The 51,385-nt window shown below is 35.7% G+C and overlaps 1 protein-coding gene across 1 annotated transcript; it reads right to left on the bottom strand.

Annotated features, from left to right (window-relative positions):
* Positions 1-11,767: 11,767 nt before the first annotated feature.
* On the bottom strand, positions 11,768-41,433 carry LOC129756937 (uncharacterized). The gene is made up of 5 exons (XM_055754005.1): positions 41,063-41,433; positions 21,001-21,550; positions 12,684-12,866; positions 12,406-12,525; positions 11,768-12,030 (listed from the first exon to the last, which is right to left on the bottom strand). The coding sequence occupies exons 1-5, from the start codon at positions 41,274-41,276 to the stop codon at positions 11,895-11,897; spliced, it is 1,203 nt and encodes a 400-aa protein (XP_055609980.1). The 5' UTR covers positions 41,277-41,433; the 3' UTR covers positions 11,768-11,894.
* Between the last annotated feature and the right edge of the window lie 9,952 nt (positions 41,434-51,385).

The following is a 51,385-nucleotide window of genomic DNA, read 5'->3' as shown; positions in this document are numbered from 1 at the left end:
GAAGCCAAACAACTCAATTTAGGTTCGCGGTTACTCACCAGTGTTGCCAGATATTCTGAGTGGTTCGCTCAGAATATCACACGAAAATGAGAAAACTATAAATATAATAGATTCCATAACAAATAGTTGATTGACATTACGCAATCAACTGTGAATATAATGGAATCAACTGTAATAGTATAATTGATTCAACTGTAAATGGAATAGATTCAACTACTATTGTATGATTGAATCTAGTTAAATATCTATATATAAATTAACGGATAGGGCTTCGTTTCGGCTTTTTAAAAAAGGTACAACTTGTTTGCTTAAACTGAAGAACAGAACTGATCGTTTAATTATGCCTAACTTTAGAGAACACCTTGATTGATTCTAACCTACACTAACACTTTTACATACTAGTCTGCCAACACGTCCGCTGGTTGGGTGGAATGCTTCGCTTGCTGTTTCTGGGTGCCTTCGGGCCTCGGGCTCGTTGAGTTGGGTTCTCAGGTGCGAGAATGATTATCATGCAATTAACCTGGTCTGGATCGATGAAGTGGTAGCCAAGTGCGTGAATTGATGATGTTGCACTTGGCCGGATGTTTGTTCGTCGTAGACCTGTGCGATCGGGTTGACACGCGTGTGTCCCTTCAAGGTGGATTATGTGCTGATGCAATGTCTCTTCGCTGGTGGGAACGTAAACCTTTCGATAACTCGTGGTTCTGTGGATTGATGGGCCGCGTGGCGTGACTTCTCGGGTCGAGGGGATAGATGATTTGTTAACTTATATATAAAAAGCAATTTCTGTATGTTTGTTTGTTTGTCCTCTATAGAATCAGCCGTCTTAAAAGCTAGAGGTCTGAAATTTAGCATGGATGCTCATTAGGACCAGGAATGATGAAAAATGTTTTTGGATTTTCGGATGATCCCTTCTGAAGGGGGTCGTTCATAAAAGACAAATATTTTTTTCGCGGTATTGACGTTATTTTTGGTCGGATTGTGATGAAAATTTGCACGTGGGGGTTTTGAGAGATGACCAATTGATTTAAGATATTGCATTTTGAGTCAGGGGTCGGCAAAAGGGGTCGTCCATATGAACTTTTCACTGTTTTTGCAATATTGATATTATTATACATCGGATTCAGATGAAAATTGGTACACGAGAGTTTTTAATGACGTGCAATCGATCTTAGATATAAAATTCAATGTAAGGAATCGTCAAAAGGGGCCGTCCGTATTAACTTTTCAATATTTTTGTGATATTGACGTTATTATACATCGAATTGAGAATAAAATTTGTGCTCGGATATTTTTAGAGACGGGCAATCGATTGCCGGTAATAAATTTTGTGTGAGCGGCCAGTTAAAGGGGTCGTCCGTATTAACTGTTTGCTATTTTTGCTGTATTGACGTCATTATTCATCGGATTCAGATGCAAATTTGTAAACGAAAGTTTTAAATGACGTGCAATGGATTTCAGGTATCAAATTTGGAGAGAGGGGCTGACAAAAAGGGTCATCCATGTTACCTTTTCTAATATTTTTGTGATATTGAGGTTATTATACATCGGATTGAGGTGAAAATTTGCACATAGGAATTATTAAGGACGAACCATTGATTCCAATTATCTAATTTTGGGTCAGGGGTCCGCCAAAAGGGTTGTTCATACAAACTTTACACTGTTTTTTGTGACGTTGACGTTATTATGCAATGGATTGATTTGAAAATTTGTACACGGGAATTTTGAGGGGAGAACAATCGATTTTGAAGTTTGTTAAAGAGGCCACCGAAAGGAGTTTAATATTTTTAGCAATAATCCCGTTTTTAAGCAACGATCGAGTCGAAATTTATATACGGCGGTTGGAACGGTCAATTGATTTCTGATTTCAATATGTGAATCAAATGACAATAAAGGGGTCTTCCGTATTAACTGATAAATTTATTTTTGCAATTATTTTGTATCGCATCGAGACGTAAGTTCTTATTGAAACTTTGAAGTTCCATTACAGATTTGAACGGCCTTCTATTCAGCCCACAAGTTAACGTTTAATCAGCAAAAAAAAATCTTCTCTCTTCTTAGCAGCCCATGTGGTGCTGCTGATTTCTCGGCATCCATCTTTATTACCCCATCACCTCCCTCAATGGATTTTACTTAATTGGTTTATTTTTAACTTTGTTAGATACATGCCAGCACGCACGCCATTTCTGCTACACAATTATTTGATTCGCTTACTCAAGCAATCAAACAACCTAATGGAAAAAATTAGTCCTGGTACCAGATTTGAACCCGATCCTCCGAGATGATAACCAAACACGCTGCCACGACGCCACGCCTAGATGTTGCCTTACCGGCAGCTAAAATTCGAAGTGATTATAAGTTTCCTAGAATACCCGCAAGGGCAGCCAGCGGCCAGCAGCAAAAACGCATGTTGATTATAACTAAGAAACATTACGAAACGGAGTATAAATCAATCATCCGCTAAAATAATATCGGTTTAAAAAAAATGGAATTACATGTTTACAACTGTTAAGCATAAAATTAATCAAATCCTTGAGTTTATCTTGAAATTTAATTAATGAATTGCTTCAGCTGACTTTCAATGTGTGTTAAATTCGTGGTGAGTAAATACAGTTGGACGAAATTTTATAAAGTCAAAATATTTACTCTTTTCAAAAACAATCATTTGCGAGTTTGCTTTAAGTTGTTTTGAGTTGAAGTTTCAATAGAAGTTTCAATTTCAACAATTTCCAAGCTTCAAAAAGTGTTTTTTTATTATATGCCCTTTTGTGATGTTCACATTTCATATTCATGAAATGGCGGACATGTCTCAAAACAGGCTATTTGAGGAACTTTTTGGAACTTCGAGTCCATAGAAGGCTATTTGAGACCTAATTTGTAACTTTTATACTGTGTGGGTGCGATTTACATGTCACAAAAAAGGCTATTTGAGGAACTTCTTGAAACTTGAAGTTCACAGGAGGCTATTTGAGGAACTTCTTGGAACTTGAAGTTCACAGAAGGCTATTTGAGATCTAATTTGTAACTTTTATACCGTGTGGATGCAAATGACGTGTCACAAAAAAGGCTATTTGAGGAACTTTTCGGAACTTCAAGTCCATAGAAGGCTATTTGAGGAACTTTTTGTAACTTTCATGCTCACATTCGAGGAAATCCGGTACCAATTCCCTTTGGAACTTTTGTTCAGCGAAATTCGAACTTTGGAGGCACGAGTTTAAGTAGATATGAAACTTTTGGTTGCTTGGGTTATTACTTGTGTAGCGAGTAGTGTTCTTTAGCAGTAGCACAAATGAAAAAAAGTTAGTCTTCACGTAAGGTAAATTTATCGAATGTGGACGTAATTAATTAATAAGTGAACTATTTTCCTTTCTAGGGCAAAGTGGTAACCGACTGCTCCCTCCGGAGAGCAATTTGCTCTATATAACACCTCCCGGGGACGTCATCAACGGCGGCACCAGTTTTTCAGCCGAGGCCGGAATTTGTGATCAAATCAAGGAGAATTTTCTTTACCGGGAAACCTTGTTAGTTCAAGCGGATGAATGAAGATGAATGGAAACCAAGTCGCCTGCAAAGAAGTTTCTTCGGAGGCAGTAGATGAGGTTGGGATTCTTTCAATCAATAACTCTGTAAATTTTGACCTTATTTTCCATTTTTCCAAGTGAGTTCTGATAACTATACCATGCTCTTAGGGTGTACACATCGGACTCCCCGATGACAGTGATGGCCGAATGCTGACCAAAGTTGGAGCTTTATTTGGTGTTAGTGGTATTCATAATAAAAGATAAAGTAGTATGAATTTTAGAATATCATGCGATAATTTCTAGCAACAAGCTTGAAATCAATAAGCAATGAAAATGATGATGAAAATTAACACACACATAACATCTACAATAAATACGGTTGAACAGATGAAATCAATCATAGAAATTTATTTTAATCCACATATTCATATTTGAATCAACTATACCATTATAGTTGAATCTACCATACTTAATGTTGTATGAATAAAATCAATCATGCGATTATAGTTGAATATGTTTTTTTTTTATCTGTTATATCTATAGTTCAATGCATAAAATAAATCATACAACTATAGTTGCATCTATTATATGTATTGTTGAACACAAAATATCAATCAGAAAATCTATTATATATTCATGTGCAATCTTAAGATTTATAGTTGGTCAAGAATCAATCAGAAATATACTTCGACTGATGACATAGTGAGTGCGATGCGAATCGGCTGAAAATTTACGGACGCAGCCTATGCGAATTCGAGCGGCAGAACAAATTGACATCTCCTTCGCCGCGTTGAGTATGTTAGGTTTAAGCGATTCACATAAATTTTCATCAAATGTAGTTCATCGCATTGAATCGCATTCGCCGCATCGCATCGCATTATATTCACTATGTCATCGGCCTTAAATGAATATAGGCAAAATATTGATGGATAAACTAAACTTTTTTCCTCCGTGTATCCGTGTGTAAACACTGAAAATAATTTTCATTTAAAAGGTAAGTGACATCCGGAGTGAATTTAGGCCATACGTAAATTCATGTGAATTTTAAGTGACCGTCAAGTGAGAACCACGTAAGTGACCGATCAAGTGAATTTCAAGTGATTGGCAAAGTGAATTTCAAATGTTTGCTCAGGTTGTTAATATCTGTTAATATCTTTCAGTTATAGTGGTTTTAAAGTGAAATTTCGGAATATCAGTCATGAATCAACTTTTTTTATTCAGAACAATTATTTATTGAATAATAAAACGTAAAAAACTGTCATTGATTTTCCTTTCTTTGGGTTCAAGTACAAGTTTTGGCTAGAAAAAATCTTCACTTCCTCACTTCCACGAGACATTCTGGTTGCTATTTTCTGAATAATAATAATAAAAAAATTAAATTTGACGAGTATTTATTGGTTGGCATGATACTTACATACTTTTATTTCACTGCTGTTGAATATTTCCAAAATAAATAATTTTCGGAAACCGTATCTGAAGCCTGTTTGCTTTGAAAAAGGTACCTACGAGGTGTATTCTCCGATTCACACAATGTTTCTGACGAAATATGGAATAATAGAATTCTTTAAAACATATAAATTATTCTAATTCTGCACCTACCAACTCCAACAAACCTATGTTGTTTCTCTTCCAGACAACAATAAAAAGCTCAATCCCGACCTAGATAACACACGCTATGCAAAAATTCACTTGAATTTTAAATGACGGGCAAGTGAATAATGGCTTAAGTGACCGGTCAAGTAAATTTCAAGGGGCATCGAAGATATTCAGTGCCGGTCACTTTAAACTCAAGTGATGAGTAAGTGAATATTGACTCGGTCACTTAAAACTTAAAACTTAACTCATCCAAAGAGTCATCAAACTGAGCAGCAATATGGAAAAATCAAAACAACAACACATCGTATACGATCTCCTAAAGCGAAACAACTATCCACCAACCCAGATAACCAGAAATCGTAAAGCAGTGTTCATTGCAGATTGTATAGGCATCCAGTTTAAATTGGAATTGTATAAACATCATGTTGTAGCTAAACCAAGTTATATTTTATCGTTTATGATTTGTATAGTTCATTATATACGATAACATTTTGTTAATCGTATAGAAAGATCACTAAAGTTGATTTAAATCCCAGTAGAATTGTAGAATATTTAATCCCACTGTAAAATTAAGCAATCTTTCATGCTTGCGATCTATGATGACATATTATTTCCATGAAAGGTCGTATCGTAATTGTGAGAAAATCGTATAATGGAATTTAAACAATCTATTCATACATGTCATTCAAAGTCGCTTATTGAGATTTAATTAATCAGTAAATAATTGTTAATAATGCAATTTCTATGCTTAGCAATATCGTAATCATCTTATGTCAACAATTGCAAAAATTGGAAATCCTTGACGAATTTTGATGCAAAAATGAAGGCAGTTTTAATTAAGAAAAAAAAAAAATATAAAAATGAAAAAAGTGGCACATACAGTCGGCGTTTGCAAAAACACAGGCGACGCTTAAAAAAATCCGGTTCTGTGATAAACGAATCCAGAAACCCAGAAATTGTAAAATAGTGTTTATTGTAGATTGTAAAAGCATCCAGTTAAGATTGGAATTGTATAAACATCATGTTGTAGCTAAACCAAATTATATTTTATCGTTTATGGTTTGTACAGTTCATTATATACGATAATATTTTGTTAATCGTATAGAAAGATCACTAAAGTTGTTTTGAATTGCAGTAGAATTGTGTAAAACTCAATATTATATCCCACTGTAAAATTAAGCAATCTTTCATGCTTGCGATCTATAATGACATATTATTTCCATGAAATGTCGTACAGTAATTGTAAGAACATCGTATTATGGAATTTAAACAATCTGCAGATCGTCGAATTGTTTAACAGTACAGTAAATAGCTAGCTAAGATCGCACAGCGCTGAATACAATTATTGATTGTAATAGAATCGTCTATGAGATAGGTTAAAGTTGCATAACAAGAAACGGCATCTATAAATAGATTTGGAGTCCGAAATGATGCAGTCAGTGGTATTTTATACGATCAACTGATTTTTAAACGGCACTCTCAACTGTACATGAACAAATTTGCTGTTTGCATCAACATGAAATGGCGCCGAGGAAGTATCGAAGGAGAGAGATCGGAACGTTGTGAGTTCGAGACTGAGCGAAAAGAGACACATAAAGTTGTGTATGGTTAAATTTTTTTTCGCAGTAAACATTAAATTCTATTGTATTAATGTTCACAGCGATTCATAGTAAAATCGTAATAAGGGAAAAATATAATTGCTTTGGGATACAGTAACAATAAATTGTATTAAATGGCGAAGAAAGTTGTACAAACCTCAGGCTACCTGCTAAAGGAAATTGTAATCAAATTGTAAGACAGGCAATGTAAAGTTGAAAGTTGTACAATCCTAAGATTTTATGCAAAGTAAAGTTGCTATCAAATTGTTGAAAACGCAATACAAAGTTTTATATTTTCAAGGTGAGCAAAATTTGGTCCGTATATTGCCTCCACTTTGGTACGTACAGGCTCATAGAGAATATTCTATACAACTTTTTCAGATTGTACAAAAGTGTGTATATCTCAGAAACAACTGAAATATACAGACCAAAATGTTCACTGGGAACACTCATAAGCCCCCTGTTTCATCGTATAATACAAAACGAAAACCCAAGACAAAACAAACAACAGGAACCCAAAATAGATGCACCAATAATAACGACACAACCATCACCGCCACCACCATCACCAGCACCCGCCCCGCCACCAGCACCTCCGCCAATACCACAGCCTCCAATCATCGACAAACCCATCACATACTTTTCTCTACCACACATACCTGGTCTAAGTCATCAAATCAACAAAGATCTACGCAAACAATATCCAGCGATCAGAATTGCCGACAGAAATACACACACCGTTAAAACATTTTTCAGCAAAGTAAAAGATCCGATAGAGAAGTCCCAAATTTACAAATGCGTCTACTCCATTCCATGCGATACGTGCCCAGGGAGATACGTGGGAAAACCCACCAATAGCATGAAACAACGCATATATGGGCACAAATCAAATGTGAACAGTCTTGAGAAGCTCCTACAGACTGGCCGAGAGTACACCGATCCAGAAGTCGTACAGCTAGGAGAGAAAACCGCTCTTCTCAAACACTGCATCACATATAAACATCGCTTCAATCTGGAGAATGTAAACATCGTTGATCGCACATTTAACCCACACACACTAGACATGCTCGAGTGTTTCCACATAGCCACCGAACCGCATGCAGTTAACTCTCGCAGGGACGTCCAAGGTGTGAGTATCATCTACGCGGGACTCCTCTCCAACGCCGAAATCCGAAAATGGAAAAAAAACGACACAAACCCCATATCATCAACAACCAACCCGAACCGACAGAGCCGAACGAAACATAAACAAGCCAAAATCACAAACACACCAACACAATAGAAACACAGATCAGAATCCAACTACAAGTTCTATAGCCATAATAAAAATAATAGTTATCAAGAAGTGATCGCTAGGAGATAGACATTTTTAAAATAGACACAAAAAGTGGTTAGTTTAGATTAATCCAGTGTTTGAATTATTTTTCATTCTGGTATGTACACAAAAATCAACAACACAAAATCAAATTAAAACTTATAGCTATTTCAAAACAATACAGGTTCGGAAAAAATCCAACATCAATCCAGCCATTAAAAATCTAACAGACACAAACAGTACACACTCTGTAAGTCGATCAACTTAGAATGTAAAACACCAAAATTATCCATCCGATTATAATAAATTATAGATTTTCCCTGATGATGGCCAAGATCATGGCCGAAACGTTGGACATTGAGTAAATGTGCTGTTTTTAATAAAACTTCAACTGACTGAGAAGCCGAAACGTCCTAAATTAAAATAGTAAGTCTGGAGATTGTCCCAGTTCGGTATGGCTGACCGAGAAGACGCCCACTTACCTAGACCGTCGTTGCCGAAGAACTGAGCGCTGTTTCGCTCGTACGCTTTCTGCTGACGGATGAGAGAGGAAAGACGAGTTCGGGTCGACTCGCGAAAGCTGTCATACACGAAGAAACCGTTTAACGGCAACCTGAAAGCTGATGATTCTGAACGAGGGGTACGAAACTAACAATCATCTGCTACACATCTCCCCCTTACACTAATAAAAGAAACAAAGAGACTTTCCATAGTAGCCCCCAGTATTCGAAGATTTGGATTTTTTACAATTCATAACTTACGTTATGTGTTTTCAGACGCAATTTATTAACCACTTAACATTCAGAGCCATTTAGTGATCACTCCCTTCCTCTAACTGTTCATCCCAAAGGCGAATTCTTAGGTCTGCGAACGTCGCGCGTTCATCATCATATTGTTCAGCTAAATTGACAAACTCTTGATCCCAAAATCGATCTTCATCCTCATCCCAAAGCAAATTTCTCGGTCCCTGCTCCACGACAAAAACGTATTCACTTAGATAACCCGGCGTCTTTCTTTCTCTCGTAACACGTAAGTTTTTCGGAACATTTGTTTCGAGTTCTTCCGAGCTTCTTTTTAACGTCTCCGTAGAATCGTCTTCCCCTCAGTTTCGCAGCCGTATCGCGACTTCGGGACTACCGCGCATCCAACTTTTTTAAGGAAGCCCTTTCCTAATTCTATATTTCCTGCTACCGATTTGAAACGTCTCAGTTCTTACGACCAAGAGTTGCTCTCTAGCGCCTCGATTACTTTAAATAGTATCTCTCTAGAGAATTCTTCTTCTGTCAAAAACTCAATAGCGTTCGCTTCTATGTTGGCGATCTCCCAAGGGCTATGATCATCATCGAATGGTTCATCTTGCCCTTGGATCGGTGATTTTTTTGTTACCCTGCACAAATTTTATATCGTAACTGTATGAGCTCAAACGTAAAGCCCATCCGTCGGCCCTGGTTAGTGCTCTTTTCGAGTTCTCCCGATGTCGATGCTACCCCGTTTTCAACGTTAAATGTCGAACTAGTAAATAAAATGAAAAATACTCCACAGCCCAAACTGCTCCTAAAGCCTCCCGTTGGTTCTGAGCGTACTTCCTTTCTGTGGGGGTAAGTCCTTTTGAAGCAAAACTAATTATCCTCGGGGAACCTGAATCACTTTCTTGCACTAAAACTGCTCCCAGGGCTACTGGTGAAGCGTCCGTGTAGAGGATGGTTTTGTCATGTTCAGAAAAGAATCCTAGCGTAAGGGTGCATTCGGTAATGCTAGTCTTAATTTTCTCGAAGGCCTCCGCACGAAAAACACAAAAAAACTGAAAAAGGAAAGAACACCAAGTGAGCGTTTCCCGGTCAGCCATGTTGCTAGCAAAAATTGAAGTCCTGAATAGGTCGCCAATTGTGGAGATTGTCCCAGTTCGGTATGGCTGACCGAGAAGACACCCACTTACCTAGACCGTCGTTGCCGAAGAACTGAGCGCTGTTTCGCTCGTACGCTTTCTGCTGACGGATGAGAGAGGAAAGACGAGTTCGGGTCGACTCGCGAAAGCTGTCATACACGAAGAAACCGTTTAACGGCAACCTGAAAGCTGATGATTCTGAACGAGGGGTACGAAACTAACAATCCTCTGCTACACAGTAAGGGAAGTCAGAGTGGAAATAAAAGCATTTTTATGGATCAATAATATTGATGTATTAAGCCTAAAGGAGACCTAAGCAAACAAAAGTCCTTGATATGGTCAAAATTTGGTCAATATCAACTTGACGTATTTCTTTCAATTTTGCATTTTAAAAACCTGAACACCCCTAATTTTGAAGGTGTGTGTGTGTGTGTGTGTGTGTAGAATGTTGTTCCTATTTTGATTTTGGAATTAACTCTTCAGTTGTCAAAATGCCGTCCAAGGAAGAAGAGCAGCGTATCAAAATTTTGCTCGGGCATCGCGAAAATCCGAGCTACTCGCACGCAAAGCTGGAAAAATCGCTCAAAGTTGTCAAATCAACCGTTACAAATGTAATTAAAGTGTTTTGGGAACGTTTGTCGACAGCCAGGAAGTCTGGATCGGGGGAAAATCGAAAACCGGAAGCCGCTGAGACGACAAAGAGAGTTGCCGGTAGTTTCAAGTGAAACCCCAACCTCTCTCTCCGATATGCCGCAAATAAGCTGGGTATATCGTCTACAACCTACAAGAAGGTAGTGACTCCAAATTGCGATGATAAACGAAATTCGACGGCCAAAGCGCGATCCCGGAGGCTGTACACGACGATGCTGACGAAGTTTAACTGCGTGGTAATGGACGACGAAACCTACGTCAAAGCCGACTTCAAGCAGTTTCCGGGTTAGGAGTTTTATACGGCAAAAGGAAAGAGGAAAGGTTGCAGATATTTTCAAGCACATGAAACTGTCAAAGTTCGCGAAAAAATATATGGTTTGGCAAGCCATCTGTACCTGTGGCTTAAAAAGCAGTATTTTCATAGCTTCCGGGACTGTCAACCAAGAGATTTACGTGAAAGAGTGTTTGAATAAACGTCTGCTGCCTTTCCTGAAGAAACACGGTTGTTCCGTACTGTTTAGGCCGGATTTGGCATCTTGCCATTACGGTAAAAAGGCCATGGAGTGGTACGCCGCCAACAACATGCAGGTGGTTCCCAAGGACAAGAACCCTCCCAACACGCCAGAGCTCCGCCTAATTGAGAAATACTGGGCTATTGTCAAGCGGAACCAAAAGAAGACCAAAAAACTGCTAAGGACGAGCAGCAGTTCAAGGCAAACTGGCTTTCTGCGGCGAAGAAGGTGGACAAGGTGGCTGTACAAAACTGATGGCAGGGGTTAAGCGTAAGGCCCGGCAATTCGGATTTGGAAAAGCGGAAGCCTAACTGAATATTTTTCCTGAATTTTATACTAATTTAACTTGAAAAAGAAATTTAATTTGGTTTTTTAAACAACCGATTTCACCGATTTACACGCGTTTTCCTTTGACCTAATTTTGACCGTATCACCCTTTATTGTATTAAATATAATAATTTAACGAACTTTTTTTCATAAAACGGGTAGCAAAGCACACTGGGTCAGCTAGTTGATAATAAAATTGAGATAGTTTTTATTCATCATTTTAAATATCAAACCAGAAGAGGGAGAGGTATTTTTTTAAAATACCTTCCTGCATATCTTTGGCTGTTTCGGATTCAATGAGGCAACACCAAAATCTTTGCTGTAAAAATATGTTTCTCTATTTGCATAAAATTCATCGCTTAGAGATTTTGTTTGTTTTTTGGCATCGAATGGCTATTTTCCAGTGCATGTGAATCGTATATTTGATGATTTCCTTGTCAATCAACCGGTTCCAAATCATGAGGCCCCTCGGATGTTCGCACGCACACCCTAAAATATAAAATCTTCGGCCCAAAAACTGTCCTGGCAGTGTGGATATTTTTCCGAACAATCTCCCGGGTGAGCATGGGCTTCATCGTACTGCCGGTGCACCGGATGATCCGGTGTCTCGTGGGTTGTTGGTAAGCTATATGGGGAAAAACGATGTGAGATTTGATCATTTATAGGTATATCAAAGGGGAAACTCAAAGGTTTTTTATTTGAATAAGTTAAAATTAACTTTCTTGTGCTTATTTAATGGGTTTAATGTTTGAAATCAAAATTGTCGTATCAAGAGAAAACTTTTTTTTGTTGGAAAAATCAAAAGAATTAGAGGGCCATAAACAAGTTCCTTTTCAGTGGTAAAGCTTCTAGCCTATGGCTACAATCGGATGCACTGTTGAATATTCAGTTGGAAAAGCTTTTTGAATCAGGCTACCGAATCACTTTTCCCACCAAAAACTAGAAGGTCGTAAGGTTATGAGCCACATATATGTTCATGCATATCTGCAATCAGCCTCACCTGAACACGGCCTTCAGTATCTCCCTGAGGAAAGATTCCGGTTTAGCGTCCGGATCGTTCTTCCGTTGGCCAGTTTCACACAACGCTCTCCGAACGCAATGATTGCCATGTTTTCCTTTCCTGAAACGAATCTCACGTTAGACCGACCGTAGATGGGCGACAGCCTGAATGTATGCAAGCTGAGGTAGGTACATATGATTTGGCGGTTTTGTCTATTTTTTGTTCGTTATGCTAGATATGTACAATCTACATACTCTACTGTCCAGCAGATTACTTACGCCTCGAGGAACTTTTCAATTTTCGCATACAACTCGTGTCGGGTCGCACGGTGATGATCTAGGAAGAGTTTGTCCTCCGGGTGGGTGTTCTCGTCGATGCTCCGTTTGCCAAACACCGGATAAAAGCGTTTCCGGCTAAACTGATAATTCGGTGGATGTCTCTGGACCCAAGCTTGGATGGCCCTACGGTGACAGAATAATGTAGTTAGTTGGCGGAAACCTCTTTCTCTCCTCGCTTGGTAAGTAAGTGCGTTTTGCAGTTTATTATTGCAAAGTGCCCGATGGCAGGCGATGTGAGTTGTGCTTTTGAACGGATTCAAAATTTTCTTAAAACGAATATTATGTTTTTACTAAATTATTTGCATGCTGCCTCATTTCAGTAAACTTTATTACTATTAATTAGTGTTTTGATTTTAGCATCCCGATCGCATACTTTCATCTAACACACATAGCGGTCGGTCTTCACTAGTTGGCCCTTAAAAATTTCAGGTAGTCCTCACACCGTAATGACTCGACAACTCGACAACTCGAAATGTAAAGAAATCTTCAAAAGAAATGTTTGTAATAATCTTATCTTGATCAAAATTTGTTTAGAAATCGGTCGAATCGTCCTATTTTAGGTTTTTCTTGTAGAATCATGCACTAATTTTTAACCATTTAAATATATTACTTTAATTTGTCGGCCTTAGCGGTGAAAAGTGATGTCCTTTTTAGTAGGGACATCTAAAGATTATGATTTTTTTTATATAGGTGGATAGAAGGTTAGATGAAATGAAAGATGTGGAAAATGAGCGGGTAGAATTTTATTTAGAAGCATATCATCACATATCAAATTTTTGTTCCGCACGGGCCTACTACTATGAAGCGGTAGATACAGATAGAGTTGCATCTACCACAACACATTAGTAGACCAAGCGTGGTCCGCCCCACAAGGGAAAACTTGCAGTTCGTCCGCACTGCAAAGAACGACGAATAACAAATTTCGGATAGAAATCGGCAAAGACCCACGCGACGAAAAATGACCAGCGATTGGAAACTTGGAACATGGAACTACTAATCTCTAAATGTCATGAGCAGTTCACAGTGCTCTCAAATGAATTCAAGAGCCGCAAATTCGACATCGTAGCGCTTCAGGAGGTTTGCTGTAAGGGCTTCACGGTAAAATCGTTCTAAGATGGTCTTGTCATCTACCAGAGCTGCGGCAACACACATGAGTTCGGAACAGCTTTGATAGTGATGGAGAAGATGAAGAAGCGCGTGATCGGGTGGTGGCCGATTGACCCACGAATGTGCCGGTTGAGAATCAAGGGACGCTTCTTTGACATCAGAACTATCAACCATTACTTCGGAAGTACCGGTGACGACAAAGACGAACTCTACTTTTTCAAGCACCGCCTTCTACACAAGTACACCTGGAGATCACCGTACCAAACATAATCATAGATCGACCATGTTTTGATAAACAACCGACACTTCTCGGACATCATCGACGTCAGATCCTGTCGAGGCGCCAACATCCAGTCACATCACTATCTGGTGATGGTGAAGATGCGCCCAAAACTCTCCATAGTGACCAACATACGAAACCGACGCCCGCCTCGGTTAAATATCGCATGGCTAAAACAACCTCAGCACGGAGAAAAAAAGTATAGTATTTCCAACTATAATCCACTTGTATTCAATCTTATATCTGATTGCTTCTCGACCAACTATATTTATCAAAATTTCAACAATACATAGGGAAAGAATTTTATGAATTTACAAGCTCAAAAAAATTTAAAAAGTCATACAAGGTTTTGATACATTTTGATGTAATATTTCGACTTTTAAAAATTATAGGTTTAATAATGATTATATAGTGGAATAAGATAGTGTTTTTGTATGCCCCCATCATGTTTGTAAAATGCCTCCAACCTAAAATAACAGGTTAAATAGGAAAAATAAATGATTTTTATCATTGAAACTTCAAATCTAAGCTCTGATTAACATCTTTAGAGAGAATTGAAGATCTATAAACAGATTTGAAAAAGTTTTCTTATGGATGAACTGCCTCCATAGTATGGCAACCCTAACTTTTGTTTTATTCCAGAAATTATAATACACATAGATTTTTATAAAACTTCAACTTTGTCGTCCGGAATTAATTACTTTCTAGCAGTTTCAATGAAATTATACGGAAATATTGCCCAAAAAACAGGAATTTAGTTCAAAACATAAATAGGTGCATTAAGCCTGCACGGTTTGAGATTCGGCATTTTAGACAACAGATATAATAAAATCGTTTTCTCTAAAACGAAAGGAAATTTTAACATAAAAATTACTCCAATGTATAGAAAACAGATGCTTGCCCACGTGTTTATAGTTTTTGTAGACATTTTCGATGTAATATTTGATTAAACCAGTGTTCTGTTTAATAGGCGCATAAAGCCCGCTTCTACACTATAAAAGACAATCTGATTGATTCCGTGCATTCAGTTATAAGTATAATAGATTTATCTATGATGCATGATTGATGTCATACATTCAACAATAATTATAGTAGAATCTTATATATAAAAATGGAGGCGTTTTCTTTGTAACAACATCACGTATGAATGGTCGGTCGGAATGAAGTGAAATTTGGTATCCGAGGGTTTTTTGTGTCAGAGATGGTTTGTAGAATAGTTTCAACAATCACACTTTTTATGAAAGGGGGGTCCCCATACAAAGTTATCTCTTCTTCACATCTCTTATACATAAAAATGGAGGCGTTTTCTTTGTAACAACATCACGTATGAATGGTCGGTCGGAATGAAGTGAAATTTGGTATCAGAGGGTTTTTTGGATCAGAGATGGTTTGAATAATAGTTTCAACAATCTCACTTTTTATGAAAGGGGTGTCCCCACACAAAGTTATCTCTGATTCACATCTTCTTATATATAAAAATGGAGACATTTTCTTTGTAACAACATCACGTATGAATGGTCGGTCGGAATGAAGTGAAATTTGGTATCCGAGGGTTTTTTGGGTCAGAGATGGTTTGTATAATAGTTTCAAGGATCTCACTTTTTATGAAAGGGGGTCCCCATACAAAATTATCTCATTACATCTTATATATAAAAACGAGCACGAAGAAGTTAAGGAACTGTAAATATTTTCCAACGATTTATTAAGTAACGGGTAAAACGAAGTTTACCGGGTCAGCTAGTCAACTATAATTATATGATTTATATAATTTTAAATAAGATAGATTCAACTATAATAATATAATTGATTAAAGTATAAATATTTTATTTCTATGAGTGATTCATTGAGGTCAACATATTGGTAGGTATTGTATTGTAAAGGTATTGTTTATTAAAATTTTGTTTATATTGGAAGTTATCATACCTGAAGTTTTTTTTTTCTGAATAATTTTATGGCTACGTTTTATTATCTTTTAGTTTATTATTTCAGTATTTTGCAGCTAGTTCGTTTTAGCCGCCATGATGCTACAAAACCTGACCGCAAATCCCGATATCCACGTCCTGGTTCCTCCGCTGTTGTCTTCATCTTGATGCATGGTTGCCCAGGAAATTGTGGGGGGGAAATTTACTCAGTATCATGAAGTAAATCTATCTTACGCTGACTTACCATAATGCTAGTTTCGTGTGGGATGCCAGGATCACGTAAAAGAATGTCGAGACCCACGTCGGTTTCGCGGGCAGCCAGAGTAGGTGTACCTTTCCCAATTCCAGGAACTGTCGGCCTACTACACGACCGCTGCCAGGAACTGGTAGAGGAAAATGTTTCCCATCGCCAAAGAGCGCTTGCGCTTTGCCACCGATGTCAGGAACTGCCGGCTGAGCCCTAAAACAGCGATACGATCGCTACAGGGAACACGGGCTAGTTCCACACTTACGATTTTTTTTTATTTTGCTGACACTATAGTATTCAAGTAACACACAATCTATCATAACGATATAGTTTAATTTACTATATTCATAGTTCAATACCTAAAATCAATCATACATTTGTAGTTGAAACTATTATATTTACAATTGAATCCATTATACCCCTACAGTTAAATCTATTATATTTATAGTTGGATGCCTAAAATCAATTATACAATCGTAGTTGAATCTATCAAATTTTGAATCAATTATACCATTACAGTTGAATCCATTATATTCATAGTAGACTGCGTAAAGTCAATCATTAATTTGTAGTTTAGTCTATTATATTTCTAGCTGGTGGCGAAAAAATCAATTACGCGTTGATGATTGGTATAACCAGCTGAAATAATTGGAACAACTGTGGTTTTTAATCTCTATGAGGTCACAGTAGACTACGCGCAATCGCTCAAAGCAGTGCTGCCGGTAGAGGAAGATTTTAACGAAGCCCCTCTCGAGGACTGTTGGAACACCATCAAGACAGCCACCATCAGCGCTGCGGAAAACGTCATCGGACTTATGGAACGAACACGACGGAACGACTCGACGGAAAGACTGGTTCGACAAAAAGTGTAGAAGGGTGATGTACGAAGAGAACGCCGCGCGGGCGGCAGTAGTGCAAAGAAGCACCCGTCGAAACGTGGAAAATCACCGACAGCGGAAGAGGCAACGAGTCCGAATTACCCAGAAAAAAAGCGCTGCCTGGAAGAGGAGGAGCTCGAGAAGCTGGAGCAGCTGCATCGTTCCCAAGAAACACGAAAGTTCTATCAGAAACTCAAGGCACCCCGCAAAGGCTTCGTGCCACAAGCCGAAATGTTCGGGGATAAGGACGGAAGCATCGTGGCGGATAATTGTGAGGTGATCAAAAGGTGGAAGCAGCACTTCGATGAACACCTGAACGGCGCACATTCAGGAGATCAAGACGGTGGGGAAAGATACATCACCGGCGTAGCCGACGACGTTGAGGAGCCACTGCCACCGATGAGCAAAGTTAAGGAAGCCGTCCGCCAGCTGAATAGCAACAAGTCGGCTGGGAACGATGGCATCGCAGCTGAACTGATCAAAATGGGACCGGACAAGTTAGCAGGTTGATGGTCCAGATCTGGGACACAGAACATATACCCGAGAAGTGGAAGGAGGGGGTAATGTGTCCCATCTACAAGAAGGGCGACAAATTTTACTGTGAGAACTACCGAGCGATCACTGTCTTCAATGCTACCTACAATATGTTGTCCCAAATCCTACTCCGTCGCCTAACGGCACAAGCAAACAAACTCGTGGGAAGTCATCAGGCCGGCTTCTTGGAGGAACGGTCTACGACGGACCATTAATCGACTCGACTTCAAAGCCGCATACAAGCAAGAAGAACGAAGGATAAACCACGAGCTTGCGCGACTCTACAGTGAACCCAGTATCCAGAAGGTGGCAAAGCCTGGAAGGATACGCTTGGCAGGACATGTTGCGAGAATACCGGACGACAGTTCTGCAAAACAGGTGTTTGCTGCCAATCCGGTAGGAACGAGTCCAGCATTGGCGCAACGAGCGAGGTGGTTATACCAAGTGGAGCGTGATTTGGCGTATGTGGGTTGAACGAAAAGTTGGAGAACGGTTGCCATGGACCGAGTGAATTGGAGGAACATTGTTCATCAGGTTATGTCGTGAGACGGAACAACACGTAAATTCCCATTCCCTAGCGCATGGAAAATCGCGACTATTTCTCCAATATACAAATCGGGAAATGCGCACAACGTCGAAAATTACCGTCCCATCTCAATTTTGAATTCTATTTCCAAAGTATACGAAGCTTTGATGCAAGAAAGACTGTACGCCGCCGTTAAACCTTTCGTATCCGAATCACAACATAGCTTTGTAAAGAAAAGGTTGACTGTTAGCAACTTGATGTGCTACGTAAGCTCAATCAGCAATATCCTAGAAAAAGTTTGATTGATATCGATTTCGCAAAAGCTTTCGATCGAGTCCCGCACGATTTACTTATCAGAAAATTGGACCGACTTGGTTTTCCAACTTGGTCGATCGGGTGAATCAAGTCGTATCTCAAAAATCCGACGCCTTCCCTGGACTGAACCGCTTCGTCTTTCGTCTTACGAACAAAGATGCGCCCTTGTAAATCTGGCCACGCTTGAAAAACGTCGTACCAAACTTCAGCAAACTTTTATTTTTGACACCCTGACTCATCGTGCGGACTCCTCTTACATACTCCAGGGTGTCAATTTATACGTATCCACGAGGACACTCCGACAACGCCAGTCTCTCAGTATACCTTACCACCGTACTACGTATGGTTGAAACCACCCAATCGACAAATGCTGTGAAAGTTTCAATGTAGTGTATCATATGTTTGATTTCAATGTGTGTTCAAATTTCAACTAGACATTAGTAGAATAACTTAGTTTTTAAGAAATTTGTCTGTATGGTAATTTCTTATCCAAAGACCAAGTTATAAATAAATAAATAAGTAAAGGAAAATAAATAGAGGCCCGTCCCTCAAAACTTTCATGTTTGAAATCCGTTATTTCGTCAATAGTTCAAAAACAGTTAAAAGTTAGCTCTTATGAATGCTGAGCCTATAGAAGACAAACAATCAGAATATATATAGTGCTGTACTAAAAAAATAGAGCGTCACAAAATTGTATGTAAAATGCTTTCAACTTATGTAAATTTGATTCATTAGCAAAAAAAAACAAAAAGTAGTTAAAAAAGAATAAAAATTAGATTTTTATTTCTTGAGTAGTTAAGCATTTGTAATCGATTTTAAATAAAAAAAAATTAACTAGTGTTCGAAATGATAGCAGCAAGCAAGCAGAAAACTCAACGAAATACTCAAAAATTATATTTTTTTTTATTTAATTAATATCTTTGAAAAAAGTGCGAAAATGTTTGATTTAAGCATGAAACAACATTTTGAAAAATCCATCAAGGGATGCAACGAAGTTTGAAAAAAAAAAACGAGTATGTTAATTTAAAAATGGACGGAGAAAGAACTGTGCAGAAGCTGATGATTTGCAAGGAATACTTAAAGAAGGTAGTGTCGAGGCGGCCCTGCTTCAGTATTAGTACACACTGCGACGTCACAATCACGAAAGATCTGTTAATTTACTAGGAAATTTGCCTTTTTTGTTGATAATTTGAAGAATTTGCTGGAAATGTACCACTTTTAATACCTGTTATTCTAGAAGGATTCTTGCTCTTCAAGATTGGTACGAAAAAAGTTGGATTTTCTAGTAACTTTTGTATGAAATAGACCATCGGAGTTAGAAAAAATGGTGGATTTTCCCTACTCAAATTTGCAAAACTTTAAAATTAGTTCAAAGTCTTTTATGAAAATGATCAAGTCAGTACAGTTTAAGATCCTTATTACAAAAAAGTTATCAAAAAACAATCTTTTATATAAAACCACAATTATTTATTCGCATTTTAGTAAATCGAGTTAACAATAATCAATTGATGTTAATTGTTCTACATAAGAATTGAATATGGTAAACCGATTGGATAAAAATCATGACAATCTGTTGAACACTCGATAACTACCAGCTAGACCTTTTAAAAGTAGATTTTATCTTCGTTTTTGAACGTTTTAGCTTCAAGATGACATTGCGTTCATTATTAAAATGAGAAAAAAACATAATGCAATCTTCAAAAGACCAGAAAATTTCATAAAATATTGAAAGAGAGATCTTACAACACAATAAAAATGAAATTGGAATGCATTTTCGTTCTAAAACATGTTTTTCTTTGAAATTTCTGCCATTCGCATATATATTTTCGAAACATTCGTTTTTGTGACGTCACAAAAAAAATACAATATGGCTCTCGACACTACCTTATTTAAATATTCCTTGGATGATAAGTGCTAATAGAAAAATAAGAGAACTCGTCTACTCTGCAAAAACTAATGCTAAATGAATCAATTCGTAAGCAATCGGTACATGTGTATGAAAGTCCGAATCGAAAAAGTTTGACTGGAATAAATAATGTCAAATTTGTGTTTAAACTTAAAGAATCATTGAGCAACACTTCAGACTTCAGAGTTAACCGAATGAGCTGAAATTTGGCATGGCCTACCGATTTCATCCTCTAAGTTTTTGATTCCACACCATACTCCTACCTTTGGACCACCCTAATGTAGAATTTAATAACACCTCGTTTTACTTTTGTAAATCTCAAATAATCATTTTATCAAGATCATTCGTTCTATTCAAATAATTAAACAATAAGATGTATGATTATTTCAGCCATAAAGAAGGAACAGCGCAAAATAATCAATTGAAAATGTTCCTGGAAAGTCCGCAATATCGAAAACTCTGCTCCTTCATATTACAATCTCTAAACCTAAACGCAACCCATTACTCAACCCGCCACTTTTCAAATTCATCAATGGAAATACCTGTTGACGACACTGGTCCAATCGTTCCTGGTCCAATTGTAGGGCGTCAGGAAGTTCTGCTGCCAAGCACCGAGGCCATTAGGTCTGTCCAAAGGTTGCTTCTGTGGCCACTTGGGGCGATATTTATCATACTCGGCGAAATTATTGCCACTCGTCGTGTAGTAGTTTATTCGATTGGAGTTTCCTGGCCATGATGGGTTTCTCTGTTGTTGCTGTTGTTGTTGTTGTAGTTGAAGCAATTTGTAATAGTAATTGAGGATATTTTGCGACTGGCTCGATAAGCCGGTCAAGTGATTTTGCACTTTCGGATCGGTGTAATAGTACGAATGTTTGTTGCCGGTGTCGTATTTGCTGGTGCTGGTGTCAATCAAAACGGTCTGATTGACGTTCTCGTCCGTTCGACGGATCAGGGAACCCTTCAGTGCGTCCTCTTGCAGCATTTTGATGATTTCCAGGAATGAAATACTCGGCAGTTGCCACGCCATGGCACAGGTAATTCCGACCGTGAACAGCAGGGTGCTGCCGATAATTGGAATTGTCTGATCGTACACTGGAAAACGGATGGAGAAAAGTCATTATTAACTCAACGGGAATTGTAATTTCGATCGTTAGTGGTGGTCTGTTTTCAGCGGAAGAAAATGATTTCGAAAAGAGCCTGGGCGCCACAAGTACCTACCTATCTACAGATAAATCCACAAAAGTATAGATTTCATATTCTAAGTACCAGATTCTGTGTGCAGCAAAGATAGATTTGTGGGCTATGAAACAAAGTAATACAGTTTTTTTATTTGACTTATAAACTTAGGAGAATTTTGCGTACCAATTGAAGCGTAAAGACGTCCCAACGTTCTTATTATTTTATCCATCACTCTAAAAATTGATAACTTAAGTAAACTGTCTTTCAAATATTAAAAAAAATCTAATTCGATGTGTCATGTCATGTCAAAATGCTCTACATCTGGAAATTTTGGTGCATGGAAAACCCTTTCGAAACATTTTAAAAAGTCTGAATCCATCAGTCCACATAAAAAGTAATATGTATAGGGTAAATGTACCCAATCTTGGCCCCTAAGGCATGGTTGACTAGATTTCTCATGATTGCAGTCTTCCTGTAATGTGTACCTTCAAAAGTCCTTCGACAAATATGATTGCTTACTAGCCTGAAATGCAGTAAAAATATGTCCTTGCTTGAAAGTGGTTGATAATTTGAGATAAACCTGATAAAACTATTGATTGAAAAGCTCCTTATTGTAGCCCCCGTGCCGAATTTTGGCCCTTTATAAGTTCCTTAAATTGGCCGTCTCTAGGAAAAACTTGCCTCACTAATACAACAACAGCCCCCACGAATTCATTGAAAATATCACGGAAAGAAGCACATCAATGTTTTGTATTGTTTTCAAAAAGTCGGAAGTACGAAATGTCAATCAATTTTTATAATTGATATTTTCATGTAGACTTATAATCTTACGTTAAAAAGCTTTTTTTGTTTATTTCAGTTTTTGTGTGTTAATAATTTCTTTTATAAGTTCCAAACTGTTGCATTGGTTAACATAAATATGTTCATTAATCAAGCAAACAAATCGTTTTCTAAATCTTTAACATGCAATCATTATAGATCTGTTTCCATTGAAGTTAACAGGTTAACATAAGATAGTAAATGTTAATTTTTTTTTATTCCACTCCCATAAAAGAAGGACCAACATTTTAAAAACCATTAGGATCGAGACAAGAAGCAAGCTAAAGCTAAAACTTAAGTCAGCGAACGATTCTTTGCTTGGAGCGGGCTATATGCGCCTATTAAGCAGAACACTGATTTAATCAAATATCACATTGCATATGTGTATAAAAACTATATACACGTGTGCAGGAGTCTGTTTTCTAAACATTGGAGTAATTTTTATGTTAAAATTTTCTTCTGCTTCCAAGAAAATGATTTTATTATAAGTGATGTCTAAAATGCCGAACCTCAAACCGTGCGGGCTAAATGCGCCTATTTATGTTTTGAACATAATATCTGTTTTTTGGGCAATATTTCCGTATAATTTCATTGAAACTGCTAGAAAGTAATAATTGCCGTACGACAAAGCTGAAGTTTCATAAAAATCTATGTATATTACAATTTTATGGAATAAAAAAAAAGTTAGGGTTGCCATACTATGGAGGCAGTTCATCCATGAGATAAACTTCATCAAGTCTGTTTTTAGATCTTCAATTCTCTCTTAAGATGTTATTCAGAGCTTAGATTTGAAGGTTCAATGATAAAAATCATTTATCTATTCTACTTAACCTGTTATTTTAGGATGGAGGCATTTTACAAACATGATGGGGGCATACAAAAACACTCTATTATTCCACTATATAATCATTATTAAACCTCCACAAAAGCTGAAATATGTTTAGTTTCTTAAGTTCATTTGAGTAAAAAACAAAAACCATCCTAGTTTTTGTTTTAAGCTTCTTTACGTATAATTTTTAAAAGTAGAAATATTACATCTAAATGTATCAAAACCTTGTATGTTTTTTTTAAATTTTTTTGAGTTTGTAAATTTATAAAGTTCTTTCTTGCCTTATGTTCTAAGCGTATCACCCTCAAAATGCATTGACCAGATAAGCTGTCTAGTCAGCCATTTCATCAAACAGCCGTAGGGTCATTTAACCCGATAGGCCCATTTAGGAAACCTTTCCCCTATTTAAAACGTCGCCCTTAGGAATTTTCTAGCAATCGTTTGCGTACACCGGGATAGCAAAACAAGACTCGCTCACTCCAGCCAGTCTGATAGAAATAGATTGCATCTCACTCATTCGTTTGGAAACTATAGGCAATGGAAGCGAACAGCAAATTCAAAAGCTGGGTGAAATTCAAGCTGCATCCCACTCACACTCATGCAAAATCATCACCCAAACTCGGCAGCGCTTTTTTCGCATATTCCTTTCCTACAGAGAACAAACGTCATCACCTCCTGCTGATGCACAGTGATCTATAAAAAAAAACAAACTTGGTCAAAACATTATTTTTGATTTCACATGAAATTGCAAACAATAAAAATTCAAGTTTGTTACAACATAGTATTTCAACATTGCAGTGCAATTATTTTTTTAAATAAACATAATATTAAGAGTGTCATAATTTGAGCTATATAACAATTCGTTTCAAAGCGACACATATGAAGGAAATGTTCATCTTCAATACAAATCAAATTAAATCAAAATACATTAAACCTCATTTCAAAATGCGGAATTTTTTTGGTATGGATATAGTAACTTCAACATTTAGATCCAAGATATCAATTCGGATTCGGATTCGGTAAATGAATTTACTGAGAGGTAAATTTTATTGAGAAGAAAAGTTCTCGAAATTTACCATAAAAGAGCAGCTCAAATTGTAGCATTATAATTCCAACTAAGATACCAAATACGCTTGAGTCGGCTTAAGAGATAAATGAATTGATTATAGTCCAAAATACATTCATGATATTTTAAATTTATTTCAATCATTCATTTTATTTTCGACCGGTTTTTCAATTTTCAGACCACCGTGCACCGTCGGCCGACGAACGGCCGCCGGCTGCCGGCTGCCGACTGCCTGCTGATGTCGTTTTCACACATACATGTATACTTCTATTTGTGGAATTGCATGGCAAAAATAAGGCAAAAAATATGTTTATATTTTCTTGAATTCTAGATAGAAAATGTACGTTGTTTGGAGTAAGTTATAATTTTATATTTTTTGCCATGTTTTGCTGCAATCAAAGGTATTTTTTAGTGATTTTTCCATAAGAAAGTGTGTTTTTAAAATTAATCCGAAGATGGCAGATGCACTAGCAAGGTAGGTTCATTTTAGATTTTTTTTCCGAAGATCATAATTTTATTTGCAGTTTGTCATGCAAAAAAAAAATATTACGCAGTCATTTGAATTCAATTGTGGACAAATGCTATGCAGCATGTTGCCATATGCGATTTCCTTTTATGTTTAATTTTTTTTTTCATTTTTAGGCGTATGTTTGACATGAAAATCACCAAAATGCATTTTGGCATGCCAAGATTAGGAGCATGCCAAGTTAAGGCTCACTTACCCTACCGTGACCCCGATTCGATCTCAAAGCGCTTTGGCTTAAAAGGCTTGAACGCGTTCCTCTAGGTTACGTTCGGAGACCCAAAAGTATTCTACCATGATTAAAGCGAAGACGAGAACTCAAACTGCTTCAAATGGTGACATATTTTGACAATTCCGGCCATTTTAGCATTCCCGGGAATTGGGAAATCTGACGAACCAATTCCCCATAGTCCTCGGGATCCCGGGAAAATTCGAAAATGAAGATTGCAACACTCTACTGCATACGAAACCTTATCAATATGGTAGATTTCAATTCTAAGTAGTATTACCAAAGATTTCAAACTTTTTTAATGCCTCAAAAATTCAAAATAAAACCTAAGCAAGGCCATACGAACGGAGAGTATAAGGGGTTTAACCCCCCCCCCCCCCCCTCCTCCCTCCATTTGAAATTTTTACCATAGAATCGGGAAATAACTTGATCTAAAAGGTGTTTAAAAATAAGTGTTAACAAGCAAGTCAGAAATTTAGCTTGCCTCCGCCGGAATTTAGTCTTAAATCACCCTAGGCTTGAGACATTTCATTTTACGACATTATAAGACGTTCACAAGTTGAAACAAATTAATAGTTTTAAATTTCGATTTGCAATTCAACTAACCTTTTCTATTATAACTCTAAACTTGACACATAAAAACCTACCTCCTTTATAGAATGGGTTCTTTATAAGAAGTGTAACTAAACAAGAACAGAGTTTTACTTAAAAAAATATTTATGAAAAACTTATTTTATACATCGGCAAGTTGGACACTGGACCTCTCACGATTGTCCACAGAATAAGCAAAACTAATTTGAAATCTAATATCCTTTTTTTTTTTGATAGATACCTATCATTGCGACCAGTTGTAATCTAATCTAATCTATTCTATTCTATTCTAATCTAATCTAATCTAATCTAATCTAATCTAATCTAATCTAATCTAATCTAATCTAATCTAATCTAATCTAATCTAATCTAATCTAATCTAATCTGATCTAATCTAATCTAATCTAAACTAATATAATCTAATCTAATCTAATCTAATCTAATCTAATCTAATGTAATCTAATCTAATCTAATCTAATCTAATCTAATCTAATCTAATCTAATCTAATCTAATCTAATCTAATCTAATCTAATCTAATCTAATCTAATATAATATAATATAATATAATATAATATGGGAGAGTGGGGAATCATGGGCCACTTTTTTTCGTTGTTCCATAACTTCTTTATTATAAAAGATAAAATGAAAATAAAAAATGATATGGTTTTCTACATTTTCAAAGTATCAGAAGGTATTTTTTTTAAATTTTTATTAAGTTATTTTCCCCAAATTCTGATTGTTTAAAAAAATGCAATATTTTTTGGATTTTGAAAAATGGTGGGGAATCGTGGGCCACCAAATTCAAATCGACCAAATAACATGCGAAGTTTATGAGTTGACCCAAAACTGTGATTTCATAATTCATTTCGTTATTTTAAAGCAATTTCAGATGATGAAATAAAAAAGAGAGCAGTGTATGATCGCATAGATTCCAAAACCTGGCTTGCGAACGTTTTGGCTAAATTTCTTATATAGGATGGACAAAATATTTTTCATAACTCTTCATTTGGCATAAGAAAACTTTGCAGATAGGTAAAACGTATTTTAAGTTCTGAAAGTGTATAAAAACATAAAAATATAGGTGATTCAAGATGTGTGGCCCACGATTCCCCACAAGCTATGATTTGCCAATTGGTTGCGTTTGTGTGACTTATTGATGTTTCATCAAAAATTTCTTTTCCATGTGAAAGATCATGACAAAACAAAGATCAAAAGCGTATAAGCATATTTTAGTTATGCACTTTAGGTTCCCCGTCGATGAAATTAGCGGGTGTTTTTTTAATTATATAAGTAAATTTTTCCAACTTTTTTTTAGCTTGATAAATAAAAGAAGCATATGATGCGTATTTCTGTCAACAACATATAGGAATATATGCTCACGCAAAGCGACGACGATGACAGTTGGTTTGAGATTTTTATCTCAACACACATCTGAGATATTAAAAGTGGCCCACGTTTCCCCATGGCCCATGATACCCCACTCTCCCCTATAATATAATATAATATAATATAATATAATATAATATAATATAATATAATATAATATAATATAATATAATATAATATAATATAATATAATATAATATAATATAATATAATATAATATAATATAATATAATATAATATAATATAATATAATATAATATAATATAATATAATATAATATAATATAATATAATATAATATAATATTGTTGAAACTCACCGGTTCGGTTTCGGATCCTATTAAGCCACAAGTTTTGTAGATCGGAACGATCCGACTGCGGAAGATTTCTAGAACACCGTGCAGAACCAAAACACGGTTTGTTTTGGTTCTCCACTTTCTTTGTTGTTCAATTCGCAATCGAGAACAATAGATCAATGATTGCTGATGACAGGTGATGATGATAAACGGTATAAATGTTTACATCATCACACTGTTAAGCGAGACAACACAAATTGGGTTTGTGGTAACACAACAGTGTTGCCAGATATTCTGGGTAAGAATATCAAAGTACTTATTAAGAAATGAGTACTTTCCCGGTTAGGGAATATAAGATGTGGAAGTGACAATTAGCTATCGCTAATTAATATAGTTGTATTCTACTGACCTCATAGACGAAACATGAATAAAGATAACTCTATTCCACCACTGAAATCTGCGTTTTTCAACAGGTTATGGGCCCAGATACGTCTGGAGAATTGGAAAACTATGAGTTAGTGAGAGGGGTACTCTCAAGTGTATTCGACTTGCGGTTAGCAAGTTCTGCAGATTCCAGCGCAGAGGGACAAACTTACCCAGAGACGAGCCAGAGGACCACCAGAGAGAGCCAGCCAGCAGCCAAAGGACCACCAGTGCCGAGACCAGCCAGCGAGATGTCCCAAGCCAGCCAGGAGGTTCCGCCAAAGGTCGAGTCCGGGGAGGTTCGCGGATCGAGAGGGTTACTCTCGATGCCGTCACGAGCCACGCTGCGGTTAGCATGCGTGAGCTCACGTCCGACGGCCGGGAGGATTCCCTGGATCCGCAACCGGGCAGCGCGATGGTCAGGAGGTCCACCCCGGATTAATAGGGTGGTGCTGATAGCCGAGAGGGGTTACTCTCGTGCTTTGGTTGTGCGCTATGGTCAGCAGTTATGAGCTGATCCATGCGCAGAGGACCATCAGCGTAGAGGACCGTCAGCACAGAGGCCACGAGATACTCCAGGTCAGCCAGAAGGTGCCAATGGAGTTCGAGGCATGGAAGTCGGGTTCCGAGAGGGTTACTCTCGATGCCGACACAAACCGCGCTGCGGTAAGCAGCGTGAGTTTATTTCCGACGGCCGGGAGGAGGACTCTCGAGATCTGTAACCAGGATTGGTCAGGTCCGGGGCCTCCAGATGGAGGATTTGCCCGTATCGGAGATTGGAAGAAGCTGTTTGCCGAGAGGGTTACTCTCGTGATATGGAGCTACGCTGCGATCAGTACGCGTGAGCTTATCCAAGCTTACAGAAGGATTTTTCTGTGGCTTTGGCGGAGATGTTTTGGGCGACGGTTAGTTGCCAAATACTTCAGCACTATATTCGATCCAGATGGGTCGCATGCAGCTGAACGTTGCCCTCCGGTTTTAAGGAGCGCTCGAAGCGTTAAAGCAACGGAGCGGAAAGCCATGAAGCTGCAAGTCGAGACGATTATTCTCGTGCTTAGTAGCTGCGCTGCGGTTAGTATGCGCAAGCTTGTTTCCGGCGGATGGTTAATGTTTCGGGTGCTTCGGAGGAGGTGGTTTCAGCGACGGTTTGTCGCTAGCGAAGTCAACCAATTCTTTCTGCGGATTCCTGCCGAGAGTGCAGATTCTCGAAGTCATCGCGAAATAAAGGCTTTGAGAGGGAACGCGAAGAAAACGGCAAGAGGTTGTTTATCTGGGGTTACCAGAAAACAACGTTCGAGAAAGCAATATGCTTTTCGTTCGCGTGCTGGGGCTATCAGCCACCGGAATCAACGAATCATCAGTTCCGGTGCCAGTCAGCATATGGGGCGAGACGAGAGCGACTACGAGAGTAGCGATGGCGAAGATGACGATGATGATCAAGATTCCGTCAATCCCGAATCGGCCCAGAGACGCAGTCAGCGAAGAGGAGAAGCTAATCAACGCTACGTGGCTAACGTAGCAGCTGATGATGAGGAAGAGCAACTTCGAATCGTCAGTAAGCTCGAGGGCCAAAGGGACTTTTTTTCCGGAAGATCACCGCAGCCATGAAAGGAACAAGATTCGGGCTGAACGAAGTGAGGTTATCACTGAGCAGCCGTTCAACGATTTGATCGGTTGTTTGCAGTTTTCGAAGCCGAAAATCAGAGCTGCGGTTAGCGTACTAACAACTATCAAGCAGCCCTGGATGAGAGCGAGATTTGGGAAGCGGTTAGCTTAACCCATGTTACAGGAAACCCATTCTGTTTCTCGTACAAATGGGTCTTCACAGCTATCGAAAATCCCTGGAGAAGTACGCGTCATGGAGGCGGTTGGCTTACCCTAGATCACAGGTTTCGTGACATGATCGTTCACTGGACGAAGATGAACGATGGTGAGGTTATCACCGAAAAGCTGTTCAAAGAGTTAATCGGTTGTTCGCAGTATCTGGCGATATCATCGAGACCAGTTATTTGTGCAGCGGTTAGCGCACTATGCCAATACCAGGCCAGTCTGGCCACTAACGAGGCCTGCAGCGTATTCTGCGATACCATCGACGTATGACCGTTATGGCGTTGGTATACCGCAGAAACGCGAACACGGACCCACTTACGGGAAATCTGATTTCGTGGTCAACGAAACGACAGCAGACGGTCAGTCTGTCATCGACCGAAGCTGAGATAGGAGCCCTTTGCCATGCGGTGAAGGAAGGTTTGTGGTTAACAAACTTCCTAAGTGAATTGGCTGTGGTTAGCACTCCTTTCACTTCGATGGAGTACAACATCTCATGCAGCCAGTACCTGGAAGAGGCGCGAACCCATCAGCGGATGAAGCATCTGGACGTTAAGTATGCTTTCATCAGAGACATCATAAGAAGCGGTTAGCTATCTTTGCGACACTTCTCTACTGAGGATCAGCCAGCTGATGCGTTCACGAAGGCGTTACCAAGAGCGAGGCACACGAAGCTTTTAAGCATTCTCGATTTTCGAATTGAGGGGAGGTGTTGAAACTCACCGGTTCGGTTTCGGATCCTATTAAGCCACAAGTTTTGTAGATCGGAACGATCCGACTGCGGAAGATTTCTAGAACACCGTGCAGAACCAAAACACGGTTTGTTTTGGTTCTCCACTTTCTTTGTTGTTCAATTCGCAATCGAGAACAATAGATCAATGATTGCTGATGACAGGTGATGATGATAAACGGTATAAATGTTTACATCATCACACTGTTAAGCGAGACAACACAAATTGGGTTTGTGGTAACACAACAGTGTTGCCAGATATTCTGGGTAAGAATATCAAAGTACTTATTAAGAAATGAGTACTTTCCCGGTTAGGGAATATAAGATGTGGAAGTGACAATTAGCTATCGCTAATTAATATAGTTGTATTCTACTGACCTCATAGACGAAACATGAATAAAGATAACTCTATTCCACCACTGAAATCTGCGTTTTTCAACAAATATAATATAATATAATATAATATAATATAATATAATATAATATAATATAATATAATATAATATAATATAATATAATATAATATAATATAATATAATATAATATAATATAATATAATATAATATAATATAATATAATATAATATAATATAATATAATATAATATACATAATATAATATAATATGATATAATATGATATACAGACCCCGTTCGATTTTGGCAACACGCTCGTACATTTTGTGTTGCCAAAATCGAATGTTGCCAAAATCGAACGGTTTTTTTTCTCCACTTTTTTATCAGTTATTTTTACAAAATAACTAATATTATTATCAAAAACTTTATTTTTAGTCAATTTCCGACCATTTCTAGTAATTTTTGATTTTTTTCATCATGTTTTTGATGCATTTTGCACTTATCTTGTTTTGTTTATAATGTTTGTTTTCATTTGTCATATTTGCTGTTTTTTTCGTTCTTCATCATTTTTTAGTTGTTTTTAGTCATTTTCAGTCTTTTGTTTGAATTTGTTTTTTAACTTTTTGAATTTTTCAAGTTTTTGCCATTTTTTAGTACTTAATAAATTTTTTAAAAAACTTTTGTTTTTATTGTTGCATTTTATCATCATTTCAGAACACAAAAACGTATTAGTGGTGTTTGTCTGATTTAAATTGGTCCTGTTATAACGAAAACTAAATTGTAATGTTGTTTCTAAAAACCGTTCAATTTTGGCACATGTGCCAAAATCGGATGTTGCCAAAATCGAATGTTGCCAAAAACGAACGGGGTCTGTAATATAATATAATATAATATAATATAATATAATCTAATCTAATCTAATCCAATCTAATCCAATCTAATCCAATCTAATCTAATCCAATCCAATCTAATCTAATCTAATCTAATCTAATCTAATCTAATCTAATCTAATCTAATCTAATCTAATCTAATCTAACCTAATCTAATCTAATCTAATCTAATCTAATCTAATCTAATCTAATCTAATCTAATCTAATCTAATCTAATCTAATCTAATCTAATCTAATCTAATCTAATCTAATCTAATCAAATCTAATCTAATCTAATCTAATCTAATCTAATCTAATCTGATCTAATCTAATCTAATCTAATCTAATCTAATCTAATCTAATCTAATCTAATCTAATCTAATATTATCTAATCTAATCTGATCTAATCTAATCCAATCTAATCTAATCTAATCTAATCTAATCTAATTTAATCTAATCTAATCTAATCTAATCTAATCTAATCTAATCTTATCTAATCTAATCTAATCTAATCAAATCTAATCTAATCTAATCTAATCTAATCTAATCTAATCTAATCTAATCTAATCTAATCTAATCTAATCTAATCTAATCTAATCTAATCTAATCTAATCTAATCTAATCTAATCTAATCTAATCTAATCTAATCTAATCTAATCTAATCTAATCTAATCTAATCTAATCTAATCTAATCTAATCTAACCTTATCTTATCTTATCTTATCTTATCTCATCTTATCTTATCTAATCCAATCTAATTCAATCTAATCTAATCTATTCTAATCTAATCTAATCTAATCTAATCTCATCTAATCAAATCTAATCTAATCTAATCTAATGTAATCTTATCTAATCTTATATCCGCGTTTAGATAGATATCCTAACATTGATCAAATATTACATTTTGATTTAAAAAAAATCATTAATGTTATAAATATTATGCTGATATGCCTCAGTGAATTTTTTTCTTGTTCTTCTCAATTCTAAACATAACATTTAAAAGGTTATGATAAATTACACAAGGCCACACAATTTACATTTGCAACTAATTTAAAACGATATTTTGACTTACTTATGTGCCCTGAATCAAAATAGGCAATGTTTATATCAGCTTTTGATAGTGAAATAACTTTTGAAAATATTTTAAAGTTATACCTATAAGAAATATCTGTACCTTTTGACAAAACTTAAAACAAAAATACAACATTTGAAAGTACAAAATTAAAGAATTTTTATCTTTCCTCAAAAAAATTAAGTAATTTTGAGTTCTGTCTAAAAGTGAGAAGTTTTCAATTTGTTTAATTTTCTTCATTTAACAAATTTTTAAAGAGATTGAAACCAAATTGAATTTTAAATACTTTTGCAGGTTTCAACAAATTTGAATTAAATCAAGTTTTGATTACTTTCTGCAGTAATGTCAAAAATACTTGTACCTATGATATGTATTTTTCCATTTTTTTTTTAACTGTCGAATTTTTCTTTTTGTTATCTTATTTTGATCGCCGCATTCTTATCTAAGTTTATGGCATATCGGCAAATTGAAAATCTAGTTTAGAGAGCAATTAAGACAGAAATGAAAATTGATAGGTGGACCTAACTTCACTCAAAACTGACACATGAGGATTCTTTTTTATTACCTGACAATTTGCGCCAAGGGTCTTCAGATCTTCCCTAAAATTAAAAGTTTGGTTCATTTTTACGACTCAAAACGCATGTATTTTTTCAGATTTTTAACACTTTTATTTTTAGAACTAGATGTGGTTAGATTTTTATGTAAATAAAATTCTTTCTTTGATAATATTTCAATGCGTTTTTATGTGCTATTTTATGATTTCCGTTAAAAAATAACACAGTTATGAAGCTTTGAAATATCGTTTAATTTTATTTTCAAAAAAATCTAACCACATCTTACTCGAAAAATAAAAATGTTAGAAATCTGGAAAATACATGTGTTGTCGTAAAAAAGAACCAAATTTTCAATTTTGAGAAAGATTTCAAGACTCCGGCGCAATCCGTCAGATAATAAAAAAATACCTACATTTCAAACTTCTTATCACTATAACTCCATAGTCCAGAGTCCAAAATAAAAATAAAGATTCGAGTGCAGGACCCTAAATATATTTTAAATCAATCGTTAAAACGGAAGCCCCAAAATGTTTCTCATTTGAGTCAAATTGATAAATTAGCCTATGTTTTTCAGTTCTGAATTTTTGTTGTTCTAAACCAATGAACCATTTAAGTATTTCCTTATTATAAATTCACATTTCATTAAACGATTAATTTTTTTTTCAATTTTAAAACACTACAGCGGAATTTTTCAAACAACACTTCAGTCGAAAATGAAGAAAAGAAATGAAAATCAAAATGATTAATAACACTTGTTTACAGCATTTTTTACTCAGTAAACTGAAGGTCATTTATAATGTGAAATCGGGCGCTAAATCCGAAAATGAAATTCAAAAAAATCTCAGTAGAACCGTTTTTGAATTAAGCTCCAAATTTGAAATTTCGCAAAAATTTAAAAAGTTCTTGTACTTAGATTTAAATATCTCGGACGACACAACAGTAATTTGAAATCCCTCTTTTGCATATTGAAGGGGAATAAATTTTCTATCGATCATCTGAACACTGTTTTTGCGTTTGACCAACAGTATTGTTGATATTAGTGACTTTATGAGAAAAAAATATTAAAAAAAATTTTAGAGAAAATTTAGTTTCAACAAAAGTTTTAGACTCGATGATAGCATTTAAAAAATCTGATTTTCTTTTGCGCTTCAAAACAAAGATTTCAAGTGGTTATTTATCAAAATCGGTTGAGAATTGAAGAAGTTATGGCTACATAATAGTATTTTTTGTAGTTTTTAATAATTTAAGGGGGGGTAGGGTCTAACGGGTAAAAAAACACACCATTTTCACGATTTTCTCCTAGAGCTATCGTTCAAACAAATGTATTCAAATTTTTTGCATTATACATTGTTAAAAGAACATTTAGTAATTTTTTTGTAGAAAAATATTGAAAAATGAGCCGGTGACGAAGCACTTTCGAGGATGCTTTTAAGAAAACAGGATTTGCGGTGGACACTGTATCTCAGCACAGAATCATCTGAAGTCAAAAAATCAGAGCAAAATATTTTAAATAGATGTTTTTCTGGACCCCAACGTTTTTATTTAACTAAAAAAAAATTTTATGAAATTTTTGTGGCTGTTTGAAGTAAAAACTACGATTTTTCACGAAAAAATCCGCCATTTTTTATCTGTAAAATCTCTCCAAAGTAAAAAAAAAAAAGGAAAACGTTGGGGTCTGGTATTTTATATTTAGAAAATATGTTCCAAATTTGAAAAGAATCGGATAAGTAGTTTTCAAATGACGATGTCCACGGACTTTAAAAATGTGCTTTCGAGAAAAATGCGTTTGAAGTTTCTGCTCTTGCTTTCTTGCAGTATTAAATAGGAGGAGATAAAGGCCTATAATTTCTACAGTTTTGTTTCACTAGAATTGAAAATTTGACACAACATTCTTGAAATGTTTTAAAATAAGAAAATAAAAAAAAAATCGATTTTTTGAAAGTGTTAGTCCCTACCCCCCTTAACGAACCGCAGTATAGGAGGAATGAAACATGATAAATCTCACCGCTCCAAGTCAAAATTATTTATTAGCTTGACAGAAGGTCACATGCCAAGTTTCAAGAAGATCTGACCATAGGGAGGGGTTGCTTGAGTCTCAAACGTGAATAAAATTTTGAGCTATTTTGCCCGGAAGGAACGAGAAATACTGGTTTTTCATCAATAACTTGTTCATCACTGGCTGATGTTTTTTATGGTTGATTTTCTTAAAGCCTAAGTTGAGACAAATATTTCACCCGAAGACTGTAACTCTATTGGATTTGAAACAGAAAAGTTATTGCGGTTAAAGCCCGATTAAAAAAAAACATCTAAATTGTAAATGAATTTTAAGTAAAATAAAACTAATTTGTAAAGTCTGCTTCATTTAATATTGGAACACAAACAATTGCGTGTAGTTCAGTCATTTATTAACGAATTCATAATTTGTTTTTCATACAAATGTAGCATTTTCTTTACTCTTTCATAAAAAAAAATTAAAAAAATATTCATTGCTGTTTCGAAGAAATTCTCGTACTTTTCCCGTAATACGGCACATAAGGCGGCTCACACCCTTTTCGTCCACCGTTTTGGCGATTTGATTCCACCAGTTCTTCATTTGAGTAATGTTCCTAACAAGTTTTCCCCTTGCCTTAAGCCTCCGCTTCGTGATTGCCCAGTATTTCTCTATCGGCCGGAACTGGGGGCAGTTTGGGGGGTTGAGGTCCTTCGGTATTACGCTGACCCCGTTCGTTGCGTACCATTCCATAACCGTTTTGCTGTAATGGCAGCTTGCGAGGTCCGGCCAAAACATTACTGGACGGTCGTGGGCACGAATGAACGTCAGAATCCGTTTCTGTAGGCACTCTTTTTTGTAGACTTCTGATGTCATTGTCTTGTCAGTGAGAAAGACTTTGGTTTTCTGTCCACAACTGCATATCCCCTGCCAAATCATGTACTTGCGGGCGAATTTATCCGCAAACACGAACTTAAATTTTGCAGGTACATCCCCCCGAGTCGTCGCCAAATATAATTTTTGACCTGGGATTTGCCCAAAGTCCGCCTTCACGTAGGTCTCATCGTCCATCAGAATACATCCGTCGAACTTGGTCAGCACTTGGTCGTACAGATTTCGAGCACGGATTCTGGCCACATTGTTCTGCTTCAGCGTCCGATTTGGCTGTTTGCTGGCTCGGAATGACCTTATTCCTTCCCGGAGACGAATTCGTCGCACCGTACTGTGAGCGGCCTGGAACTTATTGGCCAAATTGCGGTCTGAAAGATTGGGATTCCTCTTGACGGCCTTGATGACTTTCCCACGCAGTTTCCGGTCGACAGTTCCACTCCGACGCTTCGAATGCGGCTTCCGAGCCGTCGTCAATGTTTCCTTGTACTGCTTGATAACACGCCATACGGTATTTCTGGGCATTTTAAGCTGTTTAGCTAGCTTCGATGCCGACAACAATGGATTTTCAAGAAAACTGTGCACAATTTGATCTCTCCGTTCGGCTTCCATGGCGGTTGTTTACAAAATGCTATCGTTTGGTGTTATGACATAAATAGGGGAGAGGCGGGCTATATGCGCATATTAAGGAAAGGACTCATTTTCTCCCATATTCCAATACAAATGAGTCTGAAAACTCTATACACATGAGCGGACATCTGTTTACATACGTTAGAGCAATTTTTCTGTTAAAATCTCTTACAGTTTTTGTGAGAATAATTTTTTAATAAAAGAAGTCAAAATAGCCGATTTCCGAAACAGGCGGGCTAAATGCGCATATTTATGTTTTTAGCTATATTTCATTTACACTTGTAATATTTTGATATTATTTGATTGAAAATGGTAGAAACGGATGTTAAGTATACGTTAAAGCTGAAATTTTGGTAAAATTTCTTACATTAATAGTTCTTTTGCCAGAAACATAATTAGTTATGCCATATGGCCATATTTCATTGTAATATTTTGTACATACCGTATTTTTATCGGATCATTATGAAGTTCTTCTTTTTTCGCTGTAAGATCGTGATTTGAGCGTAGATTTGATGTTTCAATGATAAAAAGTAAAAAATTTATAAGACTAATCAATTTTTCTTGATATAGGCATTTAACCTGCCTTAATATGGGCATTCAGAACCTATCTCTTATTCCAATATCTTATCATTTACAACCTTGCCAAAAGCTTCAATTTGTTGAATTTCCGATTTCCAGATGAATAAGAAAGAAAAACCATCAAAATGTTTGTTCACAGAATCTGTACACACGATAATTAAAGTTCAATATATTTTAACAAAACTGACAAAAATCTTGTTTGAATTTTCAAATTTTTTTGGCTAAATATAACAATCAAATTTCTTCATGCCATGTTTCAATAGCGTATTACCCTCAAACTGCATTGATCAGATACGTTGAATCTCCAGCCATATCGCCAATCGGCTGTATGCGCATATTATCCAACATGCGCATTTAGTAACACTTCCCCCTACATGGTGAAAGGTAATGAATTTCCCGACACGTGGGTGAAAAAAGTTTCCAAATCCGTCCACTAGGAGCGCCACAATGAGCAAAAGAATTTGTTCCAATACCAAATGAAGCAGACTTTAATAAAATAGTTTAACCGTTAAAAATATTCTGTTTACATGATATTTGAATGGTGCCCGCATAAATCAGCATTATACAATAGCGATTTCCATTATCTTTTTCCTGAAACATACGAAAGATTAGCTTTATAGTTTTAGATTCCATGAAATGGAATCGTTTGGACGCACTTTAAGATACAGCGAACAGGTCGTTAAGTAGAGTAACCATTCATTTTTTTTTTGCTTTTTTCTAATGAAATTTTTATACAAAATGTAGCAAAACGATAGATGTAATCGTTGTTATATCATTCATTTCAATATTTAGAACGACACAATGTATGTATCTTTAATAGATCTTTTTACGATTTATATTGCAAAAGAAAACGATTCGTGTTGAAATTCATTAAATGTTATTTTATTTATTCTAGTATGGCATTTTATAATTACTTTTTTTTACTGTTATAGGCCCTAATTCCTCGCAGGTCCAAATACTGCGAATTTCGTTACTTCAACACATATTTCTCTATTTGATAAATGAAAGTTCTTCAATCGAATAAGCAGATTGTTAGACTACATTCCTTCAATTTTAAGGTAAATTTATAAATGGTATAAAAAGGTATTATTGTTATTAATATAAGAAAAATATCTTGTTTAAGATCTTCTAAGATGCTGACGGAAAACAGAGCTTGGAATTGATCCCTCAGGGGTCCTTTTTCCTTTCCATATAATTAGTTTGAATGCTAGCATTTGAGTCACCACGACAATAACGGTTCCTCCTCTTTATGATCACAGAGAAGAATAGAGTGGTATAATGGAATGGATATACTCGGTAAAATTAAACTATCAAAGTAAAATGCCTTAGTAAATAAACATATGAATAAAGAAAAATCTTCTAAAATGGACTTAGGACTTAGGACTGTTGACGATATGTCTTTTTCACGTTCGTTTTCCATGACCACATCCAAGTAGGATTCGTTTTCGTCATCCTGGTTGAAGTAGGTAATATGTTCGATCATAAATTAGGATCACATCTGCAAAAAAAAATTTTATTTTTTTTTTTTTTTTTAGGTTTTATTTTTGACACTTTACCAGCATTATGGCATTCGTGTCTAAGATGCAAAAAAAAAAAAAAAAAAATGTTTTGTTATAAAACACTGGAATAATGTACTTATTGTGATTGATAGCTTACCCTAAAATAGTAACATAATCTGAATTTTTCATGGAGCCTTTTTTTTTTTTGTTTTTCGTAATCGGGTCGAAAACTGAGCCACTTCTGCCACTACAACTTATAACAGATGGGGTGATGCGAGAAACGCTTCCGGCGTATGTCTGCTTTTGGATTAAGGGGTGCTACTGTTCCCGGTTGTGGTGGTGAAGGTGATACGATCAGTGACGGCATTCCTGTAGTCGCAATTATTGCTGAGGAACTGGACGAGAGATCTAGTGATGATATTTCTGCTACTGTTGGTGATGTGGTGATGGTTGTTGTTGCTACGTCTGCTGACATTATGCTTATAACCCGGGGTCCTTCGTAACCACAGGCTCAACCTGCAAAAGAAAGAAAAATCTTAAAACCATTTATCCGGTTAAAGTAACCGGTTTATTTAGCGGATACTATACCGATAAGGAATGGTGGAACGTACCTGGAGAGCTGCGTAAAATTTCTTGTTTCGATGCTAATTGAATTCCGGTCATTGGCCATCGACATAAACTGCCGCGCCTGGTGCGCTTTCGCCGTGGGAGAATGAACTCTTTCCTGGTGAGATCCGCCACTGTTTAAAATACAAAAATCTTAGGGGATTGGAGCGAAGTCAAAATAAAACTGGATACTTACAGCGAAGACGCATGAAAAATATAAAGTTAGGTAAAATCAGAAGATTTAAGGACGATTACTGGAATAGTCACTATTCGTGTAATCAGATCAGAATAATATCAACGATAACGGGTATGATATTTGATTATGCGGGTGTTCCCATTCATTTGTGCAATTCAAGAAGAATCAAAGATGTCCTGAAAATTCCAGATTTTTTTCTTCATGGTGTCCTGATTTTTGACAAAACCACCTGGCATCCCTACTTCCAACCGAATCTCATCATTTTTTTTTCAAAAGCCTTTTTGTTGTATGACTGAAGACCTGTTGTCTATCGTCGCATCGACCATTACTCCCAGCTTACGTCATTCTGTCAGTGGCCTTATGTTCTGAATAGCGTTCCGATTCCGTTAACTGCCAATTGAGCATTGTTAGTAAAGATCTATCTCACATTGCTGGTGGGCAAGAATTGGTGCGACGGTCTTAGAGCACCGCATCGAAAAATTTCATGAAGAAAACACATTTTTGTTGAACTCTTAGCGAGTTAGCAAGTAAATTCTTTAAGGATTGTTTTAAGGTACACTTAACAAGAAGGTTGGAATGGTAAACAAATTGTCAACCATTCTTTAGGTGCCAAGGTCGGGTACATTTACCATATACCTTATTTTTGATTCAATTGGTAATCTTATAAACTAGGGTGGTCAAAAAATAGGGTCATGTTCCGGAATCAAAACCTTAGGTGTTGAAATCATTCCTTGGCAGGCCAGAAAAACCTTAAGCTAAATATCAGCTCATTGAGTTAACTCTAAATGGCATACCAAGGCACGATTTCAGGCACCAAGGTTTTAATTCCGGAACATAAACCTGCTTTTGGACCACCCTATTATATACATGAGTTATGAATGAATAATTCGGATGGGTTTCCAACAGCGAGATGGCAACCTGGTTCTTCTTGGATGCTAGAATTTTTTTCTTTTTTTCTATCCATCGGGAAAGACGTTTATGGTGGTTTCCTCTCAAAACAGTAGCGTTGAAATAGTCATGAAAATCCCATAAAAACAAAAAAAAAAAGTCGAATTATCAACCAATGAAGAACCAGAATGAGTATTGTGTTAATGTGCTAACAGCCATACTTCTCTAGCATTTGACATTTAGTTCGGGTCCTTGGCAGTCAAATGTCAGATTTGTTTGAAGCCCGAAAAATGTTGGTTGTCAAATTCAATGACAAAGGATTGGAATGCCATCCCCCTGGTTTCCAAAGATGCAGATATAATTAAGGCCTACGTCTAGATCGGTATGTTTCCAATCTACAACTAATCATGAAACAGTTACCTGTCTCATGTGTGCCAGTAATTTATGTTAATCTTGGGCGCCACGCATGGCTAACACGCTGCAGATTCCATATATGCTCGCTGAATTTGATTAACAACGGCTGCAGATACGTGTAACATGACAGACAACTGACAGTTGAATAATTGTAGCAGAATTAACTTACCCACTTGAAAGGAACTGCCTTCCGGAAACGACAGAAACCGTCGTTTCCGTGTCAAAATTCTATTCTCCGGTCCTCCCCCATCATCCGGGACGCCATTCATGATTGTCACTTTGTCCGTCGTTTGATCACTGATCACATCACTACGCGTCAGTTCAAATTCACTGATTGCTATTACCAGCAAATAGTAAAGGCATTTACTTATCATAGATTTCATTTTTAAAGTGTTATGACACTGCTCTACTATAGACTATGTATTAATTTAGGATTCTAAGTTAAGGTACTAAATTTATCTAACTCGACATTTCTTATGCTCAACACGATTCGGTCACAACTTTGTTTCTAGTTCTCCCGTGAAAGTGATGTGGTCGACTGGAAGATTCCCGAGGTTCTGAGGGATCCGATTCTGGGATCCATGTCTTGAAAATGACTTGAACAAACAAACTAGCAGACGTCGTTCCGAGCCAGACATGATCCAGATTTAGGCTTTGGGAAATTAGAAGTGAGAATTAAACACTTGGTGTGAAATTTGGAGCAGCTTCCAATATAAGCTCAAACGACGACATTGGTTTAAAGTTTGCTTAAGGTTGTAAACAAGATTAACGCGATTCGGGACCTATATTCTTGCGGTTGAAGGAGAAAGTTTAGGCCAACACTATACATTGTATGAAGCGTGTAGGCAATGGACCCGAGAAAGTGACACATAACTAGGACAAACATGTTCATCAATGTTGCAAAGCAACTCTTATTGGTTCTAGCTGCTTTTTTTTTTGGTTTCGTCACCAGCTTTAGGCTGTATTGTACACTTCAGCACTATAAGAGTTTAGGACTTGTTTTAGCAGTCCAACTTTCTGAAATTTCTTATAAATATGATAGGTAACCATAATTTATGTAATGATAACAAAACTCGATTTGAATTTATAAGGGGAGAATGGTGGTACTTGATCTCTTTTTCTTATTTTCGTCACATTTTTTTGGAAAAATTTTGCATATCGCCGTATTTGCCAAAAATCATACAAAATCTAAAGATAAAAGTTCCATCGACTTTTTTTGGCCATATAAGTTTTTATTTCACAGTTTATAAGTCTCAGGTAAAAAGATTTCTAAAATTTTATCAACTACCATATATTCAGGGCGCAATTTGATTGATTGATTTATTTAGGCCGGAACAAATTTCAAATCTTTCTTTTGTCACTCGGAGTTGGAACACCGCAAGAGGTGGGGGGGGGGGGAGAATAAAAAATAATGCAAAAAACAAATAAATTAGAATAAATTGCACGAAATCTTGTTTGAAACAAAATTTCATACAATATCATTGCACAAAATCAATAGATCAAGTTATTTTTTATCTAAAAATTCAATAAAATAAAAAATAGAAAAGGTGAAATACCTCCCATCTTCCAAAATTCTTGTTTTGGTCTTGAAATCTTTCGGAAATTTAATTTTTTTTTTCGAAATTTACATAAAATACTTCAAACTTTATTTATTCCCCCCTTCGGGTTTTTCGGTAATTTCGAAAGGGGGGGGGGGTGTGGGGGGGTGGTGACAAAAGAAGAAATTGAAATTTGTTCCAGCCTTATAGAGGCTTTAAATATTTAGTTCATTCGCCTCTTTTGAAGGCGCAATTTTCTAATTTTCTGATAAAAGCACATTTTTTAGTTCTTCTCTATTAGGAAATTTTTGGATGAATATAAATCATTGTATAAATATTAATAATTTCGATCTAAGTAACGATCAACATAAATGCAGAAGACAAATATATCTTATTTGAACTTGAGAGATCAAGTGAACCCATTAGATACATACATTTTGGAAAACTTTTTTTAATAAAAATTGAGAGTTTTCTATTGCTTTGAAAACATGGCATCAAGAGATTCATATTATACTCTAACGATTGACAAATTAAAATAAATCTTTTATTATAGTTTTCGCGCGGGAAACATTTTAAAATGATAAAAAAAAATCATGATGCCACATTTTGTTAGATTTTTCAAACAAAGTGCAATAACTCAAAAAATAAAATTTTCAGATTAAAGGTTTGTTGTTTTGTTTTATTTGGCAAACTTTTCTACCCTCAGGCAAATTCCTATTATAATTTTCATAAGATGCGTCTTATGAACCGCTTTTTAGAGTGTAAAATTGTGGTTCATAAGAGTCTTATAAAAACCTTCAGTTTCTAAAAGAACATCTTATTAAAAATAGGAGAAGCGGCATTGTAAAAATATAATGAACACATTCATTCATTCCATCAGTTTTTTCATCGTCTAACGGTACGAAGCACTCGCTATTGTTAGTTGTAAGTTTTCTATAACAGGTAAATGTCATTGTGATCTTCTGATTGGTAAGTTTGAGTTGATGTTCTTGATGTGAACACCAAATATATTTGTCAACTAAAATATATTTTTTTGTTTACTTTGCAGTATGCTGACCGGCAAAAAACGCAAGGTTGAAGGATCAGATGCGGCAAAAAAAACTTCATGGGAACCGGATGTTTATGTGCTGCTGAAAGCTAGTATGAATGATTTAATATCAAACCAATTCGGAAAACAATAAAGTGAATGTTTTCAACGTCAAATATCATAAATTATTCTTATTAGAAGTTACTTTCTTTTCTCATAAGAGCCTCTCATGAAAAGCAACAAACCCTCATTGGATTAGGTGTTCATCTTCAGAGTTCATTCGCGTCATAAGACAATCTTATAAGTTTCATTGATTTTTCTTATGGCGCAACTTCATAAGAGAATCTTATGGCATTCATAATAGTATTTTTCTGAGTGTAGAATACTTTATCCATGTAAGACATTTTAGTTTTCAAATAAAACTGAGGAATCAAGTATCCTCATTCTCCCCTACATAAATAAACCCTTTAATGCATGACATTTTTTCAAATGATATCAGCAAATATTGAGTCAGTGAAATTATAATGATTTAAGGGGGGGGGGGGGTAGGGTCTAACACTTTAAAAAAATCGATTTTTTTATTTTTTTATTTTCTTATTGTAAAACATTTCAAGAATGTTGTGTCAAATTTTCAAGTCAATTGAAGCAAAACTGTAGAAGTTATAGGCCTTTATCTCCAAATATCTAATACTGCAAGAAAGCAAGAGCAGATACTTCAAACGCGTTTTTCTCGAAAGCACATTTTTAAAGTCCGCCCAAGCAACCAAAAGTCCCATAAAACAGGTACAAACACGCTTACTCAGCCCCATCATTGATATGAAGTACGTTCTATGCAGCTCAAAATTTAAGTTCTTATTGATACTCTATTCAGCTTCCAGCGGCCTCTTAATTCAGCTTCCGAAAAATCGAAAAATGAGCAAAAAAATCTCTCTCTATCTCAACTGAACCCGTTGGCTTCGGTTCATATCACCTTCTCTTGATTATTTACTGTGTTCTGTACCGGTGCCGCCATGACGCCACGCGCCGGATTTCAAACTCGACAAATTACTTAATTGCTTCTTTCCTACATTTCCTACATATGTCGCATCAGAATGGTCACGCAAGTACAAAATTACTTATTGAAAAAAACTTGCCCGGCTTGGGGATCGAACCCCGACCCTCGTGGTGAGAATCGAACACGCTACCACGAGACCACGCCTAGATGTTGTTCTAACTGAAACTAAAACTCGAAGAGGTGATTTGATTTTGAAAGCACATCAATGCACTCTTTGTGACTTATTAATACCCGTTTGAGCACTTTTGTGCCCTTTATGTGACTTACCAAATCCCGTATTGAGCACTTTTGTGCCCTTTATGTGACTTAAGTCCCGTATAACGTACGTATAGATCACTTTTGCAGCTTTCAAGTTCGTTAATGAGTACATATAGTTCACTAATGGGAATTGGGCAAAACAAGTCACATACAACGTACATATTAATCACTTTTGCAACTTTCAAGTTCATTAATGAGTACATAAAGTTCACTCAAGGGAATCGGGCAGTTGATTCTCTTTGTCAGCCAATATGTAACTTTAAATGCCTTCATTCAAGTATATATGTGACTTTTGGTTGCTTGGGCGTGGACATCGTCATTTGAAAACTACTTATCCGATTCTTTTCAAATTTGGAACATAGTTTCTACATATAAAATACCAGACCCCAACGTTTTTCTTTTTGATTTTTTTTACTTTGGGGAGATTTTATAGGTGAAAAATGGCGGATTTTTAAATGAAAAATCGTAGTTTTTACTTCAAACAGCCACAAAAATTTCATAAAAATATTTTTAAGTTAAATAAAAACGTTGGGGTCCAGAAAAACATCTATTAAAAATATTTTGCTCTGATTTTTTTCAATTCAGATGATTCTGTGCTGAGATAAAGTGTCCACCGCAAATCCTGTTTTCTAAAAGGCATCCTCGAAAATGCTCCGTCACCGGCTCATTTTTCAATATTTTTCTACGAAAAAATTACTAAATCTTCTTTTAACAATGCTTTGTATAATGCAAAAAATTTGAATACATTTGTTTGAACGATAGCTCTAGAAAAAAAATCGTGAAAATGGTGTTTTTTTATACCCGTTAGACCCTACCCCCCCCTTAACTCGATTATCACAACTGCACAGGTTCAAAGACAAAATTTTGAGTCTTACGAGAGTTATGGACCATTAAAGTTGAAAAATAATATTTGAAATTGATGATTTATTTTGATACGATTTTGCAAATTTCTTCTAAATTTTGTTCATTAGGTGCAGAAAGATGTTTGTGATTGATTGAAATTAAAACATTTTTCGCGTGAGCTTTCATAACGTCGTATGAAATGTCTCAAGAATTTACAGAATTTACTGCTGCAAAAATTATCGAAATAACTTTTTCACACATAGAACATGTTGTCCTGGCTACAATATTCTAAATGGAAAGAAGTTGCTACTAGTTCATGTCAGTTTATGTATTGTTTCGTAATAAAACTCTTTGTTTACATTTTGTTTCAAACGACGTTATGAAAGCTCACGCATGATTTATTATATTTTCCAAATTTAAAGGAATAACAGCAATTTTCTAAAAAAAACTGCTTTTTTATTGAGATAGCTTTTGTTTGATTGTTCCTCGATTATGCATTTCTTGGAATATTTTTTATAACAAAGCCCGGTATAGATGGATTTTTTTACAAAACCCAAATTTGTATCCAATGTAAATCCTTCTGAACTGAGGTTATGAAACTATCTAGACCATGAAAGAGCAAGACTTAGCCTGCGGCCTACTAAATTTTTCACAAATTGAATTTTTTCTCGACTTTTTAATATGATAAGCACTTAATTATCATAAAATAAGAGTCCATACATAATAAAAAAAAAATATATATATATATATACATACATATCTATATATGTCAGTGAATTGATCAAATATAAACCTAAACTCATATTCGCAGGTGTTATACAATCCTTCAGGTTATTTATTTTTTTTCTAACATTTTATGCATTGATTGTGCAATTTTGTTGCCAAAAACGTTACATTGGTGATTTTTATTCACATTAAATTTTTTCTCTATTGTTTTAACTACCATTTTAAAATTTGAAATGCATGAAAGCGATGAAGTTATATTTTTTGCTACACGGTAAATTTGCAAAAGGTAAATTTGTTGGAAACATATTGTCGGCATATTTTTTATCTTAAAAATTAATTCTTTTATCATATTTTGCAAATCATTTAAAAAAAACCTAAAATCATGAGTTTAATTCAGAATTTAATTTGCTACAATCAAAAGTATTTTTATCGAAAAAAAATAGTTACTAGAATATAAGCAAAAGAAATCGTGACGTCACAACGCGCCGCTTATTCCACTTTTCTGTTTTTTTTTTACAAAACCGTATTTTCTGCTCTTTTATTCGATCCAATTTTATGAAAATTTCAGGAAAGTATCGACTCATTACAACTAACAAATCGATGTTTTTGGTTTTTTCAAATGTTGATATAAAATTATTCTAGAGCGATTCAGTTTCGTGACGTCACAACACGGTTTGCAAAACCTTGTGACGTCTCGAAATTTTATGGTAAGCTACATGAAATAAATCATAGTATAATATTAAAATTAATTCGTAATTTACTAAAAATGCTTAGAAACTCAACAAATAATGTGATTATGTGATGAAATCGATCCATTTATTCCCAAAAAATTAAGGGCAATATAAGCAGATAAGGTTTGCAACACTGCGTACATCAATTTTATTTGCATTTTGTTTGTGCGATCATGTGAATATTATTTAGAAAAAAAAGTAGAGATGTACCACCGAATACCGCCCAAAAACCGTTAGGCCTTATATTCGGCTCACCGAATAGCTGAGTTAATTATTCGGCCGAATAGGAAAAATATTTATTTTTGAAATTTATACAACAAAATAATTTTCAAGTTTTTCAAATGATTCTCGATAGTTTATAAAATATTCAAAAGTAATACTGAAAAAGCTACTTAATCGTCAAAAACTTAAGGTTTCAGTAAATCATATTAGGTATATCTGTATATCTTTCACAGTGTATAGCTTTATATGTTTTTTGATTGACGTTTATTCCAGATTTTCTATGTATCCAGGCTTACCCATGAATCCAATGAATAATTTGAGATAAGTCAAATCTGTCCGGGATGCCCAGATATTGTTCAAATCTTTTCGGATTTTGCCCGGGTTTTTTTTTAACTATTTTTCTCTAAATCAAATCAAAAACTCAAAATTTCTCTTTGAACATTTTAGGATTTTGTGATAAAAAACGATTTAAAAAAATCAAAATGAACAAATTTTTTTGTTCAAATCACAAATACGATTTTGACGCTGCTGCTGTTATTCAACGATTTTTTTTCTTTTTTTTTAGTTCTTAGTTTATTTGTGTTTAAAAGTTATGTACATTGTCTTAAAATTCACTTGTTAGAGAAAATTCTAATTCATTGATATTTACCACTACGTCTGAACAATTCACAAAATAATCAATATAACTTGCTAGCAAGCGAGAATGGATGTGCGTGTATTTCTATTTATTCCCCTCAGTGCAGGCCTCAGTAAATCGTCACTTGATAAACGTCGCCCTCCAATAGACACGATCAGCTGTTGCAACAGTCCAAAGCTTTGCCGTATACGAGAGCAGGAAAAAAATTGTGTTCAATCGTCTCCGTAGAACCACAGTAAAGGCATTGGTCTCCGTCGGCGCGTCGCATCGTTTGTAGAAGTTGTTGGTGAACTTCAAAAAAAATTCTTTCAATTTCATCTGGCATGTTTTTGATCTAGATTTTGTTCAGATTCGCCCTTTTTCACAATTTTTTCAAAAAATCGTCCTGAATGGATACCGTGTGGTAGAAAGTATGGTATGCTGAAGTTAAAGATCATCGTTCTTTTTAACAATTATTGGTAAGATATCTTGCTCAAATTCGACTTTTATCTAAATTGACATCGAATGAGGAATTTCAAATTGCTTGGCACCTGTTTCGTAGGGTGGTCGGATTTACCGGTTTTTTTATAATCCGGTATTTCGGTATTTGGAATTTTCAAAACCGATAAAACCGGTAAAACCGGTATTTTTCAAAGTATATCGAATTCATGAAAAGGTTTCGTCTAATTGCAGTAGTAATGGCATAAAATGCGCAGAATTTATAACGCAATAGATTTTGCAACATTTCCAATTGAAAAAATATTGCATTAAGCCTTTAAATTATCACTTTGTAATAAATCTAACATCACCCTCATGATAATCATGATATTTATCATCGTCATTTTATTATTTTTATTTCACATTGAGGATGCAGAAATAATAGAAGTTTCATATAGTTTGCGACGAATTTTTGTCCTAAACTCTGAAGAACAGTATTGAAGAATAGATTTTACAGATTTAGTAAAAGTTTTTATAGTCTTTCATGAAAATGATACGAAATTTGATATACAAAAAGATTTTCCGTTAAAAAATGACTTAATCAATTACCAAACAAAACTCAAACACTGTCACGAAGTTTTTGGTTGACTCACAAAATTACAGATGATTGTGGTCTTAAATACGGATGTTTTCCTCGCAACCTAGTTTGTGATAGCATTATGTTTGCCTTTCCAAAATTAAAACCAACAAATAGAAAACCAAATCTTTTAAAAAATCAGTCAAAATTCAGCAATAAATAAAGTTGTTTGGATCTGATTCATACTTTCTTCGTTGCTATAATACTGTTGCAAATTTATAAAAACTTTTTTACTGCTTTGTCGGAAAAAGAAAATGCTTCAACAGCATTAAAAATAAAAACAACAGAGTTTCATCAATTAACTTGAAAATATTGATAGAGAAATTTCATATAAATATTTCAACATGTGTTTAAATGGCTCTATTGAAACATTTTAATTTAAAAAACAAAGTAGGAAGTTTCTAATCAACATTTTTGGTTTTTAATTTTTGAAAGCCCTTCACCGTTTAGAACGATTTTGAGAAACTTGGCCTGTTTATAGATAAAACATGTTCGCATCTTTTGACCAAATTCCAGTTTTTCAATGAAAACTGTGATATAATCAAGCATTCTTAAATTTCTTGTAGCTGTATCTTTTTTCAGTCATTGTTCACTTGTACAGTCTTGAAATGTTGTGAAGCGTTAGTTCGATAGCTGAACTGAAATGTGTAAAGTTTCATGAAAATATTTCATCTGAGTGAGAGATGGCAGCTTGTCAATGCTTTTTCAAACGCCACTCTAGCTTTAATTCAAAAAGTACATCGGCAAGTTTTAGCAACAATCATATCTCACATTCTCAACCTTGTAGCAAGGCTTATTGAGCTTAGAGTTTGAAACTGATTAAACAAAATATAAGTATTTGTACTCATACATATTTGGTAAAAAAAAACATTTAGCTGTGTCAATTTTATTACAGTGCCGTTGATGAAAAGTTGATGAAAAATTTACCGGAAATCCCGGTTTTTTACCGTCCCAAAAGTCGGTATTTCCGGTATTGGAAAATGGACGGTTTTACCGGTTTTACCGGTTTCGGTAAAACCGGTTAGACCACCCTACTGTTTCGACGTGCTCTGTCTTGGATTTCATAGGAACCGATTCTCTTTGGTGATAAACGTCCAAGAAGCGACAGGTCATCTGATGTCCTTTCAATTATTGGTGACATTTTGAAAATCAGAGAAACCACTATTTGAAAAAGATCTTGTAAAACATAATCTGGTTGAAAATAATCGACTCTAAAACATGAGGGTAATAAATAGTAGCAAATTGAAGTAATCGATTTTGTATTTTTGATATAAACTCGACAGAATATTTGACCGAATATTCGTTTGTCCGAATAGTTGAAAAAGTCGAAATTCGGTATTCGGCCGTTCGCCGTATACCACTATTTGGAACATCTCTGAAAAACTAATACTTGGATAAATTTAGTCGTAAAAGCATTGAAGTGTGTTTCTGAGTCTTTTTAATATTTAATTGCAATGGAATGGAATAATAAATAATCATTTCAAAAGCCTTTGATATATTTAAAGTCAGTTAATGGACACTAGAGTGCCCAAATTAGCCGACTTCTGAAAAACCTTATAAGTTGCAAGTTTAAGAGGATCCTTGGCCTAGCACAAAGTCCAATGCAAAATTTGGGGGATCAGACCACAGAAACAAATGGCACAATGAGCCTAAAATTGTATAGAATTATGAAAAATTTGCTTGGGGGGAACATGGAAACCCAGTTTTGCACCAATTCTGAAATCTATATCGGCTGATATATTTTCATTATAGCCATTCACAAAGCTTTCATGATGACAAATAGTTTATCCCAAAGTCCCATTTCAATAAGGATTATGGTGAAAAACGATTTTGAGTTTCAAAAATGAGCTTCTGAAGGGTCAATTACAAAAATACATGACTCAATTCTAATAAAAGTTAGTATAAGAGAGAAGAATATAAACAAATCCACACCATATTTACAAGTAGTCTACGAGAAATGTTTCCACATAAAATCCAACAGTTTTCTCAATTACGACCTCTGCGAATAAAAAAAAATCATTGAAATAGGTTAAAATCCGACAGGAATTATCTCGTTTACACTCAGGAACATACATATACAGTATGATGCAAATTATCCCTCGAAGAAGGCCTAGATCAAAGGCCGAAACGTCGATCAAATTGTTAAACTCTGTTAATTGCTTTCTAAAGACTTAAATGCCAATAAGAAAATAAAAAAAATGTAACTGAATATCTTTTGATGGAAAATGAAGCTCAAGAAATAACCTTGCTAAGCTGTGCAATTTGTTTTTGAAAATTGAAAAATGATAATCGGTCCTCCAGTTGAGGGGCGCTTGGAATGGGTCCTATATTTTTTTACAAGATAGGTAGGTACTAGTTTTCGCTATGGTAGGTAAAGCTCCAAAATATTTTCAAATGAAAAT

The sequence above is a fragment of the Uranotaenia lowii genome, chromosome 3 (genome assembly GCF_029784155.1).
Source record: "Uranotaenia lowii strain MFRU-FL chromosome 3, ASM2978415v1, whole genome shotgun sequence".
In the NCBI taxonomy this organism is placed as follows: Eukaryota; Metazoa; Arthropoda; class Insecta; order Diptera; family Culicidae; genus Uranotaenia; species Uranotaenia lowii.
This window is presented reverse-complemented; position numbering and strand designations above follow the sequence as displayed.

Coding starts and splice junctions, on each gene's coding strand:
- LOC129756937 (XM_055754005.1), bottom strand. CDS start 41,276: ATGAAATCTATGATAAGTAAATGCCTTTACTATTTGCTGGTAATAGCA. Junction 21,551..41,062: donor AGGCAGTTCCTTTCAAGTGG/GTAAGTTAATTC, acceptor TCCGTTTTCCAG/TGTACGATCAGACAATTCCA. Junction 12,526..12,683: donor ATTGAAAAGTTCCTCGAGGC/GTAAGTAATCTG, acceptor GATTCGTTTCAG/GAAAGGAAAACATGGCAATC.